The following is a 66,993-nucleotide window of genomic DNA, read 5'->3' on the forward strand; positions in this document are numbered from 1 at the left end:
TCTTACAAATGCTGGAGAAAACCAGATGCCAAGTGCACCAAATATAATCTAGTGGGGCATGAAGCTGTAATTTGCATGAATAAGATTCAGCAACAAGATGAAAAAGCTAAGATTTTTATCAGGAAGACGAGGATCAACTATTTTGGCTACATGCTTTGTGAAAAGTGAGTTAAATGAAAGCTGACTGATTAACAATGGCTGCACCAACCATATGAATCATGACAAGGAGTTGTTTAGAGATTTGAAGCCAACTAGCATCACCAAAGTTAAAATTGGCAATGGGGATTACATCTCTATCAAAAGAAAGGGAACTGTTGTAATTGCAAGTTGTACAGGTACAAAACATATACATGATGTTCTTTTTGTCCCTAACATTGACAAAATTTGTTCAGTGTGGGGAAACTTATTGTAACACCCTAAATTTCGGTCCTAGAAGTATTTGAGCTTGGAAGCGGATAAGAGACTACTCTTAGATATTTTAGCTGTGCAAGTTAATAACACAAAAGTATGTCTGCTTTAGTGGTTAAGGGTCCTGAGAAGTCCTGGAGAAGTCCTGGGTTCAAACCTGGGCTCTAGCAAAAATTTTGGTTTTAGGTGAATAAAACCCTGGGAGTAAGTAAGTAGGCTTTAAAAATAAAATGTGGTAAAAGGTGACACAAAGAGAGTGGATGGTCTAGTGGCAAGATGGTGTTATAGTCGGCAAGAGGTTTAAGGTTCAAGTCTTGGGATGAGCAATGGAGGTTTTATTTTGCAGTTATGATGCCTAGTGGTTGTGTTGTAGTGGGATTTTGCTCAGATGGTTGTGGAATTGGTCTTGGGGGAGTGATTCATGGGATAAGGATTTGGAAGAGTTTGAAAGTGTATCAAATTAGGAGTGTTGAGAGATTTGGGGAGTGGAATTAGGGGTGTAGTAGTAGTTGGCTGAAAGTGGGTTTCCCATGGTGCAAATTCGGTCTTATGACTTTTAGTCTTGTGTCGAAAGAGGTTGCATTTTTGCTCTCTATTTCAGAAATGTATACCTCTTGTTGTGTTGTTTTTCTCCCTATTTTGTATTGTGTGTTTTGGTAGCCGATTGCCATTAGTGTCTATTCAGGTAATTGGGTTTTTGTTCTTCAAAATCGTTCTTTGCTGGATCAACTTCCTTTCTCTCCCTCATTGGTACTTTGCCTTTACTTATTTTTGGTTTTGGGTAGCTGAGCGTTTCCTCCCTTCTTAGTGGATATTGTTTATCCCATCAACCCTCTCCCTTGTCCTTGATTATCGATTCTCTTCTATTCACCCTCTCTCTCAAGCCGCGGTGGATGACCACCTCATCTGCCTCTCGATTCTAACTTCTCTTCCCTGTCACTCAAATAGTTTTCGTTGGCAGAATATCGATTGGTAGGTCCCTGAATCTCTACTCTTTCAGCTTTTCTCTTCTATTTCCTTAGATGTCGATTCTTATCTTTTTTTGTTACCTTTGTTATGGTATTTTTCTAGGTTTAAAAAATTCGTGAGGAGTGGAGGAGTTCTCCAACGCTGTAGAAGCGATTGGACCTTTCTCTTTCATTCTTGACCGAAGGTAATACTACTCGCAGTGAATGATCTGAACTGAAATATGTTGTCGTGGGTTGGTATTGGTCGAATATGAATTTCCCTTGTTTGGAGTTTGCGTTTTCTTTAGGCTGATAACCATAGATTCAAACCATATATAGAAGCAATCTTGATTACTAAATTCGTTTTATATGTAGATAACTATCAATGAAGGTCGAGATCCTATTGTCAAGCAATTGATAAATACCTTGTTTAATGTTGCTCGTGGGCTGTTCGCAAGAGTTCGTATTCAGGTGTGTATTGTATTTAGTATTTGATGATCGGTTGAAAAGCTAAAAGTGTGTGTGTATCTATACACCGTAAAGCATTACTGTCGTAAAGTTGAAAAACCAAAAATACGACAATTGATGCCACATGGATGTGTGAGCACTTGTGCTGTGAACCAAGCCCATGAATACGGGTGTTAGACTGTTGAGGCCACCATAAGCGCTCTCATGCTCTTGGGCTGTTATGGGCCTCGTTGGGCTGGAATGGGTCATGTGGGCCTAATAGGCTCATGGGCCCCACATGGATATAAATCACGTTAAGTGGCAAATACTGGACTGGGCTATAACGTTCGCATAGTTGTGGCTGAATTTGGGCTAAATGGGCCACATGAGCTTGTGGGCTAACTTAGGCCGAATATGGACCTTAGGCCCATTTCTACCGTATGACCATTTAGGTTATCTGTGTCGCTCGAGGTGACTGTAGACCTTCAAAAAGGTTGTTAAATAATCGTAATGCCCCTGTAGGATAAAATGATCATAATTCCCCTATAGGGTAAAATGACCGTAATACCCCTATAGGGTAAAATGATCGTAATATTCTCGAGATCAAATGATTGAATTGTCTATGGTTAAATGACTGATTTATCTGTGTTTGGTATGACCGATTTGTTTGTGATTTGAATGACTGATTCTAAGTATGGCATTCTGCATACACGACATATTGCATGGGGTTGGGATACTGTTATAGAGGAAGTACTGTACTGGTGGCTCTGCCACAATCACTGTTATTAGTGGCTTGGCCACATATACTATAATGGCAACTTTGATGCGATACTGCTGCTGGTAGCTTTACTACTGGCAGCTTTGCTGTGATGCTACTAATGGCTTTGTGCCGGTCATATTACTGTTACTGATGGCTTTGTACTGATCATATTACTGTTACTGATGGCTTTATGCTGATCATATTATCGTTACTGATGGCTTTATGTCGATCATATTACCGTTACTGATGGCTGTGTACCGATCATATCACTGCTACTGATGGCTTTGTGCCAAACATATTACTATACTTATGGCTTGTAGCCTGTTTATAGCTTATAGCTATCCTGTTTACGGCTCTTAGCCATTCTGACTACTGGCAGCTATGCTGTAATATTGGTGTGAGGGCTAGGTGGGTGGACTCTATCCCTACATGGTGTGTTGGGTTGGTACGGGTGGTGTGATGGCTGGATTGGAATGGGTTTGCATACTTGCACCATACTGATACTGTATCAGGCTTAGGCCCACACTGTTTCTGTTTTGGGCTAATGCCCACACTGTACTGTTACTGTCAAAGGGCTCAGGCGTAGACTAATTATGGTTTTTTAATAAGGAGCTTGCACACTGAGTTTTCATAAACTCACCACGTTTTTAACCTTTCAGGTGATCCCTAGCATTAGACGGTTCAGAGTTGCGAGGGACTTGGAGAGGGCCACACAACTGGACAAGTTTTATTTTGTTTTGCTCATTTACTTAAGTAATTTGGTTTTGATTCGAGTTGTAATAAGGCTTCTTTTAATTTCTGGTCTTTAATCTTGGATTTGATGTGATTTATATTTGCTAGAAGTAGAACATGATTTTCCAAAATAATAACTGTTTTCAAAACACTACGCTTTCACAACTTAATCTTTAAACATCACGTTTTTGTAAATTGGTTACTTTTAAATTAAGCTTTCGCAATAATAAGGTTTTGAAGGTAATAACATTTTATTAAACCTAGATTGAAAATAAACAAACACAAACTGAGGTTTTGTACAAGTTTTAAATGGCAAGAACTTGAAATTTCAATAAGGGTTTTTAATGAAAACATGGTTTTCAAAAAACTCTTCAATGTGACATGCCAGATTCGGGCCTAACTTCTAGGCTGGATTTAGGGGTGTTACACTTATTGAAAAAGGCTTTAAAGTTATTTTTGAAGATGAATATTGTTTGATTAAGGATGCAACTAATCAAGATATCTTCAGAGTAAAAATGAAAAGAAAGAGTTTTTCACTCAATCCTTTAAAGGAGGAAAAATCTGCTTTTACTCTCAAAGAAGATGTCACGCAGATTTGGCACAAGAGAGTCGAACACTATAATCATCAATGGCTACTACAATTAAGAGAAAAGGAGTTGGCACTTGATGTTCCCAAGCTGAGTGATACAATTTCAAGCTGCAAAGCGTGTCAGTTTGGAAAGAAAAATAGGAAGTCATTTCTTAAGTCAACCTGGAGAGCCACTTACAAGTTACAGCTCATTCACACTGATGTTGTAGGCCTTTAAAGTACACATTCTTTAAAAAGTAGTCGCTATTATATTGTCTTTATTGATGACTTCACCAGAATGTGCTAGATTTTTTTCTTGATGTTTAAATCAGAAGTAGCTCAAGTTTTTTGAAAGTTCAAAGCAAGAGTAGAAAATGAAAATGGCTACAAAATTTAGAGAATAAGGCCTGAAAATGGGAAGGAGTACACTTCGGCAAAGTTTAACAAGTTTTGTGAAGATTTTGGCATAGAGCATCAACTTAAAACTCCTTACACTCCTCAACAAAATAGACTTAGTGAAAGAAGAAACAGATACATCATGGAAATGTCGAGATGTGTGCTGCATGAGAAGAATTTGCTAAATAAATTTTGGGCAGAGGCAGTAAATAAGACTGTGTTTCTATAAAATAGGCTTCCAACAAAGGCAGTGAAGGAACAGACACCATTTGAAGCATGGTATGGTTACAAACCATTTCTAAATTTCTTAAAGTATTTGGTTGCTTGTGTTCTACTCATGTTCCACATAGCAAACATGACAAACTTGATAGGAGAGCCTCACCTGGTATATTTATAGGTTATAGTACTATTAGCGAGGCCTAAAAAATTTTTCAACCACAAACTGGAAATATTGTTATTAGTAGGAATGTTCACTTCATGGAGGATGAAGAGTAGAGCTGGGATGGTGCGAAGAAGAAGGCTCAGACCAAGACAGAACTGAAATTCAAATTTTCTGATTCAAGCATCGAAGAAGAAAATGACTGGCAGAATGAAACAGTAGATGATACTTCCGTGAGAGGAACAAGGTTGTTCTCAGATATTTATGAAAGGTACACTGTTTCTATGTGTGAACCTGCTAACTTTGCAGAAGTAAAGACGGATAAAAAATGGATAGTTGCAATGGAGGAGGAGCTGTCGATGATAGAGAAAAACAAAACTTGGATTCTTGTGGGCAGCCCTCAAGGTAGGAATGTAATTGGAGTTAAGTGGGTATTTAGAACCAAGCTCAATGCTAATGGCTCACTTAACAAATACAAAGCCAGGCTAGTGGTTAAAGGGTATGCTCAAATCTTTGGTGTCGATTATTTTGACACTTTTGCTCCTGTTGCTAGATTGGACACAACCAGGTTACTGCTCGCATTAGCTGCACAAAAAGGTTGGAAAGCATTCCAGTTGGATGTCAAATCAGCTTTTTTAAATGGTGTCTTACAAGAAGAAATTTATGTTGAGCAGCACCAAGGATTTGGGAAGGAAGGTGAAGGAGACAAAGTCTATCTTCTTAAGAAGGCCCTTTATGGTCTAAAACAAGCTCCAAATTGATGAACATTTGTAGAACTTGGTGTCGAAACCATTTTTTAAAAAAAACAAAAATTAGTTTTTGATAAAAATTGGAAAAATTGGGAGTCACCACCAATCTTTTATTAAGGTGTGATTGGGTCACCTAAAAACGACTTTGGTCTACGAATTTTAGAAAAACGAGTCCGGGAGTCGGTTACTTATGAGGAAGGATTAGCACCCTCATTAATCCCAAAAATTGGTACCTAGTTAATTAATTAATGTCTTAATGTCGAAAATTTGAAAAATATAATCCTTAGCAAAAACTTAAAAACGTTATGTATTAAGACCCTTATCATTTCAGAGAAAGAAAATGCCACACCTAATGCGTTAGGGCACGACATTCTAATTTCCTCAAAAATGAATTAGACCAGAATACTCGTGTAATAAAAATTTAAAAGAATATCCATTTATTCAGGATTTAAGAAATCGCGGCCCAATACGTTAGGGCACAATTCCTCCAAAATCCCAAACTCGGAATATTTCCTTTATTATTTTTTTAGAAAAAATCTTCATTTCGAGAAATCAATGCGTCACATCCAATACGTTAGGACACAACGTGTTGAATTCCCAATAATGAGTTCTTATTTTTTGATTAAAGAGAAATGCTCGATTGTTAGATTTAACGAAGAAAATCGGAACCCAATACGTTAGGGCTCAATTTCCTTGAAAATCTTAAACACGAGCATTATCTCAATTTTGAAAATTTTCTATTTTTAAAATAAAAAAAATGATGTAACGTTATATTATATGCATGAATAAATGCCTCTTTAACACATATCAATAATACATACAACAATGGTATAGAAATATAAATAAATAAATAAGAAAAATTAAAATAATCACATGCAAAATATCAAATAAATGGTCAAAATAAAAAAATATTCTTTTTAACATATAAACGAAAACATGAATTAATGATCAAATGAAGAAAATAAACAAAATGTAAAGCATAAAAGGGCACATAATATATGCATTGAAATTAAAAGACGTACACATAATTTACATATGAAATCTTGGGCTATGAAACTTATACATATAATACATGATGTATTTACGAAAAAAAGGGGAAAAAATAAATTATAAAGTATATAAAAAAATACATACATTTGCATTTTAAAAACAAATTTATGCATATACATATATATAAAAAATTGATTAAAAATATCAATATATATACATACATATATAAAAATAAATATATACGTATAGTTATGAAAAATAATTACATATATAAAATAAAAAAATAATTACATAATATTTAAAAAAATAAATATGCGTATGTATACATAAATGTGTAAAAAAAGACTATATATATCCATAGATTTAAAAAAATAATTAAATATGAAAAATAAAAAATAAAAAAGAATTAATTAATAAAAAAAGGGAAGCAAAAAAAAACTAATTTGAACTGTAAATAAAAGATCTGGGGCAAATCTGTAAATAATCGAAGTTTGGAAGACGAAATTGAACGCGCGAGTTACATAGAGGGGCTGGAAGGGAAATTTTCCCTTCTCATCTAAACGGCGTCGTTCAATAAGGATGAGATTGGAATTGAAAAATAAATAAAGGGGTAAATTTAAAAAAAATAAAAAAACTAAATCGAAAATATATTGAAAGGCGGAAGGGCCAAAAGCGCAATTTGCCCCTCCGCTCAAAACGCGCAGACCCTAGGCTGGGTCGGGTCGGACTTGGGTCGACCAATGTCCCAAAACGACGCCGTTTTAGTTGGCTATTTAAGCCAAAAACCCTTCAAAAAAATCATTTTCCTTTCATTTCTCAAAAAAAACCAAAGAAAAGCTCTCGTCCCTTAGAGCTCCGGCGTCCAGTCCGACCATCGGCCACCGGCGTCGGCCACCTACTGTGGCACCGCCGTATGCGGTGGTCAGATAGTCGAAAATCTCAGATTCGACCCTTCTAAAGCCTTTAAACCCGAATCCAGCCCCGAAATTGCCAAAATATTGACATAGAGGGCCCAAATCTCGAGAAAACCTTTCAGTTTTTGGCCGTCAATCCTCGGTGACGACTTCCTCGGCCATCCACGGCGGTTAGGACTCGAATACAGGTTATTTCTTTCCCTTTTTATTTGTTTTAGATGAATGAAAAAAAGAAAAAAACAGTAGATTAAAATAAAACAAAATAAAGAAATTTAAAATGTAAACCTTTGGATTGATCTTTGCTCTATTGGTGTTCTGTTATTTGTGAAAACACTCCAGTTTTTTATTGATTTTTTTCGAATCTGGATCCGTGATCCTTATTACAGTGTATTGAGTTTGCTTTTATAGCAAACAATGAAACAAGAAAAGTAAACAAAATCTTCTAGTATCTTGCTTGATTCGCGATTTCAAAGACTTTTCTTGCCGTATTCTGTTTTGTTTCCTTCCTTGTTGCGCAGGTATGAAGATCGTGAAGAGATTCAGGGGCATGGTTGCTGTGGCCAAAGTTTACCTTAGAACTCTAGGGTTTCTGAAATTGTTCTTGGGCCTGAGGGCTAGTTTTGGGTCATTCGTTATTGTATTTTGTTTTTGGTTTTGGGCCAAAAAACTGTTGTGTTTAGCTTCACGTAGGCCGGGAAAATTTGGCCCATTATAGCTGCCCCTCTTTGCTCGTTATCATGTAATGGGAACAGAGCAAAGACTTTAGAAATGGCCAATTTTGTCCGGTTATGTTGGACCTTGGTACTCTTCTTCTTCAGGTAGCCCTATTCCTTCCTACTGCATCTTCAGAGGTATAGGAACTAGTGCTTCAATCTACTCCTCTGCAACTTCAGGGAGATAAGACTAGATGTGATATGCTCTATGCAACTTCAGAGAATAAGATCCAAGATTTGTGGTTCTAATCCGCTCCATTGCAACTTCAGGAGGATAAGACTTGCTTACTTAGTCTGCTCCACTACCTCTTTAGAGAGATAAGACTAGATGCGATCTGCTCACTGCAACTTCAAAGAGTTATGATCCAAAGTTTTAATCCGCTCCACTGCAACTTCAGGGAGATAGGATTATCGGCTTTAACCTGCTCCACTGCAACTTCAGGGAGATAAGGTTTCCAATCTGCAGTCTGCCTCACTGCAACTTCAGGAGGATAAGACTTGCTTACTTAGTCTGCTCCACTGCAACTTCAGGGAGATAAGACTAGATGGGATATGCTCTCTACAACTTCAGAGAAATAATATCCAAGGTTCTAATCCGCTCCACTACAACTTCAGGGAGATAGGACTATCGGCTTTAACCTGCTCTACTGCAACTTCAGGAAGATAAGGTTTGCAATCTTCAGTCTGCCTCACTGTAACTTCAGGAGGATAAAACTTGCTTACTTAGTCTGCTCCCCTGCAACTTCAAGGAGATAAGACTAGATGGGATCTACTCTCTGCAACTTCAGAGAGATAAGATCCAATGTTTTAATCCTCTCCACTGCAACTTCAGGGAAATAGGATTATTGGCCACCGATCTGTTCTCGAGGGAACATGACCTTTGAATTGATTTTATGAAATTATGCCTAGCGATTAGGATGTTATGATCAAAATGAATTCAATGCTCCTAACTGGACATGTATGAATGACATTTGAATGGATACAAAATGTCATTTTTCGAGAATTATCACTCAAGTTATCATTTATTAAGGTTTTTTTGCTGACGCCTTCTGCTTGGCTGACATCTCCAAAGAAACACTTAATCAAATTGCCCCCCATTGTGAACTTCAAAGCTCAATCCACTAGGACGCAGAATTTGTACCGTCCTCCTTCCACTATGACCCAATGGTAGGGAAATTTGACTCTTCTCAATCCTCTCCTATCGTAATTCAAGGATGTAGACCATGAAACTCTTTTGCACCATTCCCACGGTGTCATACCAAATGCTCATGCACAAATGAAGAGTTTTCCTTCTGGAGGGAATTTCTTCCTACTCCTTGGTGATTGAAGCTTTGTCACCAATCAAGACTTCTTGTCATCTCATTCAGTATTTAGACAACAAAGTCTGAAAGAACAGTCTTCATTTAGACTTTTTGCTTATTAGACTTTTAAACCTGGTGCGTTCTAAACAAATAGTCCTGCTTCAGGTTACTAAACTATTTAGAAATTCCAAGAGTAATATGCAAAACTTCTTTTGTGAAAGTTTTTTAGTCCATTAATCATTACTATAATGCAACATGCTTGCTCAAAGATTATGAAATATTGAGTAAAAAATGAATTAATCCAGGCCATAACTCGAATAATAGAAAAGGAATTTATTGATAGCAAGTGTCTTGAAAAGAAAAAGTATTCAAGAACAGCAAAGAATGAAGTATTTACAAGAGCAAACAAACTTGGTACAAGTAATATGAAGACTATGTGCCTTAGATATCGCCGCTTGAACTTCTCCGTGCAAACCAGGAACCATCCTGAATTTAACATATGTTTAGGGGATTTACAGTACTTTGTCGATGCCCCAAGACGTCGTATTTCTTTTTCTTGTTGACTTAGTAGGATCACCATACACCCCAATCTGACAGTGTTTGAGCCGCCCTTCTCGGGTTTTTAACTCAAACCCCCTTTGGTCTCAAAGCGCCCTTTTCAGGTTTTCACCTTGGCCTCTCCCCTTTTTTTAGGGATCAAAGTGCCCTTTGCGGGTTTTCACTTTGATTACTCTTTTGCCCTCAAGTGAAATATTTCTTGACTGAATCAGAATTTACAGGACTCGGTAAGTTTTTACCATCCATTTCACTCAAAATCAAAGCGCATCCAGAAAAAGCCTTTTTCAAAACCAAATCTCCTCACGAAATTCTCTAGGACGAACCTTCTTATTATAAGCTCGCATCATTCGCTTCTGATACATTTGACCATGACGAATAGCTTTTAGTCTTTTCTCTTCTATCAGGTTCAACTGATCATACTGAGATTGGATCCATTCGGCTTCATCCGATTTTAATTCAGCCAATACCCAGAGAGAGGGAATTTCAACCTCAATGGGTAGGACTGCTTCCATCCCATAAACCAAAGAAAAATGTGTTGCCCCGGTGGAAGTCTTGATAGATGTTCGGTAAGCCAGAAGAGCGAATGGTAACTTCTCATGCCAATCCTTGTAAGTTTCAGCCATTTTCGCCACAATCTTCTTAATATTTTTGTTGGCCGCCTCTATTGCACCATTCATTTTTGGACGATATGGTGACGAATTATGGTGTCTGATATTAAACTGTTTACAGACTTCTGCTATTGTGCTGTTGTTCAAATTCAACGTATTGTCAGATATGATCCTTTCAGGCATTCCATATCGACATATAATCTCTTTCTTCAAAAACTTACCGACTCCTGACTTCGTGACATTAGCATATGAGACTGCTTCTACCCACTTAGTGAAGTAGTCAATAACCACAAAAATGAAACGATGTCCATTAGAAGCTTTCGGCGATATTGGCCCAACGACATCCATCCCACACATGGAGAAAGGCCATGGAGAGGTCATAACATAAAGAGGTGAGGGAGGAACATGCATTTTATCTCCATAAATTTGGCATTTATGGCACTTCTTGGCATAATTGATGCAATCTCCTTCCATAGTGGACCAGTAATATCCGAACCTCATGATCTGTCTAGCCATGGTGAATCCATTGGCGTGTGTTCCACAAATACCCTCATGGACTTCTTCTAAAATTTTCGTAGCCTCCACAGCATCCACGCATCTCAACAGTACTCGATCTTTTCCATTTTTGTATAGAATCTCTTCATCTAGGACATAGTTAATAGCTAATCTCCTCAACGTCCTCTTATCATTCTGTGTTGCATGATCAGGATATTCACGATTCTTCACATATAGTAATATATCTTGGTACCAGGGTCGATCATCATTCTCCACTTCTTCAATACTGTAGCAGTGGGTCGGGATCTCATAAATACTAATTTGAATGGGCTTCATGTCCTCTAATTTGTTCACTTTAATCATGGAGGCTAAAGTGGCCAGAGCATCAGCCATCTGGTTTTCTTCCCGTAGGAGATAACAGAAGGTAATGTTGTTAAATTCTTCAATCAATTCTAGAACCAGAATCTGATAACGGATTAACTTAGGGTCTCTTATTTCCCATTCCCCTCTTAGTTGGTATATTACCAATGCTGAGTCTCTGTATACTTCTAGTGTTTTAATTTTTCGCTCTTTGGCTGCCCGGATACCCATGATGCAAGCTTCGTACTCAGCCATGTTATTAGTGCAATCAAAGTCCAATCTACTGGTAAAAGGATGATAATCTCCATTTGGAGATACCAAGACTGCCCCAATCCCATTGCCTAACGCATTCGATGCTCCGTCAAAGTTTAATCTCCAAGAATGATTTTCTTGGGGATTCTCTTCAGCATTCGCCACATACATCAAATCTTCATTCGGGAAATCAAAGTCTAGAGGCTCATAATCTTCTAAAGCTCTGCTAGCCAAGAAATCTGCTATCGCACTCCCCTTGATGGCCTTCTGACTCACATATACTATATCGAACTCGGAGAGCAAGATTTGCCATCTAGCCATTCTCCCATTCAACGCCGTTGACTCCATCATATACTTTAAAGGGTCTAATTTTGAAATTAGCCAAGTCGTATGATAGAGTAAGTATTGCATCAACCTCTTGGTCGTCCAAATCAAGGCGCAACATAATTTTTCAATAGGCGAATATCTCATTTCACAATCAGTGAATTTCTTACTGAGATAGTATATCGCATTTTCCTTCTTTCCAGTCGCATCATGCTGACCCAACACACATCCCATGGAGTTGTCGAACACCGTTAAATACAAAATTAAGGGTCTATCTGGGCTAGGTGGTGACAGCAATGGAGTATTGGATAAGTATTGCTTTATCTTTTCAAAGGCTTTCTGGCATTCTTCATTCCAGACATCAGGATTATGTTTCTTCAAAAGGAGAAATATAGGATCACATTTCTCGGTCAACTGTGAAATGAACTGAGCAATATAATTCAGTCTTCCTAAGAAACCTCAAACTTTTTTCTGAGTACGTGGTGGTGGTAAATCTCGTATTGCCTTGACTTTGTCTGGGTCAATCTCGATTCCTCTTTCACTGACTATGAAGCCCAATAACTTTCCTGACCTGGTTCCAAAAGTGCATTTTGTCGGGTTGAGCTTGAGCTGAAACTTCCTTAGTCTTAAGAACAATTTTCTTAGGACCTGTACATGCTTCTCCTCTGTTCTAGATTTGGCTATCATATCATCAACATACACCTCAATTTCTTTGTGCATCATATCATGAAACAAGGCTACCATGGCTCTCTGATATGTTGCTCCTGCATTCTTTAATCCGAATGGCATTACTTTATAGCAAAATGTTCCCCACAAAGTAATGACTGTAGTTTTTCCCATATCCTCCGGATGCATCTTTATCTGATTATATCCTGAGAACCCATCCATGAAAGAAAACAGCGAATATCCCGCTGTATTATCGACCAGAGTATCAATATGCGGCAATGGGAAATTGTCTTTTGGGCTTGCTTTGTTCAAATCTCTGTAATCTACGCACATTCGCACTTTTCCATCTTTTTTAGAAACTGGAACAATGTTGGCTACCCATTCAGAATATTTGATGTAACAGCCCAATTTTCAGTAGTTTCAGAATAGTGATTTGAGATCACTAAATTCGAAAAAAAAAGTTAGAAAAATTTATTAATTAATAATTATAAGTTAAGCGTGATTTTAGAAATATTTTTGAATTAGTGAATTATCGGGTCTCCGTCTTGATAAAACGAACTCGTAAAATAATTATTAAAAATGTTTATAGAATTAGTTATATCACCAATTGGATTTTAGTTAAGTGAATTTAGTTAAATTAAAGTTAATTGAGTATTAGGACTAAATTGAATTAAGTGTGAAAGTTAATTATAAAATAGAAAAAGGTGAAAGGACTAAATTAATAATTAAACATAAAAAGTGACAAGTGTGTGGTAATTATAAATACATGTGTAATAAATATATGTATACATTTGTAATTAATATATGTACATACTTATTAATTAAGTAAAAGATATTTATTTATTATATTATTATTAATTAAATAAAAGAAATAAAAGATAGAAAAAGGGAATAGAAACAGGATAGGCAAACGAAACAGAGAAGGAAAGAAGGAAAGAAAGAAAAGAAAGAAAGAAAAGGGAAAATTGAGGTTTTGAGGTTTCAAGCTCAATTGATAAGTCAAATTAAGTCCTTTTCTTGTAATTTTTGAGTTTTTGGAGTTCTAGAACAAAATATTTCATGGTTTATGTTGAAATTTTGGAAGTTATTATATTTCTAGACGTTGATTACATTGAATAAATGAAAGAATTAGGGGTTAAATTGATTGAATTTCAAGTTAGAAGTTAGTAAAAGGTTAATTTGTAAAATAAATTATGGGTTTTGAATTAATAGGGATTAAATTGAGAGAATTTTGAAATTAGGGATTTGTGGTGAAAATGAAGAATTAAAGTGAGTTTATAGTAAGAATTAAGAGAGAATATGGATTTAGATTGGGAAAATAAAATTAGTATTGATAAGGGATTAAATTAGAATCTAGGTAAGGTTTAGGTATAAATGGAAATATTTTGATGAAATTGTGTATTAACGATTTTTAATTGTTTAATTACGTAGGTAATGTCGTGCAAGAGTCATTGTCCGAGAAAGGAAAGGAAAAATGTGGACAAGGAGTGACTCGAGAAAAATTTCGGTTAGTATTACCATAATTCAAATCTAATTATTATTAATTATTGTGTTTTAATTAGAATGTATGGTAAATAAATAAAGTAATAAATTTGGTATGATAATATTGCTTTGAATGGAGTAGATTTCTAGTGAATATAATTATTGAAATTAAGTACTGATATTGAACTGAATGAAATTATATTGAATTGGTGATTGATAAGGATTTTATTGGAATTGAATTGAGAAAGTGGAAATTGATATGTGAGACTGATACTGAACTGAATTATGGAATACTGGATATAGATATTGTTTTGAGTACTGAGTGAATTGTGAAAATATCGAATATTGTTATGTATAATGCATTGAATTATGAAATTACTGAAGTAATAAATTACTGTAATACTGTGAAACTGATTGAAATAAGGAATTTATAATTGATACTGAACTAAGACGAAAATTGTACTGAAAAGTGAGTTAAATACCCTATTAACTAGTCGGGCTAGTCGGATATAGTTGGCATGCCATAGGATATGGAAGAGTACGGGTATTTGCCGGCTTACTGATCAGGCACTTATGTGCCGACTACTGTTACTGTTTCCGATTCGGCGCTTTGTGTGTCGAATACTGTTACCGTTACTGTTACAGATTCAGCACTTTGTGTGTTGAATATTGTTACTGTTACTGTTACTACTTCCGTTACTGTTCAGGTACTATGTACCGTATTAGGCACTATGTGCCGTATTGGTGTGATTGGTTGGAATCCGTGTATCCGCCAAAGTCTGAGTCAAGTTAATAGGGGTACATGAATAATTTTGATAATATAAATTTTATTGAATGATCTTGAATATGAATCAAAATGAGATATTAAATTGAGATATGGAAATGAAATGTATGAACCATGGGTTCAAGAAATAGATAACTATATAGTTCATGAAATGGTTTTGGCAGTATGAGATGATGTAAAAATATAAGTAAGAAAAAGCAAATTGAAATAGCTATTGTTGATAAATGAGAAGTGAAAATAAAATGATTTGAAATAGTGAAATAATATGTGAATTTAATTGAATATAGGTTATTGAAATTTATTTATAGATTTAATGAATAAATTGAGTGTTAAAAGATTATAAGTGTAAATTGATTATAAATGAACGAATCGAATTAAAAGATAGTTATTATTATTATTGTTGTTGAAACAAGTTGATTTAATATATTAAATGTTTATTGAAAGATTAATGGTATAAATTGAATTAAGAAACAGTGTATGAGTTAATTTGAATACAATTTTATAAAATTAGTTGTTATTATTATTGAAACATGTTGGTCTAAATGTTTAATTTGATTATTAAAAGATTAAAGTATAAATTGAATATAAATAGAAATGATAATGAATGAGTTGATAAATTGATTGAATTTGTATGGATTTGGAATGAGTTATTAAAATGAGATGTTGGAAAATCCAATAAAATTTAGATAGTGAAATAAGGTATGAATACAATTAAATATAGAATTGAAATATTGTTTATTGTTATTAGTGATCAAGTTGTTTTAAAGTATGAGACGATTAATGAATAATTGTAGACATAAATTAAATGTATATAATTTATTGATTAATGTTATGAATTTGAATTATGGTAATACCACTGAGTATACCTATACTCAGCGTACGGTTATTTCCGTGCGCAGGTTAGTAGAAAGCCAATGTCCGGTCCAGCATCCAGAGTAATCCAGACCTTAGAGAAATTTTAGTGATGTACTTTTCTTTTGATAACGTGGCATGTACCTAAATAATGTATATACCTAAGTAATATATATACCTAAGTGATGTAAAGGAATTAGTCATTTTGAATGTTTGTATATATGATATTGCTAAAGGAAGATGTGTGAGTATGTGATAATGTTTGGCTTTTAAAATGGTTAAGTATGAATGTGTTTGGTACTATGTATGTTTAGGTGATAAATCATGCATGGAAATCATGAAAGAGTAAAAATTTGCAAAGAAACAGATTTGAGGCAGCTACAGTGACATGACTTTGAAAAATCACCTAGGATAGTATATAATGATTTAGAAGGTGAATGATATGTAGATTGAAAGTTTATTGAGTCTATTTTCATTGAAAAATAATGGTTTAACGAAAGGAATTTTATATTTTTAGATATGTGAATTTCAATGAGACAGGGTCAGATCTGTTTTTGGTGTCCCCTGTTCTGAGTTTATAAAGTCATTAAAAATTGTAAAAAAATATTTTTGAGCTTTATTTTACATTCTTTGATTCCTTAATGAGTCTATTTTCTGTAGAAACAAGTGAGAACATCATATGAAAATCCTATAGTGAGAAAATTTATTTTTAGTGGCAAGAGGTCAGGACAGTCAAGTGGTAAAACAGGGGAGACTTTAACTAATAAACTGTACTAATTGGCTGAACCAAAAATTATAAAAATTTTATCGTAGGAAGATATATGAATCTAGTTTCTGGGAAAATTTATGTAATTAAATTTTGAGTCCCGTATCTCGATTTATAATTAATTTAGTAACTGCTGCATGATTAGATAGATTTATTGTAAATGTTGAAATTAATTTTCAAAACAAGTTTTTATACTCCGAATTAGTAAGATAAGCTAAGTAATGCCTCGTGCTCAAATCCGGAAACGGTCTCGGGTAAGGGGTGTTACATTTGACCTCTTGTAAAAATCCCGCCTCAAACTGTTTCTTGACTTCCTCCTTTATTTTAAGCACAATATCGAGCCTTATTCTTCTTAGTTTCTGCTGAACTAGCTTACAATCCTCCCTTATAGGTAAGCGATGTACCACAATGTCAGTGCTCAATCCAGGCATATCCTGGTATGACTATGCAAAGACGTCTTTGAACTCTCGGAGTAATTCAATGAGTTCTCGTCTTGTCTTTATAGAAATCTCAGTTCCAATTTTCACCTCTTTTCCTTCTTCCAAGCTCACAATTTCTACTGATTCTTTGTGAGGTAGGATTTGTTTTTCTTCATGTTCTACCATCCTTAACAAGTCCAGAGATAAACCACAATCTTCATCACCTTTAAAGTCGTGCGATCCCTCTAAACACATGTTTCGTTCAAAATGACACTTTAAGTTCGTAGCGGCGCCATTCACGTCGTTGATATACAGGGACCTAATATGGTTACAAAAGAATGTATGAATTTATGTACAATTACTTGTGTAATGATTATAAATGAAAGAATATATTTACTTGTATGGAAATAATGAAAGAATATTTACTCAAAACAATTGCAAAGATGTTTTATTAAAATAATGATATTCAAACATAAGCCTATTTTACAAAAGAGTTCTTGTTTTTTCTAGGCTAAAACAACAAGTTTGTTCTGAATATTACTCTGAGACAGTTCTAAAGACTTCAGGTATTTCTTCCGCAGTCCAATTGTCTAGAACACCCCCAGGCTCATAAGGACGAATATCTAACCAGCTCCTCTCCTCATTCACATGCTCATGAATGGCATTGATTTGCATATCAACGTCTCCTCAATGCTTTCCGCAACCGATATATTTCTCTCAGCATGAATAACTCCTCCAGATACAAAGGTTTTGGATACGTGTGGAATTATCATTGGCTCCCATTTGGCTTTCTCCCCACTTAGACGCGCCCTTCTTCTTTTCTGTCTTTTTTCTGGCTCCTTCTTTCTCTGTCCTCTGTCTGGCTTGTATCCTAAGCCAAAGTGATCTTGCTTTCCTTTCAGTACTGGTACCTCAATCCTCCTTTGAAGATATCTCCCCAGCCCTTTTCCCGGTAAAGCTCCTTTTCCTACCAACAACTGCAAACCTATCTCTGTAGTTTTGGATAATTTAGGCACCAAAATTTTGCTTCCTTTAGGCACAATTGCCGTGTTTACAAACTCCAAAGATCGAAATGACCATTCTACTGACTTATCATTAGTCTCCACGTACGGCATCTCATTGGATACAGCTGCTATTACATCCTCTTCGGCGTTGATTGTCACTACCCGACCTTCTGACACTAACTTCAGCTTCTGATGTAATGATGACGGTACTGCCCCCGCCGAATGTATCCATGGTCTTCCTAATAAACAATTGTAGGAAGGTTTGATATCCATCACAACAAAATCTACCTCATAAACTATTGGGCCAATCGGTAGGGGTATCTCAATTCTTCCCATGACTTTTCTTTCTGTACTGTCAAACGCCCTCACCATATTTTGGCATGTTTTCATGTGCAAACCGTCTATGGGAAGCCTGTTAAGTGTGAATAATGGCAACACGTTCAAAGCTGATCCATTGTCAATCAACACTCCTGGCAAAATGTGCCCCTTGCATCGTGCGATGATATGCAAAGCCTTAGTAGATCCCACGCCCCCAAGAGGTATTTCATCATCATTGAAGAATATGAAATTATCAGCACTGATATTATTGACCAACCGATCTAACTTGCCGACAGAAATATCATTGGCCACATAGGTCTCATTTAGCATCATCATCAACACTCTTCGGTGTACTTCTGAATTCAAGAGCAAGGTTAGTACGGATATGCAAGCCGATTGTTTATGCAACTGTTCGACAACATTATACTCGCTGTGCTTCAAGAATTTAAGGAATTCCATGGCTTCTTCCTCCTTCACCGGCTCGTTGATGAACAACACAGGCTTAGCTATTTTCCCCTCTTGTTCCACATGTTCTAGATCGGCACTCACATCCTGGTCCTTTGTAGTCTCCATTCCAGGGATAGTTGTATTGCACTCGTAGTTCCACGGAACCTTCCTACTATCTTGGTAAGGAAAGGTTGCAAGTTTCTTTATTATGATCCTTGGCATTACTGACGCTCTCGCTTCATCATTCTTTGGTCACAAGATGATGACCACAGGCTGCACTACTCTTGGAATCTTCGCGGATTCGGATGTACATATACTCCCTTCCTCTTTAATTTCTTCATAAAATTCCATTTCCTTGTTATCCATCAGGCCTTGAACCAAGGCTCTGAATTCTGTACATTCTTGAATTTCATGTCCTTCCTCATGATGGAACTCACAGTAATTTTTCATCCTTTCAAAACTTCTCTTTGAATCCATAACAAACAACCCTCTTTTTACCATCTTCTTCCAGATCCATCTCAAAGGAATCTTAACTTTTGCGATATCTTCTTTGATTTCCCTTCCCATGTTACCTCCTATCATGTTCACTCCATTTTCATTGTGATTAGGTAATGGATTCTCTGTACTGGACGAATCATCCACTTTAACGACACCCATGCTTATGAGTCTTTCTACCAGCTTCTTGAACGTCGTACAATGTTCTATAGAATGCCCCACGGTTCCTGCGTGACAATCGCATTGTGCGTTTGCATCATACCACTTGGGGTATTGAGGCTGCAGAGGTTTCAGGTGGTAAGGGAAAACCACGTGTGCATTGAATAGGTTCTGATATAATTCTCTATACGACATCAGAATCAGCGTATTTTAAAGCTTCTCCGTATTTTGCCTTGTGTCGGATCCTCGTTTTGATGATCCTTGTTGGTTAACAGCCACTTTCATTCTTCTTTGAATATGAACTCGTGTTGTTGACCTCATTTTCCCTCTTCTTCGAGGCCGACCTTCTGCTACTTTCTCCAGCATCTATCTTCCCACTTCTAATAGCATTTTCTATCATTTCGCCATTCATAACTATGTCAGAAAAGCTTTTAGTAGCACTTCCTAGCATATGTGAAATAAATGGGGCCTTCAATGTATTAACGAAAAGCATTGTCATCTCTCTTTCTAGAAGAGATGGCTGAACCTGGACGGCAATCTCCCTCCATCTCTGTGCGTATTGCCTAAAACTTTCACCGGGTTTCTTTTCCATATTCTGCAGAGTGATCCTATCAGGTACCATGTCAGTCACATGGTTGTACTGCTTTATGAATGCCTGTGCTAGATCTCTCCATGAATTAATCTGGGTACGGTTCAATCGATTGTACCACTTGGATGCTGCCCCTGTGAGGCTATCCTGGAAGCAGTGTATCAGGAGTTGGTGCTTATTGACATAACCAGTCATTCGTCTGCAAAACATGGTAATATGAGCTTCGGGGCTACTAGTTCCTTTGTACTTCTCAAACTCTGGCATTTTGAATTTGTAAGGGAGTACTAAATCCGGAACCAGGCTCAATTCTTTAGCATCCATCCCATTGTAGCCTTCCGCACATTCCATCGCTCTAAATTTCTCTTCCAACCATTTGTACTTTTCCTCTAGCTGTTTTGGCAATTCATCATTCATTTTCTCCTTCCCAGCCGTTTCATCGAAGTCAGGGATAGTAGGATTGACAAGGTTGGCTCCGGGGTTAGAGCCTGATCCTGTCTGAAGATTCATTAACGTTGCAGTGTCGCCCTAAAATTACTGAGGATTAATGGTAACGGAGGACCTACGCGGGTATATCTCAACTTGCTGGGAGGTAAAGTCTGGAGGATAAACAGGTCCCTCATTGTCTCCTTCTTCAACATGGAGAACAGAGCCTTTTTCTTTATCAGTTCCCTTGTTGAACCATTGAGTTAACTGAGCCATCATACTCCCTTGAGATTCCATCATTTTGTCTATCATTTTCTGCTGCTCATTCTTTTGCTTTTGAAGCTACTCCTGCATTTCCTTTTGGGACTGTTCTAGCCTTTCCATCCTTTGATCCATGTCCTTAGTTTTTGATCGAGTATCGTAGCGGTGTTTAGTATGCTGGTTGGTTTCCAGATTAACTGAGGAGTAATTTAAATTAATTAGAATCTTTAATATTTTTAAATGCATATGAATTAATGCAATGCATGAATGCAAAAAAGGCGTCAATTTTGATTCAATTCCATTTAAGAAAAATTTACTAGAAAGCAAATTTCTTTACATAAAGTGAATTACAAATAAAGCTTTGCCCTATTACTCAGCATTCTAATCTTCCTAAGTAACACAGCTAACTCTTGCCCCCAATCTGATTCTAATTCATACTTCACACTCAGCATGTCTGCTTGTACTGCCAAAGCTTGTACATGATCAGCTACTTCTCGGATCTGGACTACAGCTTCTTCCATAATATAATCTCTGCTCCTAACTTGGTTCTGAAAGTAGTGTAGCTGTTCCTTATTATGATTTTTATTCGCTTCCAAGTGCTTGATCCGGTTTTTAAAATTTTGCAAAGTCGTTTCTAGCTCTTCGATTCTTTGCTTCATTTCCTCGATCTTGCTCAAGCTTTCTTTCAACTCTATTTCAGAATTTCGATTTCGATACTGACGAAGAGATCCTTCCAACACGATCACCCTATCCTTTAACTTGCCCTTTTCCTTTTGGCTTTCTGACAAACTCTTTTCTAAAGCCTCGTTTCGCCTCTGCATTTCTTGGAATTTCTGTTCCCATCTATCAGCTCTGTCCTTTTCTTCTCAAATTTTTGTTCGCCACTGCTCTGACGTTTTTCCCAGCCCGGCAGTTCTCATTGACAGACGCAACTTTTTATAATCTGTCTTCAGACTACCCAGCTCCTCCTCAGCCTTATTTTTTTCTTTCCTTAATTTCTCAGTTTCAAGCTTCTGAACGTATATGTCCAATATCAAGCCCGTCTTTTCTTCCTCCATTTACTCTATCTTCTTTTCTAAATCCGCATTTCTTCTCTCAAAATCTCGTCTTATGATTTCCAACTCAGAAGGAATAACTCGCAAATACTCTTCTATTGGCTGGCGACCTTCTTGATTTACCTTGGGTATATTGTCGTTGATTCTCTTACCCCACCATTCATTATACTCAGGAGTTGTCATCGGACCCACAGCTAACCCCTTCATTCGGCGAGTCTGTTTCCACGCGCTGGACATCTCTTGAATCTTCTTTCTATAACCATCATCTTTGTATGAAAATTCACAATCAGCTATCCCTTGGGTCTCAGGTATAAATTGTTTTGACCTATACTGTCTCAGCACCAACAACGGGGCATATCCAATAGCTCCCCAAATCCCAAGTAGTGGAACCCAATCGAAATTACCACACCTATACAGGATCTCATCTAGAAGTAACCAAGGAGCTCTCCAGCCAACATCTTCCACCTGAAGACTTTGAAGAATTGCCATCCACTTCTCCTCTGAATGTCGTCCCTCCTCGGCGTAGCTACTATCTCCTTTAGTGGTGAATAATTTTCAGAGAAAACCCGATACGAAACCTTATCCACCCTCCAAAAGTGACTGTAAAACCATACAAGTAGAAGCTGTGCACATCCAATAAATCTGCCCTCACCTGTTTTTCGGCATGCACTCAATGACCTGAAGGTTTCTACCAAAATTGTCGGAATCGGTGTAACCTTCTTATCAAGTCGGTCAAATAAATCGGTGACTGCTTCATCCACATGCCCCAAGGCCTTGGGGAAGGCAACCAAGCCATATATACTTAAAGCAAAGACATCTAACCTCTTTCTCACATTTGGATGTGTTAGAATTGCATCTTTCAAACTTCTCCAAGGAACGCATTTACTATCCCCTTTTTGCTTAATCCGTGCAGCAACCCACTGCTCACTCATCCCTGTTATACCTATCAGCTTCTTTGAAAAGGTTGGCACATTTACCGCTCTTGAGTAGACCTTGTCCACTTGAAACTTTGAACATCAGAGTAAAGCCACATATTCTTTTATCGTAAGCACCAAATCGACATTCCCAAACGTGAAGCAACTGTAAGCAGGATTCCAAAACTGGGCGAGGGTTCGAAACAAATGCTTGTCTACCTTCACATCAAGAAAATAAAGCAAATCCCCATAATTATCATAAAATAACTGTCTAACCTCATTATTCCGCTGATCCCAGATTTCCTTCAACTCTTGCAAATTGTTTTGAGTTACACTGATGCGAGTAAAATCCCATAATTCCCATACATACCCATCGGCCAGGCTATCACCCTTTTCTTGCTGCGTTGTTTCACACCAAGTTCAGACAGTAGCATTGTCCTCTACTTTATCAAGAAACCCTTTTTCCATGACAAGCTTTCTATCTAGCAATTGAATCTAAACTGATGCCTTTTATGATGAAATGAAATGCCATGTCATGCAAACAAAATAAAACACAAAAGTCAGTATCAAATATAAGCATATAATCAAGGAAGAGTAAAACGTCTATTAGGACATCTACTAGGGTTTAGTGTAGTTCTACCTAAGGCAAGCTCCTAAGGCTCATTATATGCGGTTTGGCTCTAAAGTAAAGGTACCCAAACCAGCAGATTCCTTGATCTTCACCCATTATAGGCTCATATAGATCAAGTTCATTTCAGAAGGACACATTTTCCCTATGACTATACGGAGATGAAAATCTCACCAAGGCATAGGTATCGATGTATCCCGAAAGCGATACACTATCCTATACGAAGGTAAAAACCTCACGAAGGAATAGCTTCTCACTCCCACTTAAAGGGTAAAATTATCTAGTACATGTAATGTATAATGCAACATAATTTAAAGTACTTAAATCAATTAAGCATGAATGCAAGAGGATTTTTAAAAATGAATTTTATTTTTTCGACTATAAGACAAAAATTAATCAACTTTGTGGCTCTACTCTCTTATTTTTTTAAAAATGTTTGTCCCCAGCGGAGTTGCCAAGCTGTCAAAACCATTTTTTTTATTTTTTTTTTAAAAATTAGTTTTCGATAAAAATTGGAAAAATTGGGAGTCGCTACCAATCTTTTATTAAGGTGTGATTGGGTCACCTAAAAACGACTTTAGTCTACGAATTTTAGAAAAATGGGTCCGGGAGTCGGTTACGTATGAGGAAGGATTAGCACATTCATTACGCCCAAAAATTGGTACCTAGTTAAGTAATTAATGTCTTAATGTCGAAAATTTGAAAAATATAATCCTTAGCAAAAACTTAAAAACGTTATGTATTAAGACCCTTATCATTTCAGAGAAAGAAAATGCCACACCCAATGCGTTAGGGCACGACATTCTAATTTCCTCAAAAATGAATTAGGCCAGAATACTCGTGTAATAAAAATTTAAAAGAATATCCATTTATTCAGGATTTAAGAAATCGTGGCCCAATACGTTAGGGCACAATTCCTCCAAAATCCCAAACTCGGAATATTTTCTTTATTATTTTTTTAGAAAAAATCTTCATTTCGAGAAATCAATGCGTCACATCCAATACGTTAGGACACAACGTGTTGAATTCCTAATAATGAGTTCTTATTCCCAATAATGAGTTCTTATTTTTTGATTAAAGAGAAATGTTGGATTGTTAGATTTAACGAAGAAAATCGGAACCCAATACGTTAGGGCTCAATTTCCTTGAAAATCTTAAATACGAGCATTATCTCAATTTTGAAAATTTTCTATTTTTAAAATCGAAAAAAAATGATGTAACGTTATATTATATGCATGAATAAATGCCTCTTTAACAGATATCAATAATACATACAACAATGGTATAGAAATATAAATAAATAAATAAGCAAAATTAAAATAATCACATGCAAAATATCAAATAAATGGTCAAAATAAAAAACATTCTTTTTAACATATAAAGGAAAACATGAATTAATGATCAAATGAAGAAAATAAACAAAATGTAAAGCATAAAAGGGCACATAATATATGCATTGAAATTAAAAGACATACACATAATTTACATATAAAATCTTGGGGTATGAAACTTATACATATAATACATGATGTATTTACGAAAATAAAGGGGGAAAAATAAATTATAAAGTATATAAAAAAATACATACATTTGCATTTTAAAAACAAAATTATGCATATACATATATATAAAAAAATTGATTAAAAATATCAATATATATACATACATATATAAAAATAAATATATACGTATAGATTATGAAAAATAATTACATATATAAAATAAAAAAATAATTACATAATATTTAAAAAAAATAAATATGCGTATGTATACATAAATGTGTAAAAAAAGACTATATATATATCCATAGATTTAAAAAAATAATTAAATATGAAAAATAAAAAATAAAAAAGAATTAATTAATAAAAAAGGGAAGCAAAAAAAAACTAATTTGAACTGTAAATAAAAGATCTGGGGAAAATTTGCAAATAATTAGTCTGGAGGACGAAATTGAACACGCGAGTTACATAGAGGGGCTGGAAGGGAAATTTTCCCTTCTCCTCTAAACGGCGTCGTTCAATAAGGATGAGATTGGAATTGAAAAATAAATAAAGGGGTAAATTTAAAAAAAAAACTAAATCGAAAATATATTGAAAGGCGGAGGGGCCAAAAGGGCAATTTGCCCTTTCGCTCAAAACGCACGGACCCTAGGCCGGGTCGGGTCGGACTTGGGTCGACCCATGTCCCAAAACGACGCCGTTTTAGTTGGCTATTTAAGCCAAAAACCCTTCAAAAAAATCATTTTCCTTTCATTTCTCAAAAAAAAAACCCAAAGAAAAGCTCTCATCCCTCAGAGCTCTGGCGTCCAGTTCGGCCATCAGCCGATCATCGGCCACCCGCGCCAGCCACTGGCCACCGGCTGCGGCGCCGCTGTATGCGGTGTTCGGAAAGCCAAAAATCTCAGATCCGACCCTTCTAAAGCCTTTAAACCCAAATCCAGCCCCGAAATTGCCAAAATATTGACGGAGAGGGCCCAAATCTCGAGAAAACCTTTTGATTGTTGGCCGTCAATCCTCGGTGACGACTTCCTCGGCCATCCACGACGGTTAGGACTCAAATACAGGTTATTTCTTTCCCTTTTTATTTGTTTTTATACGAATGAAAAAATAGAAAAAATAGTAGATTAAAATAAAACAAAATAAAGAAATGTAAAATGTAAACCTTTGGATTGATCTTTGCTCTATTGGTGTTCTGTTATTTGTGAAAACACTCCAGTTTTTTATTGATTTTTTTTCGAATCTGGATCCGCGATCCTTGTTACAGTGCATTGAGTTTACTTTTATAGCAAACAATGAAACAAGAAAAGTAAACAAAATCTTCTAGTATCTTGCTTGCTTGATTCGTGATTTCAAAGATTTTTCTTGTCGTATTCTGTTTTGTTTCCTTCCTTGTTGCGCAGGTATGAAGATCGTGCGGAGATTCGGAGGCATGGTTGCGGCGGCCAAAGTTTACCCTAGAACTCTAGGGTTTCTGAAATTGTTCTTGGGCCTGGGGGCTAATTTTGGGTCATTCGTTATTGTATTTTGTTTTGGGTTTTGGGCCAAAAAACTGTTGTTTTTAGCTTCATGTAGGTCCGGCAAATTTAGCCCATTACACTTGGGATTTGTAAAAAAATCTATCAGAAACAACCTTGTATGTTAAGCACAATGATACAAGCATTCTTATTGTCTCACTATATGTCGATGACCTACTGGTTACAGGAAACAATACAGATCATATTCAAAATTCCAAACAGGAGATGATGAAGGTGTTTGAAATGACAGATCTTGGGTTCATGACCTATTTTCTTGGCATGGAGATCAAGCGAGGGCAATGTTAAGTTTTCATCTGCTAGAAAAAGTATGCAAAGGAAATATTGAAGAAGTTTCAAATGGAGGAGTGTAAGGCAGTAAGTACTCCAATGAATCAAAAAGAGAAGTTGTTCAAAGAAGACAGTACTAACAAAGTTGATGAAGGATATTTCAGGAGATTGATTGGTTGCTTGATGTATCTCATAGCAACAATACCTGATATTTTGAATGTTGAAAGTATTTTGTCGCGATTCATGCATTCTGCAAGTGAATTACATCTCAAGGTTGCCAAAAGAGTGATGCGATATGTCAAAGGTACAAGTGTTTTTGGTGTTAAGTTCACAAGGAGCATTGAGTTCAAGCTGGTTGGTTTTTCTGACAGTGAGTGGGGAGGTTCCATTGATGATATGAGGAGCACTTCAGGTTACTGTTTTACTTTTGGCTCTGGTGTTTTCTCATGGAGCTCGAAAAACCAAGAAACTGTAGCCCAATCCACTGCCGAAGCAGAGTTTATTACTGCCACAGCTACTGGTAATCAAGCTTTATGGCTGAGGAAAATTTTACTTGATCTTGGTCTGGAGCAGAAGGAAAGCACAAAGATTTTTGTTGACAACCAAGCTGCTATTGCTATCTCTCATAATCTCGTGTTTCATGGGAAGACTAAACACTTTAATATCAAGCTATTCTTTCTAAGGGAAGAACTGAAGCATTGAGATGTGATCCTTGTCTTTTGCAAAACAGAAAATTAAATTGCGGACATTTTAACCAAATCATTACTTGCTAGCAAGTTTGAGCTTCTGAGGTCAAGACTTGGTATTTGCAACTCCTAAAGCAAGTAGGAGTGTTAAGAAACCGCTTCAGGATTGAAACATGTCCACGTTTATTTCAGTTTTTTAAGAGTTAGTTATTTTGCATATTGCTTAAGTTAAGGAGAAAGTAAGATGTTGATTTTATTTTATTTTTATAAATGTTGAATGTTTGCTGAATAAAAAGGTAAGTTACCTTCATCCATTATTTTTGTTTTTGTTTGCTTTAAATTCTTACAGATATTTTTAAAAGACAAGCAACGTTGTCCAATCCTTGATTTATTGGTAGCCATATATTATAGATTTATAGATTAGATATTTTTAAATATATCATTCAGTGAACGTATTAACCTATTTCTATGCTCTATATAAACCCTGAAAATTGCAGAAATAGAGAAACCAGAGAATCATTCCAAGGTTTAAAGCTAGCAAAATTCCAAAGAAAAAAAAATGCTGAAGCAATTCTCATTGGTTTTCTTTGTTCTGTTTGCTTGCTACGTTGGGGTTAATTCTCGGGAATTGAAGCATATTACGAAGGAGCTTGAAGTGAATGCGCCTGCATATGAAGCTTGGGAACTTTATAGGAACCTCGGCCTCATAAATATTATTGTTCCTAAGCTTCCAAATGTCCAGAGCACTCAGGTTTTGAAAGGTGATGGTGGGGTCGGAACTGTTGCCAAAACCACTTTCGTTCCAGGTACTTAAACCTCTATAAAATACCCTTTTAACATCAAGTTTTTTAATAGTTTGAGGTCATGGACACTTAGTTGCCTGACGGAGGCTTTAATCCCTATTTTAAACAAATCTTGGTGGCGATGCATACTGTTTAAAACCAAGCTTTTCTTTTATCAATATTCCTGTTTTTTCTTGTGCTTGAGCTGATTTTAAATACTCTATAAAATCAAGTTTTTCTTTGACAACACTCTTGTTTTTATTGCTTTGAGATGATTAATATCCTCCGAAATTCAATTTTGCCTTGGATCAATACTCTTGGTTTTCGAATGGTTTGGGCTAATGTTGAAGATGAAGCTGGGAATTCAAGTTATACAGAGGAGTTCATTGTGATTGATGACAAAAAAAGAGTGAAAGCGGCAAAAGCCTTGGAAGGTGATTGTCTAGCATTTGGTTGCTCAGTTCTAATGGTTGAATTTGATATAAAAGAGAAATCCCAAAACTCATGCATCATAAAATCTATCATTTCATATGCTGTCAAGAAAGAATTTGAAGCTAAAGATCCAAAGCCTACCGTCGCAGTAGAAGCTATTACACAAGCTTCCAAGGAGTATCTCGAGAGAAACAATTAATGATTCTTAAATAAGTGTGTTTAAGTAGCTAGAAGCTGCATTCACTTAAAAAAAAAAGAAAAAAAAGAAGCTAGAAGCTACCCTCAATAAACTGCACTTTGGGGGCAAAAATTTGATAAAATCGATTATGATCTTTGTACTTATCATAGTTGTTTATTCTTTTATAATAATTTGATATAATGAATCACTTGAAATAAACAAATAAATGACACAATTTGAAATTTAAGAAAGCGCCTCTTTAATTTATAAACACTTCTTATTGGAGTTAAAAAATAAATTACCAACATATGCAGGTATTTACACTTCCGAAGGGAGTTTAGGATGTGCTTAGTTGGGTGAAAAATAAAAAGATAGGAGGATAGTAAAAAAGTAAATAAAAAATAAATTTTGAGTGTGTTCGATTGAGAAGAAAAGTTAAAAGAAAAAAAAAACAGGAGAGATAATCATTTTCTATCTTAAAGCATAAAAATCAATATTTTCAAACTAAAAAGATGAGAGGAAAAAATACGAGAGATAATACATTAGTTTAAAATTGTGCATTTTATTTCATTTTCAACTATAGTAAAAAAATAAAAAAATAATAATTAGAATAGAGATTTATAACAAAATAAAAGGAAAACGAATTATTCTAATGGAGGTAAATATCATAAGAGGCCATTGGCCGAAAGGGAGTTCACTTGTACTCATGACCAAGATTTAATTCATAGGTTTACTTGTGTGGTAGCGTAGTCATGTGTAGGGTGTACGTGTGAGTGATTGTATAATAAAAATTGGAAAAAGGCTACTTAATAGTCGGCAAGAAAAATGTATCATTTTGGGAATTCTAACGATTTATTTAATCGATACAAATTGAGATTTCAATCTTGCAAATATTTCGATTTTAATAAATAAACGTATAGCTTCAATTCGATTAATTCTTAATAAATTAGTAGTCAAAATTTGTGAGTGTCATTAGCTATATACGAAAACCTTGATTAATAATATAATAAATAAATTATTTTTTAAACTATACATATCTATGAAATCAATTACTATGACTATTAATTAACTTAGTTCATGGGTATATAATTTTAATATTTAGGATTTAAGGTTTAGAGGTTTAAAGTAATGGTTAAAGTTTGTTTGGTACTGTAATGTATGTAAAATTTTGAATTGATTAAATATTTTGATTATCAATTTAAAATATTGTCTATATTTCTATAAATAGTAAAAAAATATTTTTTTCCAAATTTGACACATATAAATGAAACATAAAATTTGATGATCATATTATTAAAATAAAATACTAATTGTAAAAAAATATAAAAATATTTAAAACCACCTATAAAAGAGGATGCCTCCTCTCTCTCTCTCTCTCTATGTCTATGGAATTAAGACAAATAGATTGCACATAAAACCAAACGAAGAAGACGTACTAAAACAAATAATAATAATGTGTTCCTATACTTTAAAAAATCCCCAAATGTGGTCTTTTAGTTGAACAATAGTAAAATCCTCATCTCAGGAAAATAACGTATTATATCCAATGCGTTAGGACACAAAATATTGAATTCTCGATAATGAGCTTTTTATTTATGTTTTTATAAAGAGTAGTCTCGATTATTTAGATTCAACGAAGAAAATTGGAACCCAATACGTTAGGGCTCAATCCTCTCGAATCTAAACACGAAATTCTACTTATTTTGAAGCCTTGATTTACATTAAATAAAATTAATTTAACATAAACTGGTAGGAATGAACACAATATTAATATGTGCAACAAAATGATAATGGACATGATAATACAAGCATAACTAATATGAGCAACAATAAAAAAAATAAAATAAAAAAACAAATCAAGTATATATGAAATAATAAGTAAATAAAATAGGAAATAAAGCATTTCCTAAAAATAATGACGAACACATAAATAAATGAATAAGTAAATGTCAAATAGAACGACAATAACAAATAATAAAAGATAAAAGATATATGTATGTATATCAATATATTTAAGTTATAAATTATAAAATGTGCAAATGTATATACGTATATATAAAAATGAATATGCATATCCATGTACATACATAAATTATACAGCGTGAAAAACATGAGTATGTATATATCTAAAAATATGTAGGTATATATATAAATCATATGAAAATATTAAAAAAAAACATATAAGTATATGTATGTATTCATGAAAATAAAAATATGTATATATATATTAAAAAAATTTATACAATATAAAAATATACGTAAGTATGCATCAAAGTTTAAAAGATATATAAACAAGTAAATGATGATAATTTATATATGTTCAAATTAAATTAAAAAATATGGATGTAAATATGTATATGCAAATTAGAAAGTATAAAAAATATATAAGTACGTACATATAAATATATATATACTTATAAAAATTTAGAAAATATGTATATAGATATAAATATATGTATATATAAATTATAAAATATATAAAAAATATAAATAAGTATATATATATAAATCAAAGATATGTATGTATATATGTATGTAGCAAAATTTGAGGTAAAGAATATAAATAAGGATAATAATACTACTATTAATGTTACTAATGGAATAACAAAATAATTTCAAGTTTAAAAATATATATATGCGTATATATATATAAGTACTTAAAATAATAATAAGATAATAAGATAAATATATTTAAAATTTACATAAATAGGTATAAATAGAAATATAGCAATAATAACAATAATATAGATAATAATACTAATAATAATAATAATAATAATAATAATATATTAGTTTTAATAATGAAATAACCAAAATACAATCAGAGGGCTACATTGAAGTTAAAAAATAACATTCGGGGTCAAATCGCAAATAAATAAAAGAGAAAGGACCAAACTGAACGCACCGATAATGAGGAGGGACTAAATGGGAAATAATCCCTCACCCTCCAAAACGGCGCCGTCCTGGTGATGACTAAATTGAGAGCGCGACAAATATCGGGGCGAAATTGCAAAAGAAAAGAGTACTTAATTGAAAATGAAATGAAAAGCATAAGGACTAGGATAGAAATTATACCCTAATCACAAAACACGCGGATCCTCCTGGTAATGGGTCGGGTCACGCTCGGGTCGCGCAAAATGGCGCCGTTTGGTGCCTAAAGTCTCTGAATGAAACGACGCCGTTTCAATACTAGTATAAAGGTATTTTTTTTTTGAAAATCCTCATTTCCCTTCCCTCTTCCAGAAAAAAAAAAGAAAAAATATTTCATTCTCTCTCAGGCTCTCCTCCTCTGGCCTGGATCCTGGCCGATGACCACCATGGCCACCGTCACGCCGGCCACCGTGCACGGTTGCCAAAAATTCATAAAAAGGTATTTTTTATTTTTCTTTTTTGCTGCATATGCGTATATACATATATATTTTGAACAAAACAAAAATAAAAATAAAAAAATGAACAAAAAAAGTTTTGTAAACTAAAACCTTTATCTTTGTTTTTATTTCATTCTCTCTTTTTTGTTTTTGATTTTTTGTCCCCCCTATTACAGCAAATTCGGCTTTAGCCGAAAGAAAGAATGGAAGAAAAGACCTAAAAGAAAAATCTCCCCGTTTCGTTTTTGCAAATCGGTTTTATAGCCGAAAGAAAATCTAAATTTTTTGCTATTCTGGACTTGTTTCCCTCTGCTTCTGCTTCTGCTTCTCTTTGTTGCGTGTTTGCAGGTCCTGGTAAAGCAGGTGGCGGCAGATGGTAGGTTAGGAGACCATACGGTGGCAAAGTCGGTGGCTGCCAGAGGTCAGAAGAGCGGCGGCACTTTAGGGTTTCCCTTCGGCTGAAAATTTTTTAGGTTGTTGGGCTAGGGTTTATTTTTATTTTGGCCCTGGTTTGGTTGTAATGGGTATTGGGCCCTGGGTAAATTTGGGCTTGTACAAGGAGCACTTCAGGTTACTGTTTTACTTTTGGCTCTGGTGTTTTCTCATGGAACTCGAAAAACCAAGAAACTGTAGCCCAATCCACTGCCGAAGCAGAGTTTATTACTGCCACAGCTACTGGTAATCAAGCTTTATGGCTGAGGAAAATTTTACTTGATCTTGGTCTGGAGCAGAAGGAAAGCACAAAGATTTTTGTTGACAACCAAGCTGCTATTGCTATCTCTCATAATCTCGTGTTTCATGGGAAGACTAAACACTTTAATATCAAGCTATTCTTTCTAAGGGAAGAACTGAAGCATTGAGATGTGATCCTTGTCTTTTGCAAAACAGAAAATTAAATTGCGGACATTTTAACCAAATCATTACTTGCTAGCAAGTTTGAGCTTCTGAGGTCAAGACTTGGTATTTGCAACTCCTAAAGCAAGTAGGAGTGTTAAGAAACCGCTTCAGGATTGAAACATGTCCACGTTTATTTCAGTTTTTTAAGAGTTAGTTATTTTGCATATTGCTTAAGTTAAGGAGAAAGTAAGATGTTGATGTTGATTTTATTTTTTATAAATGTTGAATGTTTGCTGAATAAAAAGGTAAGTTACCTTCATCCATTATTTTTGTTTTTGTTTGCTTTAAATTCTTACAGATATTTTTAAAAGACAAGCAACGTTGTCCAATCCTTGATTTATTGGTAGCCATATATTATAGATTTATAGATTAGATATTTTTAAATATATCATTCAGTGAACGTATTAACCTATTTCTATGCTCTATATAAACCCTGAAAATTGCAGAAATAGAGAAACCAGAGAATCATTCCAAGGTTTAAAGCTAGCAAAATTCCAAAGAAAAAAAAATGCTGAAGCAATTCTCATTGGTTTTCTTTGTTCTGTTTGCTTGCTACGTTGGGGTTAATTCTCGGGAATTGAAGCATATTACGAAGGAGCTTGAAGTGAATGCGCCTGCATATGAAGCTTGGGAACTTTATAGGAACCTTGGCCTCATAAATATTATTGTTCCTAAGCTTCCAAATGTCCAGAGCACTCAGGTTTTGAAAGGTGATGGTGGGGTCGGAACTGTTGCCAAAACCACTTTCGTTCCAGGTACTTAAACCTCTATAAAATACCCTTTTAACATCAAGTTTTTTAATAGTTTGAGGTCATGGACACTTAGTTGCCTGACGGAGGCTTTAATCCCTATTTTAAACAAATCTTGGTGGCGATGCATACTGTTTAAAACCAAGCTTTTCTTTTATCAATATTCCTGTTTTTTCTTGTGCTTGAGCTGATTTTAAATACTCTATAAAATCAAGTTTTTCTTTGACAACACTCTTGTTTTTATTGCTTTGAGATGATTAAATATCCTCCGAAATTCAATTTTGCCTTGGATCAATACTCTTGGTTTTCGAATGGTTTGGGCTAATGTTGAAGATGAAGCAGGGAATTCAAGTTATACAGAGGAGTTCATTGTGATTGATGACAAAAAAAGAGTGAAAGCGGCAAAAGCCTTGGAAGGTGATTGTCTAGCATTTGGTTGCTCAGTTCTAATCGTTGAATTTGATATAAAAGAGAAATCCCAAAACTCATGCATCATAAAATCTATCATTTCATATGCTGTCAAGAAAGAATTTGAAGCTAAAGATCCAAAGCCTACCGTCGCAGTAGAAGCTATTACACAAGCTTCCAAGGAGTATCTCGAGAGAAACAATTAATGATTCTTAAATAAGTGTGTTTAAGTAGCTAGAACCTGCATTCACTTAAAAAAAAAGAAAAAAAAGAAGCTAGAAGCTACCCTCAATAAACTGCACTTTGAGGGCAAAAATTTGATAAAATCGATTATGATCTTTGTACTTATCATAGTTGTTTATTCTTTTATAATAATTTGATATAATGAATCACTTGAAATAAACAAATAAATGACACAATTTGAAATTTAAGAAAGCGCCTCTTTAATTTATAAACACTTCTTATTGGAGTTAAAAAATAAATTACCAACATATGCAGGTATTTACACTTCCGAGGGGAGTTTAGGGTGTGCTTAGTTGGGTGAAAAATAAAAAGATAGGAGGATAGTAAAAAAGTAAACAAAAAATAATTTTTGAGTGTATTGGATTGAGAAGAAAAGTTGGAGGAAAAAAACCAGGAGAGATAACTATTTTCTATCTTAATGCATAAAAATCAATATTTTTAAACTAGAAAAATGAGAGGAGAAAATACGAGAGATATATACATTAGTTTAAAATTATGCATTTTATTTCATTTTCAACTATAGTAATAAAATAAAATAAAAAAATAAAAACAGACTGAAATGTGTTTGATTTTTTTAAATCAAATATAGTAAAAAAAAGTGACAAAAATATGTTCAATTATGAAAATATGTTAGACAATCATAACACAATTAAAATTATCCAAAAAATAATAATTAGAATAGAGATTTATAACAAAATAAAAGGAAAACGAATTATTCTAATGGAGGTAAATATCATCAGAGGCCATTGGCGGGAGTTCACTTGTACTCATGACCAAGATTTAATTCATAGGTTTACTTGTGTGGTAGCGTAGTGTGTAGTGTGTGCGTGTGAGTTTGAAACCATATTGTATAATAGTCAGCAAGAAGAATGTATCATTTTAGGAATTCTAACAATTTATTTAATTGATATAAATTGAGATTTCGGTCTGTTAAATATTTCGATTTCAATAAATGAAGGTATAGCTTCAATTCGAATAATTCTTAATAAATTAGTAGTCAAAATTTGTGAGTATCATTAGCTATATACGAAATCCTTGATTAATAATATAATAAATAAATTATTTTTTAAAACTATACATATCTATGAAATCAATTACTATGACTATTAATTAACTTAGATTCATGTGTATATAATTTTAATATTTAGGATTTAAGGTTTAGAGGTTTAGAGCAATGGTTAAAGTTTGTTTGGTACTGTAATGTACGTAAAATTTTGAATTGATCAAATATTTTGATTATTGATTTAAAATATTGTCTATATTTCTATAAATAGTAAAAAAATTATTTTCCCCAAATTTGACACATATAAATGAAACATAAAATTTGATGATCATATTATTAAAATAAAATACTAATTGTAAAAAAATATAAAAATATTTAAAACCACCTATAGAAGAGGATGCCTCCTCTCTCTCTCTCTCTATGTCTATGGAATTAAGACAAATAGATTGCACATAAAACCAAACGAAGAAGACGTACTAAAATAAATAATGATAATGTGTTCCTATACTTTAAAAAATCCCCAAATGTGGTCTTTTAGTTGAACAATAGTGAAACCGAAATGACACCTGTGTTGATGCATGGCCAACTTTTGCTGTCTTGAAATTAATATATTGAGACGTGGCTTTTGGATGGATAATTGCATTGATGCATGACCAGTGAAGTCATATACAATTGAAAGGGGAAAGAAAATGTTGTAAATCTTCCATCTTCATTGTCCTTCCCTATGTATCAACACCAACCAATTCCACTTCAAGCTTTTTTCTTGAACCCACCGATAAGCAAGCATGCAATTGAGTAACTGACTAAAACAAATTCAAGGTCAGCCAACTTAAACGAAAGGGGAGTTCTATGTGGTGCGATGAGAGATCTTGGGAGAAGAAACAACTATATATGTCAGGTAGCCAATTAATGAGAGGGGATAGATTTTGTTTTGAGTGGTTTTATGAATTTAAATTGTGACTCGTAAATTTCATTATGTGATTTTCTGGCATGTTGTTTTCATTGCGTAGAGCCGTAGACTACATTGCTTACACACCATTATCGGGAAGTGAAGATAGTGGAAGAAAATATTTTGTTGCAATTAATTGCTCTAGTTTTCTAGTAGAAACGAGAAAGGAGTAGCTTAGTTGGGTTGTAGAATATCTTTGTCATATACTCGTTTTGGTTGAATCAAAGGATCACAATCAATTTTCCTATCACTTACGTGGGCTGGATGGATGAGGTAGACAAAGGAACATTCCCATTTCCATCATAACCCCAAACATTAACTTTTAATGGCATAGGTTTAGTATACCTTTGCATTTTTTTTTTCTAATGGACTATTTTTCCCAAAAGTTATATTCAATAACTAGTGTCTAAAGATTTTTCAGTTGGTATTTAAAAGAATTTGTTTATGGGAGATTTTTGATGTACCGTCAGGGTATAGATTTTATATACTATCAATTAATACTAAAATGACATTATACATAAATATTGAAGGATTTAAAAATAAATATAAATAATTTATCATTAAACAAAAATAAATAAATAAATATTGAATTCAAAACTCTAAATCTATAATTCGAAACCATAAATTCAAAGCCTAAAATCTAAAACTTGAAAGAAAAACAAAATAACTATATTTAATATTTAATTATTTTTAATAAATTTAATAGAAAATCCTTCAAAAAAAATTATTTTACACTAATGATTATGCATAATTTTATTACTCCATTTGTAACACCCCTAAGCCCTCTTTGTTGTCAGATTAGAGTCACGTGTATTACTAACTACTCAGAACATTTAATTACATCGTAAGTATTTGTATAAACTAACTATTAACATTATATTATACAGGGGCAGATCATGCTAACCTAATACTTTCATATAAGTGTCTTATAGACTCAAATAATGTATCATATAAGTATTTGTATAAACTAACTATTAACATTATATTATACAGGGCCGAATCTACTATTTATCTAACCTACAAACTTGAAAACCAATTCACATTTAATATACTTCATTTATATAACAAACCACAAAAATAATCAAGTCATATGAATTATATTTCAACCAAATATAAATTACCATAAATCCTTCATAATACTGGTATACAACTCTTTTCAAATAAGCAGTAAAACCTTGTCGTGTGGTCCATTAGCTACTTAACACCCGGTGCCTAGCGGATAAACCGCAAAAGAGTTCGTGCCCAGCGCTAGTCGGATTAACCGACGATATTAAAAGTGAGCCCAGCTTTAGTTGATTAAACCAACGATGTTTGCGCCCAGTGCTAATCGGTTAGACCGACGATTGTGTACCCAGCACTAGTCAGACAAGCTGACAAAGGTTGCACCCAGCGCTAGTCGGATAAATCAACAAAATCAATAGAGAGTCTAGCTCTGGTTGGATAAACCAACGATATTTGCATCCAACACTAGTCGAACGAATTTACAATGTCAATTACTCATTTGCAGAAATCATAATATTATTTCTCACAGCTCGATATCACATTTCATAATTTAATAACACTTCCATTCTAAGTATTTGCTAATAAAAAAATTTAATCCATTATGCCACAATTCGAAATGAAACTATTAGTCCATTAGATTAACAATATATTATAAGGATAAAATACAAGACATCAAGTAATAACTAAATTAATTAATACAATTTATAAAGTTCGACCAAACGACTTTAAAAACTCAACTATTACAAAGATGATATGTTCCACTACATTAACACCTCTAAAAATTTCAATATGGACAATTTAATTCATCATGTTAGGACTTCAAAAACACGAAATTCAAGAAAAAAGAACCAAAATTTACTAACCAATTTGAGCTTTAAAGCATGAAATAAATGGCTGAAATTTTCTCTCCCCTTTTCGGCATGCAAAGAGAACATGAAGTTTTTACTTTTTCTTTTCTTTTCTTTCTCCACTAATCTATTTCTTTTTCTTATTAAACCATCTTTTTTTATTTTTATATTTTATTATATATTCTAATTACTAATTGTTTCAATATACAAAATATATATTTAATGTATATATAAACCATCTTAAACATACACTATCATTATCTATATAGGTAATGGTTTATTTATTAAATAAGTCCTTTAATCAAGTTCCACTTTGCAATTTCATAAAAACCACTATTTCTATCTCATACTTAATTTAGTCCCCAATAATTAAAATTATCTAATTCAATTCACTTCTAAAGTAACTCCCAAAAATATAATATTAATATTTTTAAGCCCGATTCGAGAAAGCAGGGTCCCGCAAGTATATTTACCGACACCCCTGACTTACAGGACATTACATTGTGATTACTTGAAAACTGAGCAACAAATTCCCCAGCCATTTAACCTATTCAAAACACATCTAATCATGCTTAAAATATGCCCATCTTAAGTGCCTAATCAATGTACCCTCTGTAACACCCCCTACCCAAATCCGTTGTCGGAATAGGGCACAAGGCATTACCGGAGTTTACTAAACATTTTCAATAATTCTGAATCATCTATTATTCATATTCTAAAAATAATCATAACATCCCTCTATTGGGCTCTCGAAGCCCAAAACATTTATTAGGAACCTACTGGGATTAAATCAGAATCATAGGAAATTTTTCGCAGAATCCTAAATATATATATAGATTTTAAATCTTTTTTTTATTTCCGAATTAGGTGCAGGGCTCATATGGGCGTATCACATAACAAATCTTTTCATAAGAAATTGCATAACTGAAACCTTTCCACTCTTTCGTAAGCTCAATTGTATTTTCATCTAACCACTTACCATTCCAATGCACCTTATAATTAAACATATTACCATTCAACAGTAATTTGGTACTTGCCTAAACTTCAAGCAACAACATTGGTTAGCGTACTTTAATATTGACAAACTTATTTTCTCGCCATATCTCACTTAAATTTATTACTCATCTTAATACACATAATTTTCCTTGTATCAACGTATTAAAGATAGTCTCATATTTACATGTCATGATACATATCATTTTCTTGTTGTTTCTTCTTAAATATAAATTATTCAATTCATTATGACAATATTTCATGTACCATAATTTTTTTATAAGTTCAATGTATATTTATTCCAGTAGCAGTTCATAATCTTGAATATGCATAATTATCAAACAAGTTTCACATACATGTATTTTCCATGTCATATTTTAGTATATCAAATAATTATCATTTCTATGTATTTCAAGTTTAATTTCATGATTTTATGTACTTATCATTTTCTATTTTTATCCCGTTGAATTTCTCAGAATTTCGATGGATTTTCAAGGGTACACTTTAGTGTACAAATTCGGGTCCGTCAATTCATATTCATGTGCGCACATTTTTCAATTCAGAGAGCACACTCCCGCGAACCTCATTTCTTACAGCAAGATTACCAGTCCAGGCTAAATCCCCTACAATAGAGCACACTCCCACAAATCTAAATTACCAGTCCAGGCTAAATCCCCTACAACAACAATTACTCTAATGAGCTTAGATCTAAATTACCATCCAGGCTAAATTCAGACCGTAATTCGGATTACCCGTCCGGGCTAAATCCATTTTCCACATATTCATCGGGAGGGCTATATCAAGATCACCCGTTTGGGCTAGAAATTTTTCACACATATTCTTCAGTAGGGCTATATCAGGATAGGATCACCCATCCGGGCTAGATCCTTTTTACCGTCAATTCCTTTTCAGAGATCCATCGAATTTTCCTTCCATTCAACCAAGATTTTTTTTCTTTTTATCAAATATATCAATGTTTCATCAATAACATACATTTCAAGCATCTAAGAATATAAATCAAGTTACACGAACTTATCGGGCTAAATTGCAGAAATATCAAAATTCAGAGACATTTTGGTAATTTTCCATTTTTCTCGAATTTCCACCCAAATCTTGATCTAAATTAATATTTCATTCAATTTATTAATTTAAATGGTAAAACAATTCATTTCATGCAATTTGGTCATTTTTGACATTTTTACAAAATTACCCTTAAAATTTTACTTTTATTCAATTTAGTCCCTGAACCTAAAACATGTAAATTAGCTATTTTAAAATAAAACCATATTATCTGAATATTCACATATATTATTTTTCCTCCTCCTCCTCCACTCCATTCCACATCCTTGATATATATATTACCACTATTTACTTGTTTACTCATAACAAGCTGTTCACTTGAGTTATAGTCATTAAATTAATTATATCTTAAGCTACAAAACTCCGAATTCAGATCCCTAAATTTATATGAAACTAGACTCACATATCTTATTACCATAAAATTTTCATAATTTTTGGTTTAGCCAACAAGTACAGTTTATTCTTTAAACTCATCCTTGTTCTTCTGTCTGACAGTTTTGACCCTTCTTCACTAAAAATTAATTATCTCCTTGTACAGGATTCGGATGATGTTCTTGTTTTTTCCTTTTCAAAATAGTCTTATTAAGGATTCTAATCATATAAATTATAACTCATAATAATTTTTGTACAATTTTAATTATTTTCCAAAGTCAGAACAGGGAACCCGAATTCATTCTGACCTTGTCTCACAAAATTTATTATATCTCATAATTTACAATTACATTGATTACACTGTTTCTTCTATGAGAAACTAGACTCAATAAGCTTTAACTTAATATTTTTTCATCCTCTAATTCAACTTCCATGATTTATGGTGATTTTCAAAGTTAACCTACTATTTCTATCCAAAACTGTTTTAGTGCAAAATGTTGATTACTAAATATATAACACCCTTATTCCCTTTCTCTATAGTATTTCTCATCACTTTCTCTTATTTTTCTTCACTAACATATCAAAAACATAGAACCTTATATAATAAAACCCTACATTAACATCAATTTCATACTTTTTCAATAATATCAAACTCAAAAATATATTGAAATCTTGATGTTCTTACCTTGCTCTATTGATTTCAATCTTTAACTTGATTTTCTCTCTCCTCCAGCCTCTATTTCTTGAATCTAACTTGATATTCTAGCTCCCCATTGTCTCCTTATCAATTTTCTCTCTTGATGGCTATGGAAATTTCTTTGAATTCTAAGTGAAAATGGTAATTTTATGGTGTGAGGACCAAATTGTAAAGAAAGCAAAACTTTCTTTCTCTCTCTCTCTTCTTCTCACGTTGATGCATAGAAAAATGGTGGGATAATGGCTTCCATCTTTCTTTCCACAAACATATATATACACTAAATAAAATAATAAAATATCATTAAGAAAAAAAATCAAATCAAAATATAATAAACTAATATTTATTTATTTATTTAATCTAAAATATCTCCAACATCATCATTATTTTCTAGATTTCTCTCTCTTCTAATTGACCATTTTTCCCTTTAGATCTTCTAAAATTCTATCCTTGAGTCATTACTTAATTTGGTAAAATTACAATTTGGTCCCTCATAATTTTTCATTTATTCAATTTGGTCCCAATTCATCCATTTTCCTTAGGTTATAAATTATTCCACCCTTAAAATATTTATATTATTGATCCTTCAACTTTTTCATATTTACATTTTAACCCCTCAAATTTTGAGTATTTACTATTGGGTAACAAAACTTTTCTCACTTTTACAATTTTATCCTTTCTTGAATTAATATGTCATAATATACTTCCCAATGTTGTCATAACTCAAAATTCTCCTTTTTTTTCACTTTATTTCCTTACTATATCAAAAATAATATCTTACTGTAAAAATTTTCGAGGTATTACATCCTCATTGGTATCATATTTTATTTCCTCAAACATATTAACAAAGCATCAACCATTCAAACTTTCATTTATACCAAATTTTGCCATAATTTGACTAACATGTAGCTACTTAGGCTACCAAACTTTAAGCTAAACATATACCAAATCATTAATCTAAGTTATCATAGCAAACCTAGCCTCAACCACAATCATATATACACATAATCATCATTTCACTAGAAGACCCAAATATCATCACATTGTAAACAACATGAAACAAAGGACCCCTTAGGTACATGCCATTACAAAATAAAATATCACCACACTTGAGCTCGGGATTGTTGTTGGATGCTAAGTCGACGGTAAGCTAAAAAATGCCTAACCTACGCACGAAAAATAAAACCGCACGCTGGGTATAACTCAGTGGTATTTCTATCAATTTAAATTTGACATGAATAGGTAAAATGTATCAAGTAGTGTTACAAACATATGTATTAAATCAATAATAAAAATTTACTCATTCTTCATTTACATCCACTAGATTCCACATGATCAAGTACATATCAATGGCATTTCATATATAGGATTTGGTAATTCAACTCATGCAATGGCATGGTTCATCCTTTTGTTCAATACATGAATTCATTTCAATATTCATATCCCATTTCATCATTTCATATTTCATTTCTCATCTCATATTCATTTTTCATCCTTGTCATCTTAATATCAACACATAAATTTATCATTTAATTTCCCTTATTAACATGACTCGAACTCAGACGAATACACGGATCCAACCAACATACCAGTTTTGAACCCAGTGCCTCATCGGATAAATTCAAAGTAATAATTACGCCCAACGCTATATAAGTTGACACCTAGTGTCTCATCGGTTAAATCGAAGCAAATTGGCACTTAATGCCTCATTGAATCAAGGTCGAAGAAATCCTTGAACTCTTCCTGTCCTCTGGCATGTCATTTATATCCAACTTAGTCTGAAATAGTTAATAGGGTTTTATTTCACTTTTCAATACAACCAATGTCTCAATTTCATAAATGGACATTATCACATATCAAGTTTTCATAGCAATCACAGTTCCTCAAATACACTTGTTCAATTCAACCCAAAATACAATAGTACTCATCTCAATTACTTACCATATGCAAAAAATTTAATATGCAATATTTTTAATTAAATTTAGATTATAGAAACACAAACCCTATATTCTAAGCTACTCGACATTGACCTTGTCTTTCCCCTTCTTACTTGAGGATTCCAGGATGACGTTTACTATGGAATAAAATAATTACAATAGATTAATGATACATAACTCAATTTTCATTAAGTTTCAAAATGTACACTACATTTTGTTTAATCTTTAATTTTAGTCCTTAAACTGAAACTAACTTTAATCTCTATATTTGTAACACCCTATACCAGACCCAATCACCAGACCCGAGCTATGGGATGCTACAACAGTAAACCAGAATATTCATAAGTGATTTATTCAATAATACTCAATAATTAAAAAATACAAGTAAATTTCATGTTAAACATGCATTACAATTGAAATCGAGCCTTAACCGGGCTTACGAAAGTCTTCGAACAAGTTTGGAACTAAATTGGGACCTATAACACTCATATCCCATTTCTGTCACTAGAATATGATTATGACACATATCGGGACTTCTCATAACAATTGGCATCCAAATATCAAATAAATTCCACTAATATGGATATGTTTGAAAAGAAATAAAATATACAAGTACGAGCTTTAAATCGGGTCTTCGAGGCCTTAAGAATAGTTTACGAATAATCGAGGACCAAATCAAAACAAATTAGGACATTTCAGGCAAAACTAAAAATTTTTCACCTATAGGGGTCACACGGCTGTGTGGTTCTTCCACACGCCCATGTGCTCAACCATGTACCTACTCATGTAACTCACTGACTTGGGCCACACATTCATGTCTTAGACCTTGTGCCAGATCGTGTAACTCATTGACTAACACTCCCGGACATACGTCTGTGTGGGCTACCCGTGTGTGACACACGACCCTATGATAGCCCATACCTGAGGTCGTGTGCACCACCAGTTGACCCAAAACTTGCCCTATCCATACCCAAATGCTTGGGTACCTAAAATTACCCAAAGTACATGCATACAAACCTTTAAAATACATTCAAATAAGCTCAAAACATGGCAAAGACATTTGTCTAAGTGCCAAACCAATGTGTAATCAATGACACCACAACTCACACACCTAGACAATTCATTACTTTAAATTGACATACAAGTCACGAATTCATATCCAAGGTATTGCTTCTACAACCAAAATGCCTTACTCATTTCATACTTAAACCATACCAATTTCCAACTCATTCAACACACTTATATATGCTACAACATGACTCATGTAATCAAACATGTACTTACCTTACACCAAAACCCCCCAAGCAACCAAGTTATACAAGAATTTACACATAATCAGTCACAAAACATATTCAATAGCCTTATTACATGCCATATAAGCCAAGTTGTTTCAAAATCTACCAAAGGGTCCTTGAGATAATGTAATGCTGCAGGTTGATCCGATTTCCCGCCCTAAAATAAAATCTACAAACATAGAACAAAACATGGGTAAGCTTAATGAAAGCTTAGTAAGTTTTCCAAATTAATGATAACTCTTACCAACAAACTTAACTGTTCAATTATAAGAAGTAAAAATGTAATCATTGTCAAACATAGTTCACAATAGGTGAGTATTATACTGTACCATAACTCTAATTCCTCCAATTTCAGCAAGGCATGATCTCATTTTAGTAAACATATAATCTCATTCATTTGAGCTAGTTACAGAGTTTTGACCGAATTACAAGGCTGCTTACACAAGCTGATGAGAATTCACAACACATGCAGGATCTCAGCCATTGTAATGACCAATTTCATCATAATAGAGTATTCAGTCAATTCACTAGTTCACAATGCTACTCGCACAAGCTGTCGAGAATCCGCAACATATGTAGGATCTCAGCCATCACAATGTTATGTATCATCAGAGTAGGATATTCATTTAGCATTCACCGGCTCAAAGCCTGATAACTCATTAGTTGATCATTTCTTAGATATTTTCAACCAATCAATTATTTTATGCTAACTTAGGATTGGGGATAACAACTACTCTTAATTTATAAATAGGCTTAATTAGCACTTGTTTAGGGGAGTTCTTTTAGATTCTAAAGTTTTCTCTATAATTTTAGTTTCATTTTTCCTTCATTTTAAACCATAGGTTTCTTTTCAGTTCTTTTCTATTTTGTGTTCTTCGGAGAACGTAATTTGTAAATGCGATTAAACGCTAGTGGATTTTCTACACTTTATCTATCAAATACAATAGGATTCTCCAAACTCTATTCTTAATTTACTCTTTATGCATATATTTATTATTGAGTTTATAATTTTTATGGATTCTACGAGGAATTGATCCTCTTATGGGGGATTAGTCAATAGAGGTGTGATTGATTAATTTCTTTATAGGGTTTTCTTAGCGGATCAGCTATTTGAGAGAGGAAGAACTTAAACCTAGGCTTGGCAACATTAGAAAGTCATTTTGGTGGGAATTCACCCAAAACTGGTATAACCTATCTGTGAACACCTTAAACATGAATCGGTTTAGACTGTGAGATTAAGAGATAATTAGTCCTTGTCGTCTCGTTAGTTTAGTGGAAGATCGAAAGATCCTGCTAGGGTAACAACTAGTTGATTTAATAGAAACCCGAAATAGGAATTAATCGAGAGATCACCCATGTCTACATTTGGTTAAGTTTAGAAATTAGTTTTTCGAAGTCCCTTTCATTTATGAAGTTTTTATTTCTTTGTTTATAAAAATTTTAAAATCCCTTTTTTATGTTTTATCGTAATATAATTTATTTAAACTACTAATTAATTCTATTTTCGTTTAGGTTAACTTTAATTTAGTACTCGCCTCCTTTAGGTACGGTCCTCAAAATACTCACCTATTCTATTGTAAAAATTATATTACAACCTCACTCGTATACTTGCGGACACCACCTTAAATCCATATCTTTAATTGCAGTATTTACACTCTGAACATTAGTATATTCGAAGTCGGTCAAAGTTCAATCACTTGAAAGATGAAAAGTTTGTCTTAGAGGAGAAGCTTAAGGCTCAAGAAGAAAGTCACAATGCTTAATTGGAAAGGCTATGCCAATCTCATGTGAAAACTTTTAGAAATTTTCAAGAGGATACTCATAAGAATCTTATCGAGACCTTGCCAAAATGGAAGTTGAATTTGATTATGCAAACCCAAGTGGTTGTACATTCTCGTGATCTTAGAATAGTAAACTTTGATTGTCTAAAGAACATATCTACTAAGTCTATTAGCTTTGATGTTTATCACCACGCCTATTGCTGAGGAACATGATAAAAGTTCAGCGTTTGAAGGTCAGAATCTTGTAAATCCTCTTCCAAATGAAGAGGTCCCAACTACGCCCACTAATCAGGCTAGTGAGGGTGGAGACTGAAATTTCTTTTGTATTTCCTTTGTATTCTATTTTTTATTTTATTTTCCTCTATATGATGTAACAACTTTTCTTTCATTTTAATAAATTTATCCTTTTACCTTACTTTTATCTCTTTACTTCATCATTTTTTCTCTTCATTAAACTATTATTAATACATCAGTCACATTATGAAATAGTTTCAACATACCTGAGGGGCTAAGCCAACCTCAACTTATTATGCATACATGGCTTCTTTATCTTCAAGGTTCAAGAATCTACTAAATCGGAGCTTTGATGCCAAACTTATAACACCCTAGACCCAATCCAGTTTGTCAGATCTAGATCTTGGGTATTACCAATGAATACAGATAGAAACTTACTCTACTTATACAATTTACAATCAACTATTATTTACTTAATTACAAATTTTAAATATAGGATACATGAATACTTATACAGCAAGTAAATAGAATTGCAACACGCAATAATTAATTACAATGATACCTAAATAGAGATTCTAAGCCATTACTGGTACCCCAAAATAGGGACTTACAAGTGACTATTTAGACCTTGAACACGCTGCCCAAGTCGTTGTATACATAATAACCCAATATGCCACTTATTGGTGTAATCCCAACATCGTCCCTCCTGGCGCAGACTCACGTCATCTCGCCTCTAACATAACACACATATAATTTCATAAGAACTTAGTGAGGGAAATAATCATTTACCTAAGTTGTATTTTAATGTTGCAATCGATAACTTATATATATGATCTCATCGTTCTTGTCCTTCAACTTTATTTCTTGCGTATACTTCTTAAAGTTCTATTTCTTCATACTTGTCCAGCACATTAACTCATTCTAAAATTATTTCCTTTTCTTAACAAGTATCTTTGATGCATCACTTGCATCCCTCAATCTCTGAGTCAACACCTCATCATGATTCTAGAAAAAACACATATGCAAATCACATATACTTTTTTTGTACAGATTCATGCCCTTAACCAGAGTAAATTTTCACTGCTAACACATTACATCCATGTATTTCTTCAATTAATTATTTCTAACCAAGTTTTAGTCCTATATAATACCTTATCATGTAGTCCATAGATACACTTTGTTATTATCAACTCCACCGATTGCGTTTAAGAGCCGTACAGAACGCACTTCTAGGGAAATTTATTAGAATACACCATAAAGGCCTTACCAAAACATGCAACAAGGTAGTCCATCCGAAGTACGCCACAAAGGCTTTCCTTTTTGTATTTGGTGACAAACATTACTCTTACATATTTCGCCACAATGGCTACTATTACATATTTTGCCACAAAAACAACTCTTTCATATTTTACGGCAATGGCTATTCTTTCATATTTCACCACAAAAACTAATCTTTCATATTTTGCCACAAATACTAGCCTTTCCTGACATGTTTACGATATGGATTCGCCTAAAGTCACGTTCTGTGAGTTTTTCCCATCATTGTCCTAGGACATGCAAAAAACCACATTCAATAATCACCGTCACTTAATTTCTTTCGGAAGATCCCATGGCCATGGACTTTTCCTTTTAGAATTTTGTGTTTAAAGTCCCAATGGACCCCTTTAAACTACACCGCAGAGACAGACGTAAACTCTTATTAGAACATACCACATAGCATACATCTAAGACACATATTTACAATTATACTTTCCATCACATTATTTGTATTCGTCAAATCTATACCAGGTGTACATACAATTTGTCACAAACTTACATTCATACATACCCTTAAATAGTCTTTTTTATAGTCACAACCATATCATGCTTTAACTTACACTATCTCAATATCACATTTAACTAGTTTTTTTTTTTTTGCAGATCTGCTGGTATGAAAAGTACACATACAAGAGTCAATATAAAGCGACTCACCTAACACTCACAAATAGCATCTTAAACTCCAGATCCAATAACAAACTACAACAACCATTGCTTAAGAAATGATAGAACACCATCAAAACTCATTCTTTACCTTTTTCCACCATCACAAACCTAGACAACACTCATATAAATCCTTACTTCTTCATCTTATTGTTCATGTACTCTTACAAACCTAATCCTCCATAACATAACATGTAAAGCCATAAAACTTACCTTAACATGCCGTAACCACTGGTAGAGATCAAGATATACAACTTTAGCTTAAGGGACAAGGAAATACTTTAGGTTCCTTAATATTAAGATAGGAGTACTTCTTGAAGAAGGAAGAAGAAAAACTCTACCTTTTCTAACCTAAACATCTAAATATATACATAGCCTAAGTCCCTATTGGAGCTTAACACATGTCACAATCTCAAAACCACTTTTACAAGTGGTTTACAAATATGAAAATCCAATATTTATATATATATCTAGTGTATCTATTCTATTAGTCTCTAACTAAATCATATTTAACGTAACTAACACAGTAACTCAATGAACTAGGCATACAATACCTTTGATGTAACGTTTACTTATAAGGTTCTCGACACTCTTACCAATCTCTTTCTCTTTACAACTTAATGTATTCTTAGAACAATCCTTGCTTAATATCCCAATACTTGTTATGCGCTCGATCTATATGCCAAAGAAATAATTGGGTGGATAGGAAGCGTGTCACAAATTACTACCATTGTACTTGCCAAAACTTAGAACACGCCAAAATTGGGTGTTACAACTCTCCTCCCCTTAACAAAATTTTGTCCTTGAATTTTCTAATTTGAAAAATTACAATGTATCCATGATTTATCTCGGTCAAGAAAGTGAGGTTGAGAGACAAGTGAGTATTGGTCGATTAACTAATTACTATAGGCTGAGAGGCAATATTGGTTAATTAATAATTAATTCTCTAATAAAACTCAAATTCTGAAGTTAATTACAACCACTAAAGCGAGTTAATCTTCTACATGTTAACTGATTTTTTCGTCGTTAATTTATTTTCTTCTAGTTATTTTATTTTATTTCGTAATATGATTTTTGGTGATTATAGTTTAGACCAATTATTGTAGAGTAATTTTAGATTTAATCTATCCCCCCTTGGGTACGATCCTCAAAGTACTTCCAGTACCCTATTATACATTTACTATATTACAATTTGACTCATATACTTGCGGGCACTGATGATATATTGATATATCCTTTTTGTTAAACGTTCGCACGTTTGACAACAATCAATACTCAAAGCCTTAAACCCTAATTCTAAGCAGAGGTTTTAATATTAGTCAATTCTTTTGCTAATAACCAGATGACCTTATCAATCATCTATTCCTCTTTTATGTTTTGTATATAATTTTTTTACAATTTGAATTTCAAAATAAATACGAGACTCATTCATGTATTCCAAACTTTTGGTAATCAGTGATTGCACCTCACTCTTTCATTTACTCTTTTCTTTCTTTTTCTCAAGTTTGTAATAGTCACTTTAACCAAAGTGCATCCTTGATCTCTTCAAGAGTCTTAACTTTCCTTTTTTTTTATAAATCTTTATCCTTTATTAATTCTTCTTTAAGTCATCCCATAACTATTTTCTCCATCAATTCTAGGGTTATTATATTTATTTTCATTTTTCAAGGGTTCATCCAAGACATCATTGGTTGCATTGGCTCTTAAAGAATTTGGGTCGTTGTTAATTAAAGAAGCTCATGAATTGTGAAGGTTGAATACCAGTGTACGAAGCTCTCACTTATCTCTATTGATCATTTCACTTATAATTATTTCTTGACAACTATCTTCATGTAGATCCTTAACATTTGCTCCTTTATCTATGCATATATGATTGCAATCAATTCTATACTTCATTGATCCATTGTTCTATTCAACATTTAAATCCCCCAAAGCTAGTTCATTAAATGCATTCCATCTTTTCTTTTGTTGTCTTCTCCACTAACATGAAAACATTCTTTTGCCTTTCCCAAGTTTTTTCTCAAATAAATAGAATCACTTGATTTAGTGTTTGATGACATTAAAGATATATATTGTGTAACACTCAGGTTTCTGGGGTTAGAGATTTTGGGATTTGTAGGTAGGGCCAGTGGCTTGATAGGACATTTGTGTTTGCTTCTGCGTTTTGATGTCATAATGGGCCTATTGGTCTGGTGGTTGGTTGTGTGTTAGTGTACGTTAAGGTTCTAGGTTCAAGTCCTTGTGTGTGCTTTGAGGGAGTAGTTTATTTTTGATTTATTTTAGATTTATTTTTTTAAGTGTTTAGATATTTATTTATTTATTATTTCATCTTTTTGGAAAAGAAGTCAAAGTTTGTTTCACGTTCTCTTGCTCCTTTTTTCCACACATTCTTCAAGTTTTTTTCTTTCTTACTTTTCTTTTAGTTTCTCTTTGCGTCCCTAAATTTCGGTTTGGTTCTTTTAATTTGGGGGATAATTGTCATTTTTTATTTTCAATTTCTTTTCGTTGGTTCTTTTATTTTCTTTGTTTGCTCCATTTTTAAGGTTTAATTTTCCTTTTAATTCGGGTTTGGCGTGATTTTTTAACCTCATTACAAATTGGGATCAAATAGAAGTTTTCTGAATTTGGGGTTTGGAGTATTTTGACTTTCGTTGGTGCTTGGAATCAAAGTTGTTAGGTGTGTTTTGAACCCGTAACAATTAGGGAATTTTTTGTGGCTGCAAATTCACGATTTTTGTCGTTTTGATATGGTTTTGAGACCACACGGGCGTGTACCTCCACATGGGCAGTTCACACAATCGTGTACAATTAGGAACTAAAGTTTTCAGGTAATTTTGGTGCCACATAGCCTAGCCACACGGCCGTGTAGCTGATTTGGCGATTTTAGTCGATTTCTACACAGTCGTGTTCCTTGCGCACACGGGCATTTGCTATTGGGAATTAGGGTTTGGGTGATTTGGTACCACACGACCTAGCCACATGGGATTTAGGGACCTAACATAGGCATGTTTTTTGGACGCACGACCGTGTCTTGTGGGGAAACGGCCTTGTGAGACCCTCACACGGTCGTGTTAGCCCTGTACCCTAATTTAGCACAAATAAACAAAAAGTTACACGGCCGTGTGCCCCCTTTCACACGATTCTATGCCTTTCCACACTAGCATATGTCTCCTTCACACGGGCGTGTTAACCCCCACACGGCCTAGGCACTTCTACACAATCAAACATACGACTGTGTGGCCCTATTTTGCAAATTTGTTCCTTTGAGCTGTAAACTGACTTGTTTTAAAAATTAGAGCATCTCACTCTCGGTTAGGACTCTATATTCAGTTTAGATTCGTGTGTGTATTTGCAATTACTGGGAATATGACTAGTACTATTATGGTTGATAAATGCATGAGAGACGTTTACTCGTTAATGTATTTTGCGGGAAGTGTACAAACATTAACGATTCTGAATCTGGTTGAATGATTACGTGCACTTTTGATTCCGTCTATCTGATGAATAACTATTTGTATGTTGTTTCTGTGAGATTGTTGGAAATACATGTGTTTGCATAAACTAATTTTTAGGGTTGGTTGTGAAGAGAAGGGAGTATGTATTCTATTCTGATCTGGCAGTTTCAACTGCATTACATCAGTACGGCAGTTTATCGCACAGTACTGCACATATGTTAGCTTTGCTACATATTAATATTTGAATGGCCTAGTCCGCATACCAGGTGTGTAGTGTTGGATGGGTCTTTCAAGGTCCTATGGGATGTGCATGGTTGGTTAAGCTTCATATAGCTCTTATGGGGTGTGAACAGGGGACGGAAAGGTGTTTGGCTAGATGGGTGGGATTGTTTTCTAACATGTGACATATCATCTGAATCAATTTACATATTGTTTGTATAATTGTTGGGGTTCTAGTATTGTTTGGTGTTAGCAGTATTACTCTGCTTCTATGGAATAAGTATTATATGTGCTTGAAATTCTATAAGTGTGGTCTATATGAATCATAAATATATATTATCGTGTTTGGATTGGATCTTTAGTTCCTTATTTTTACTTCAGTTTAGACTCACGCTAAGCTTGTTTAGCTCACCCCTTAATGTTTTCCCTTATAGGTACATACTCGCACTTTCTGAAGTTTGGACCCAGTACGCGGAGGTCTCGAAAGCGTCGCGATTTCAAAATAGGTTATTACAGTGTTTTCTGTAAATATGAGTTTTTAATAAATGGTTTCAAACTGTTAGTTCGATTTTAAATACTGTGGTGTGAATTTTGTGTTATATGCACGTAATCGTTAATTGGACTGAAATTTTTGTAATACTGAGGATTTTATATTTGAGAGTTTTTACGGAACTTAAATACTAAAATATTTTTCGGTTTGTTAAACTAAAATTTCCCACGATCACTTCAGTGATCAATGTGACCTTCGAAATTCAGCCAAAACTTCTGGGTCGGGTTCTGGGGGGTTTTTAAAGAGTTACATTTAGTGGTATCAGAGCCAAGTTTGTAAAAACTCAATCTGTGTTTTTACATAACCGTGTACGTGTGTTCGTTCTAAAAAAATTTTGAAAAGCTATACCACAATGTTTTGAAATAACTTATACTTGGAAAAAGATTTTGCGAAAATAAGATGTCCGAGACTCTAATGTCAGTCTGTACGAAACTTAAGAAATTGTAATATTAGTTCGGTAAGCTTAAAACTATGATATTTAGACATTTATACTTATGTTCGATTTTGGAAATTGTAGATTCTTTAAGCTTAGATACAAGATCGATATGGATTCTAAAGGTAAGCGAGATCGCGAGGATCGATCTGGCGAGACTCTCGAGGAGTTGTTAACTTCTGCAGGACATGTAACTATTCAAAAATCAGAAGTTAATACGATTTCATCAACTTTAGGTAGTAATAATCTGAGCTTGGTACTGAGGCATTAACTCGAGTAGTGAGGTAAGTGTTAGAGAAAGTGTTTGAGGCTAGGTTAGAGAAAACTAGAGAAATGCTTCAAGGTAGGTGTGTAGATTTTGGAAAACAATGAGCTCGCCGTTCTTCGAGGTTGGAGCCTTAGTCTGCAAAGCATGTAAGGTAGCAATTGAGAGACAGTAGTGGTAGTACGGAAGGAGTTGGTAGTTGTGCGAGCATTTTGTTTAGTGGGCACTGTAAGAAGCGTCATCCGGGTGATTGATGGAAAAAGGCAGGAATGTGTCTTCGTATGGGTTCATAGAACATCGAATCCGGGAGTACCCTCATTGGCGTTAAGATAGGTATGGTTATGTGAGGTGTTGGAAAAAATCATGTATCGATTTCAGTGGTTAAGTGTTTTGGATGTGTGTTTGAGGTCTTAGGTTTAAGTCCCACTTTTAGGAAAAATTGGTGTGTGAGATTCTTAAGTCTAGTATGGTAGTGCTTCAGGATTAGAGTGCGTAGCGAGAGCGTAGTAGTGGGATTAGCCTAAGAATACTGTGTTGTTAGAGGCAAATTTTGAGGATGAAATTTCTTTAAGGAGGGGTGAATTGTAACACCTGAATTTCTGGGGCTAAAGGTTTTGAGATTTATAGGTAGGGCTAGTGGCTTGATCAGGCATTTGAGTTTGCTTCCGCGTCTTGATGTCAGAATGGGCCTGCTGGTCTGGTGGTTGGTTGTGTGTTAGTGTACCTTAAGGTTTTAAGTTCGAGTCCTTGTGTGTGTTTTGAGGGGGTAGTTTTATTTTAGATTTTTTTTATTTAAGTGTTTAGATATTTATTTATTTTTATTATTTTCTTTGGAAAAGAAGTCAAAGTTTGTTTGACGTTCTCTTGCTCCTTTTTCTCCACACATTCTTTTAGTTTTTTTTTCTTGCTTTTCTTTTGGTTTCTCTTTGCTTATCCCAATTCTGGTTTGGTTATTTTGATTTAGGGGGGCTAATTTTAGTTTTTGATTTTCAATTTATTTTCATTGGTTCTCTGATTTTCTTCTTTTGCTCTGTTCCTGAGGTTTATTTTTCCTTTTAACTTGGGATAAACGTAATTTTTCATCCTCATTCCAAATCGGGATAAAATAAAAGTTTTTTGGATATAGGGTTTGGAACGTTTCGACCTTCGTTGGTGCTTGGAGTCGCAATTGTCAAGTGTGTTTCTGAACCTGTAATAATTAGGTACTTCTTTATGGTTGCAAATTCATAATTTCTTGGTCATTTCGATGTGGTTTTGTGACCACAAGGGTGGCCACACGGGCGTGTGCCCCCACATGGGCGGTTCACATAGCCCTGTACAATTAGAAACTAGGGTTTCTGAGCATTTTTGGTGCCGCACAGTCGTGTGGCCGATTTGGGGATTTTAGACGATTTCCACACGGCCGTGTCCCTTGGGCACATGGGCGTGTGCGACTGGGAATTAGGGTTTGAGTGATTTGATGCCACACGGTCATATGGATAACTTGAGGATTTAGGGATCCCACACGGGCATGTGACTTCGACACACGGCCATGTCTGGTGAGCACACAAGCGTGTGAGACCCTTACATGGCCGTGTTAACCCTATACACTAATTTAGCACAAATGGATAGAGAGTTACACGGTCGTGTGCCTTTCCACACGGGCGTGTGTCTCTTCCAATAGGCGTGTTGACCCCCACACGGTTTAGGCACTTCCACACGGTCAGAGCATATAGTCGTGTGGTCATGTTTCGCAAATTTGTTGCTCTGAGTTGTAAACTGACTTGTTTTAAAAATCAATGCATCCCACTCTCGGTTAGGACTCTGTACTCAGTTTAGATTTGTGTGTGTATTTGCAATTACCGAGAATACGACTAGTATTACTATGATTGATAAATGCGTGAGAGACGTTTACTCGTTAACGTATTTTGCGAAAAGTGTACAAACACTAACGATTCTGAATCTGGTTGAATGATTACGTGCACTTTTTATTCCATCTATCCGATGAATAACTATTTGTATGTTGTTTCTGTGAGGTTGTTTGCATACATGCATTTACATAAACTAATTTTTGGGTTGGTTGTAAAGAGAAGAGAGTTTGTATTATGTTCTAATCTGGCAATTTCAACTGCATTGCATCAATACGGCAGTTTACTACACATATTGCACATATGTCAGCTTTGCTGCATATTAATATCTGAGTGGCCTAGTCCACATACCAGGTATGTAGGGTTGGATGGGCTTTCGAGGTCCTATGAGTTGTGTATTGTTGGTTGAGCTTCATATAGCTCTTATGAGGTGTGAACGGGGAACAGTGAGGTGTTTGGCTAGATGGGTGGGATTGTTTTCTGACATGTGACAAATCATCTGAATCGGTGTACATATTGTTTGTCTGATTCTTGGGTGTTCTAGTACTATTTGGTGTTAGCAATATAACTCTGCTTCTATGGAATAAGTATTGTATGTGCTTGAAATTCTATAAGCACGGTCTATATGAATCATAAATATATATATCTATCCATTTTTGGATTGGATCTTTAGTTCCTTATTTTTATTTCGGTTTAGACTCACACTGAGGTCGTGTAGCTCACCCCCTTAGTGTTTTCCCTTTCAGGTACATACTCGCACTTTCTGAAGCTTGGACCCAGTACACAGAGGTCTCGGAAGCGTCACGATTTCAAAACAGGCTAGTAAAGTGTTTTCTATAAATCTAAGTTTTTAATAAACGTTTTGAACTGTTAGTTCTGTTTTAAATACTGTGGTGTGAATTTTTGTTATATGCACGTAATCGTTAATTGGATTGAAATTTTTGTAATACTGAGGATTTTATATTTGAGAGTTTTTGCGGAACTTAAATACTGAAATGCTTTTTGGTTTGTTGAATTCAAATTTCCTACAATCACTTCGATGATCAATGTGACCTCCGGGATTCGACCAAAACTTCTAGGGGCGTTATAGATTGGTAAGCATACTTTTTGTTACAAAACAATCAAATGATGTCATACATCTTCGTATTTTAAAATTGCAATTATGAACTTAACACCATTGCAATTGAGGATGAAACCTCCTCAATACAATTTAATTTATTAGTTAAAATATTTATAGTCATTTTAATATAATTTTAAATTTTCATTAGTGATTGTTTCCCTTATGCTACCTTTCAAGATGAATTGACAACATTATGAAAAGTTGTCATGTCCAAGTTGAAGGAGTCTTTTCAGCATTACCTTAATAGACCTAAATTTCATATGGTCCAAATATGTCTTTGGCCCCACCTATTTAAAATAGCTCAATATCCACTCTCATATTTATTTAAGTAACTTTTCTTTCATTCCATTCACTTGAAACTTAAAAAGAAATTACTTTCCTGAGACTCTCCTTATAATGATGCTTTCTAATTCCTCCTCCTTAAAATTATCTCTCAAATTACTAACTTTAAAAAAATTTCTTGTAATGGAAATCAATCATTTTCTTTTCCAGATTATGCACAATTTTACAATTTAAAAAAAACAACAATAAATTGCATTGATTCTAACACTAAATTATCTTCAATACACCTAATACATTCCATGATTGTAGATTTGTGTGTCATGTTTTCTCTATCATATAAAAATAGGAGTCTAGTGTCTTTTGGATTTTGGAATCACCATGTTCATGTTGTCTTGTTTGAACTTGTTTTGAACATATCTTATCTGTTTAATGTTAGAGAATTTAACAAAGTCAAATTTGCATCCTTTAGCTACCAACTTATTTTGTATGAAAATATGTAACTTTTTTATCATATCTTTGGGCAACATCTATGAGTCATTTTTGATGGATCTTTAGTGGCAAATTATTTATAAAGGACAATATAGTAGGACTTGTTAGTTGTCTTTCAAATCACCATTCTAAAATATATCATCTTTTTATTATAGTTGAATTAGATCATATCAAATGTTTTCAATTTATTTTGCTACTCTTTGAATATTATATAATAAGTAAACTTCTTGTGTTATGATTATAAGTTTAGGGTTAGTATATTCATATAAATTTATTAATTTTGTATGTAATTCTCAAATAATTTTTCTTTTTGGCTATTATTAGTGATTTTTTATGGTGTTTGGGTGGAACTTTAGTTTTCAGTTCCACAAAGACAAAGTAAATCCCATCTATTGACTTCTTATTAGTAGATTTCTTGACATTATTGTTGGCATTACTGTTCTCTGCTATCATTATAAAATATAATATTTATAATCATACCTATCAGAATTAGAGGTAGAGAAATGGATAAAAAATAATTGTAGCATGAATGATTAAAGCAAATAGCAGTCTTATGATTTACATTAATGGAACATTTCATGTTGCCTCCGATTTGAGTGCATGAATGATTAAAGCAAATAGCATGAATGATTAAAACAAATTTGATTTATAAAATGAGGAGCAACCAATTTGAGTGCAGAAGAGAAATTAACTCTTGAAACAGCGACGTTAGTTAATTAATTGATTGATTTTAAGCATAAATTGTTGAAGGTGCCTTATGATACCCTCTAGCTTTGGCTCTCAATTCCTCAATGCTCTTAACCTCATCCATCACTGTGTCTTATGACTTTGGAAATATCTTTGCTGCTTTCCAAGCTCCATCATTGGTTTTATTGACATTATTCCCACCTTTTTTATCCTTTCTTTTGCAATTTCCTCCACCTTGATAATGTATTCAACTTCTTTGGCAGCAATGAAGGGGGCAACACTTTAATATAATCTTAAACAAAAAAAATACATCAAATTGCATTAAAATGGAGAAATTGGATTTATAAAATAAAACAAATAAACAAAACGATAAATGGTTGATACCTTTCATGCTTCCAAAGGGGTTGAACATTTTTAACGTTTGGATGGTCATCCCACTCCAACGATTCCCACCATTCTGTGTTTGAGAAGGTGGAGCATATGTATATTGTTGCCCATTGTCAACATGGGGAACAAATGGAGGATATCACAGTTTTTAACATAGATAAGCTGGGGAGAATCACAAACCATCACTCCACTTCTGCTGTAATTGCTCTTCAATTCTAACAAACGGTATAGTCTCAATTCTCTTAATTTGGGAAGATGGAATTTGATTAATGCATCACTGCCTTTTTCTTCAACTTCTGATGTTGCTGCTCCCACTATTTCTACTAGCTCATCACAATATAACACTGATATTTCTTCTAGGTTTTGGAGGTACGGAAGCAACCAATGTGGAAGCAACGTCTTCATACTTGAGCATCTCCGTATAGAAATTTTCTTAAAATGGGAAAAGGTGGCAGATGGAGCCAATGTTGATGTTGTTGCTAAACAAATTCCTTCATATTTGATAATAAGGACACTCAGCTTTGGCAGAAATTGAAGATCCAACACCTCCAGGCTCTGAAATGGATGAGAGGAAGGAGAGGCAAAAGAGGACAAGGAAACAACAAACTCTATCCCTTCACAAAACCGAATCCTACAAATCCTCAAGTCAATCGCATTTTTGAAGGAAGAATTATCATCATCGACAAAGCTTCTCAAATAGTGGCACTCTACAATATGCAACTCTTGAATATCAATTGGGAGCATAATTAACTCACCTCCACAAATGTCGACTTCTCCAATTGATACTCTTCTATCTCCTCTAGAATGCAAATTATATGAGCCCACCTATAAATGGCACTTGATGAGATCTTTCTTACTTTGCTGCATTGAGGAGATGAACTTATTGAATTCATTAATGTCTTCGAAATGTCCTTTAAAGCATTCCAACTTCTTCAATGGTTCCATCTCCTCTGCTTTTAGACTTACTATTTTATTCTTCACATCAAAACTCAAGTGCTGAAGGTGAACGAGTTTTGGTAAAAGTCTACAGGTATCTCCTTCAGAGCGGACACTTTAGGATCAAGATATCTTAGATTTATCATCATATCCATGCCTTCGGGGACTTCCTCAATTTCAGTCCGAAAAAGATCCAACTTCTTCAATTCTTGAAGCATTGAAAGACATGGCACTCGATTAGTAAAGCCTTATCAATTTCAAAATCTTCAGGATATAATGCACAATACAAGAAGCAATCTCTTACTTTCCCATCTTTCAAGTGATCGAAACTAAATTTCAAGCGCTCGATTACCTCAGCTTCCACTCCTTCCACTTTCCGTATTCTCTCTTTCAATTCCTTGAGTGCATTTTTCCAAATATGAGGGTTATCTTCTCCTTTAATGGTACCAGCTACCACAACAATTGTAAGAGGTAGACTCGCACATTCCTTGACAACAAGCTTCAAAGTTGGCATTATAGTTGGACTTTGAACTATGTTAGGTCTAACTTTATTCAAGAACAGTATCAATGCCTCTTCTTCTGAAAGAGTCTTCACTTTTATCACCTTACATCCCATATACTTACAGATATGCTCGGAACGGGTTGTCAACACCAACTTGCAGCCATTGCCGCCACTCGGATTAGAACATGCTTTCCTGCTTTCTTCAGTATTTCTGACAAGATTGCTGCTCGTCTGAGCTCTTCTTCTTTGTCTAAACATTCCTTTGACTCCAACGCACTTGCAATATTATCTTGTATCTTCATTACATTGAACTCCTTTGATATGGTAACCCAGATTACCCTTTCAAATCTTTGTTGTTTCAAAAGATCATTGTGGATGCGCTTCATTATAATGGTTTTACCTACACCGCCCATTCCCCAAACCTCAATCTTGCTTACCTCCTCCTGCATCAAACATTCCCAAATCTCTTTTCTGACAGCTTCCTCTCCAACTAGTTCTGATGTTGGCAGTGGCAACTCACCACTTGGACCATCCATGGCAAGAGCTTCAGAGGCATTAGGAGCTTTATCAAGAAATTCCTTCATTTCTCAATAGCCTTTTCATCAACCAGCTTCCCGTTGCAAGCACGACAGTGATATCTCCCATTACTAACTTTGTTTTCAACAACTTGTGCTTCCCTAATCATCTCTTTCACATCTTTCAACCAATTTTCAATTGCAGCTTTCAATTGCAGCTCTATATCTTCCATTTTGCAATTCAATTCATCTCCGGCCCTCTTGAAGTTTCTCACATAATCATTCAGCTTTCTGTGATATTTCAAGTATTTACAAACAGGAGTTTCGAGACAATTTGCAATGCAAAACAACAGGCTCTACGTACTCCATTGCTATGTCCCTGCAACGCAATCATATATAACAGTAGCAGATAATGAAAATCTATGAATGTATTGGATTTTTTATGAACTATTGATATGTCAGTGTAAGCATGAATGCACGTTTCAAGCCATGGCGTTTATTAGATGGAGCTATGGATGGGTGGCAGACAGAAACATGATGAAATTCTGGTCACCATTGTATATCCAGAATTAACCTCTCAAACTATATAACATGCTAGATTCAAGTGTGCAAGAGTTCATTACAGAATATTAAGAGCTAAAATGTTCAACAGTTTGAGATTTCAACTTTATATTGCTTCTGGGTATTAATTTCTATCTATAGTAGATTATGTCTGCTGATCATCCTACCTTAAAATCTAAAACTGTTGATAATCACTAGAGGAAATCATTGCCTTATTACCTGACTATCTTGAGGTCTTGAGGTTAGAACTGAAAACGAAGCAGTGAAGTTCACTTCCTTGACTATCTTACAAAGCTAGCTGCTATAACAGTAACAGAATCAAAAACAATCATTGCATAGTCATGAAATAAGCAAAGAAAAGGATGTCATGAACTAAGCAAATCAAAGAAAATTATCTTGACTGGATGCTTGAAATTTTGTGATAGACCTTGGAGATCAAGAGAAGATAAAAACAATGAAGAAGAAAATTATGAGGCACTAACTTCTGTTTTGGGTTCCACAAAGGCAGCATTATTAGTAAGGAATCCCATCTTTTTTCTACTTTCCCTTTTCTGTCTGCCACTATAGTTGGCATTTTCGGTACAGTCTAATAACAAAACCTTTGATATAATAATAATTTTATTTGGTATAATAACAATTTTAGTCCTCAATTTTTATATTTTCAGTTAATTTGATCTTGATAATATACAAAATGGTAAAAAATTGAAATTATTTTAAAATTTTAGAACATTATAAATTTAAAATTAAATAAAAGTAGATAAAAATTTCAAAATTAAATAAAGTGAGAGAAAATGAAGGATAATTGTTTTTAAACCCTCCATATTTCTATTATATTTATCGAAATATCCAATACCTATTCTTTAAAAATATAGAAAAAAAAACATTAAGTAAAATTATTTGTTCTTTATTTTTTACCTCTTCTGATGCTTGACATAGCTTTTACCTTATAAGAAAAGATAAAATTTTGAGTATAATTTAGTTTTACAATTTGGGTTTTGAAAGAAAAAAGTGTAATTAAATTTTGAATTGAATTTGAAAAATAAAAATTATGGTATATTTTGTATTCTTTTGACTAAAAAAATGGCATCAAGGTCAATTTTATAAACTTCTATAATATCAGTTCAAGATGTTCTTCAAGGGCATAAAAGTCAACTTGATAATACTATTACTTTAGTTTTGAGAAACATCCAAGAAATATATAATAATCTTACTTAATCACTATTAATTATTATTAGCTAAAATGCATGATTTAAGTTTGTTTAAAGATTTATTTGGTAAATATGTCATTTTTATTAAGGTGGGACGGTGGTGGATATGTTTAATGTAATTTTTTATGTTAAGTTAAAGGTTATAATAATTAAAACAATAGAAAAACAAAAAGAAAACTTAGTCATCATCTTCCCCATTTTTATCCTTCAACCAAAACCACCATAGCCAACCATGGAGATTTCTGCCAAGTGAAACATCTCTTGCATGTAAGTATATTTCAACCCATTTTTTCATTATTTTTATGTTTTTAATATTGTTATTGCTTAATCTAGCTAACCTGAGAACTATTTTGCAAAATTGTTAAAGGTTTTGAAAGTTACCATTTATGATTTTTGATAATTCTTGAAGTTAAATGATAGATTAATAAGTTTGGTTGTTAAATAGGACTATTTTGTAAAATGAAATTGGTTAGTTTTAAGTTTAGGGACTAAAATAATAAAATAACAAATTTAACATGAGATTCTTGTGAAATTTCAATAATTATAGGCTATAAATATATAGGAGAGAATTTGACTAGCTTGATTTTGGTTTAATTGTGACAACTGTGTAACTTTCGATTTTAAGGACTAAATTAAATAAGAGGTAAAAGATTAGGGTAAAAATGTAAAATATCATTAAAGGGTCAAATATATGAATTTAAATATTTTAAGGTATTGAACTGGTTAATTGAGCCAAATTATTATATATAGATCAAGAAACGGATCAACTGGTCGATAACCGCGGGAAAGGAAAAGTTATCGAGTAGTCCTCATTGTGGTGTTGGTAGCTACTTTATTTAGGTAAGTTCGTATTAGATTTTTTAAGCTTATTTATGGCTTGAATTCTAATCATATATGTGTATATGTATGTGTGTATTGTAACACCCCAAACCCGTATCTGTCGCCGGAACAAGATTTAGGAGCATTACCAGAATTTACAGATCATATTCAGATATTTCGTATTATTTAACAATCGTATCGAAAATTTATTATTATTTAACCATATCGTCCCTTCTATGGGCCCTCGAGGCCCAAATCATATATTAGAAATGAGTCGAGATTGAATATGGAACTCAGAGAATTTTTCAAAAAATTTCAAAATTTTTCTTAGGTTCAAGGCCCACACGCCTGTGTGGTCAGGCCGTGTGAAGTGACATGCCCATGTCTCAGATCGTGTGGCATATGAGGTAGGGCACACGCCCGTGTCCCTAACCCGTGTAACTCTCTGACTTGTAACTTAATTATGTGCAGGGGTCACACGTCCAAGTTACACGCCCGTGTGCCAGGCCGTGTGATCAATTTCAAGTACTCTGTTTTAAAATTTTAAGATGCAAGGGACACACAGCTAGAACACATGCCCATGTGCTAGCCGTGTGTCACACACGGCTGAGATACACGCCCGTGTCTCTATCCGTGTGGACAAAATAAGGCCATTTCTAAGCCTTATTTCTCACTTATTTGATCATTCACCTACACAAACATTTTAACACGTCCAAAGGTCAATCCAAAAAATTTAAAAACATGCAAAACTCAAGTATCATACTTACCATATCACTTCATAATCCATGTTTGTGAATTTATCTATTTGACCACATTTACTTAATATCATACTAATATTCATAAACCAAATTAAGCATTTATCCCAAACATGAAATTAACTAAACCTATACATTCTAATGGCTATTTACAACCAAAATATTTGTATGCCAACTTTGGCTAACTAAACCTATACATGCCATTATATCCAAAAATAATGTCATAAATATATTGAAGTGAGCCGATGGATAGTGTGAGTGATCTCCGCCAAGCTTCCAACCCAACAAGCTTTCGAGTACTATAAAAAAAGAAAATGAAACAAAGTAAGCACTTAGTGCTTAGTAAGTTTGTATAACGGGAAGTAAACTTACCATTCATTTTTACACTAAGTAAACATACTCATGCATTCCAAACAACTTGGCCATAGCTTAAGCACATAATCTCATCAAATATGTTAGTTAACCATTTCATGTAAATATCAATACTAAAGATGAGTTCATCAAGTACCAAAATCCATGCATTTCATGTCTTTTTCAGATATTGGTTTCATTTTTATTTTCACTTGTCTTCATGTCAGAATTTCACCTATTGAATCATTTGAAATCTCGATGGATACGAGGGTAGTATACATAAAGTGTACAAATTAGAAATTCGTCAATTCATGTTCGGGAGTACTCATTAGAGCACTGAAATAGAAAGCTCTCTCTCAAGCTCTATAATGGAAAGCTCATTGAGCCATGTAACGAGAAGCTTATTCAAGCTTAATAATAGAAAGCTCACAAAGAGCCTATATCAGGTAGCTCCGAATAGCACTTAACAGGAAGCTCCGAAGAGCACTTTAACAGAGAGCACTGAATAGTCATATAACGGGAAGCTCAAGCGAACACTAACGGGAAGCTCCGAAGAGCACTTTAACAGGAGGTTCACAAAGAACTTATAAACAGAACACCCATAAGAGCGTGGGTGTGTCTACAAATGCAGAACACAACCAGTCAGGATGCTCAGAATAGTATTTAACGAGAAGGTCGCAAGAACACTATAATGGGAAGCTTGAGAGGGCTTGTAACAGGAAGCTCTTTTGAGCTACGGTACATCCGCAACATATGCAGGAACATTACCATTTCGGGAAACAGAACCCTGTATCCAATCGAGTTTCATTCATTTTATCATGACTTATTCATTTATTAGGAATTATTGGATATGAGGTAAATTATATACACATACATGACATTTATACAATTTGCATATTCAACATTCAAATTTAAGCATATAAATATACACAATTTAGTTACATGAACTTACCTCGACAAGTGTTCGTGAATTGATGTCTACTAATCCGTCACTTTTCTTTACCTCGATCTAGCTCCGTATTTGATCTATCCAGATCTATATGAGTAAATTTAAAATCAATTTAATACAATTTACATTCAATTCTATCCAAGCCACATCTTAGGAAAAATTACTATTTTGCCTCTATACTTTTACTAAATGACAATTTCGTCTCTAGACTCGGAAAATGAAATTCATGTAATTTATTCCTTATTCCAAGCCTAAATACTTTCACATATATCAATACCTACCCATAAATTCCATGAAATTTCAAAATTTCACATAAATTTAACAACTTTACTAATTAATCCCTAAAACATGATTTCATCCAAAATTCCTTAATAAAATACCTTTAAATACCCATCAACATCTCAATTTCATCATCTAATAACTAAAATCATATGAAATTATTAATGGTATCTTCCAAAACTTTCAAAAAAATCAAAAACTAATGAAATAGTAAGTTGGACCTTAGTTGTAAAAGTCCAAAAACATAAAAATTTCAAGGAAAAAGCAAGAATTAAACTTACATGAAGCTAAAATATGAAAATCTAGATTAAACCCTCTTCAATGGTTGTATTTGAGCTGAAAATGATGATGAATTTGTCTAGAATTTTCAATTTCCCATTTATTTCTCTTTAATTTGGCAAATTTTACAATTTTTCCCTTATTTCACATAAAATCCTTGATTTTTTTCATGTTATGCCACCTCAGCCATTCATATGGGTCTATTTGCCCTTTTAGTCTTCCTTTATTTACTATTTAGACTATTTAATCACTTTAGCAAGTTTTGTCCCTTTTTCAATTTACTCCTTTTTAATTAATTGACTACCAAAACATTAAAATTTCCTAATAAAACTTTAATACTACCTTATTGACACTCCGTAAATATTTATAAAAATATTTACAACTCGGTTTATAACACTGAGGTCTCGATACCTCTTTTTCTAAATCAATTAATCTAATACATCCTTGTAACCACAAACTTACTAATTCAAAAATCTTTTAAAAATCTCATTTGGCTTGTAAATATTAAATAATAAAATTTATGAGCTCATTTACCAGCTTTGGTGGTCTCGAACCACTATTTCAAACATCACTAAAAATCGAGCTATTACATGTATAGTAAGCATGGTTAATTGAGGTAAGTTTGAAAGTGGAAATAAATTTTTGAATTGTAACGTATGGTAATTGTACGTGTTTGAGTTGAATCATGTTATTCTATGGAATGTATGTGATCAAATTGGTTATGGTATAATGTTTTAAACATGAAAGATTATGGAATACAAGTTAAAGCCCGTGTGAGCTTATTGAATGATTAGGATACAAATGACATATCATTGGGGTGTTTCAAGCACTAGGTGCCGGTGATTATAATATTAGGAACTATGTACCGGTGTTACAGTTTCCAAGCACTCAATGTCAGTGATATATTTCCAAGTTCCAAGTACTGGTGGTGGATACCACACCGGTGACTGGAATCTAGCATTTGTTGCATATTCTTATTAGCTTGTGTGAGCAACACCGCGTAATGGTCAGCTTGTGTCAATATTATTTCCCCGCATATCCAAAATTAAGTTACTATAGTTCTCTGGGCAAAACAGTCAATGAAATGTTTAGAAATGGAATTCATGGCATGACGATTATGTACTTATTGGTTGTGAATTGACATGTGAAACATGTATTTTAGGATCTTACTATGTTATATGTACATGTCTAACCATTTTGTACGTTAGGAAATGTGAAACAAGGCATGGAATTCTAATTATATGTTAAATTCAAATAGTATGCTTAAAATGAAAGATATGTGTTTTTTAATTTCTACAAACTTACTAAGTTTTAAGTAAGCTTACCTCGTTTCATTTTTCTTTCTTGTAGGTTGTTGGATTCGAGTTGTCAATTGGATCGTTTCTGGAAATCACATTATTTATAAACTCTTTTGGTAGCTATTTATTTATTTTGACTCAGTTATAAGTTGCATGTAAATAGGGTTGTGTCATATATGTTTAAGAGTATTTTTTTGTTATGTTTTGTGCCATTTGGGATATGAATTATGTATTTGGATGTAAGATGTAAAGATTACTTGGTTATTTTAGTGGTTTAAGTTGGTAATAGTCTATTTGGTCTCTATTATGTTACTTTAGTTATGAAATGTTTCTTATGTTTTGGTTAGTTGGTGAATTTTGGTTGATGAATATTATGAAAAAATGAAGTATATTTTATGGTTGAATGAGCATGAAATGTTAAGTTGTTTATGC

General features: G+C 33.9%; 4 protein-coding genes and 2 long non-coding RNA genes across 7 annotated transcripts; 5 read left to right on the forward strand and 1 right to left on the reverse strand.

The window, feature by feature from the left end:
• Window positions 1-26,533: 26,533 nt before the first annotated feature.
• Window positions 26,534-27,166, forward strand: LOC121217278 (secreted RxLR effector protein 161-like). Its single transcript, XM_041092802.1, has one exon. The coding sequence runs from the start codon at window positions 26,534-26,536 to the stop codon at window positions 27,164-27,166; it is 633 nt and encodes a 210-aa protein (XP_040948736.1).
• Window positions 27,167-27,581: 415 nt separating this feature from the next.
• Window positions 27,582-28,608, forward strand: LOC107903553 (S-norcoclaurine synthase 2). 2 transcript variants are annotated; one of them, XM_016829634.2, is made up of 2 exons: window positions 27,582-27,956; window positions 28,283-28,608. In XM_016829634.2, the coding sequence occupies exons 1-2, from the start codon at window positions 27,710-27,712 to the stop codon at window positions 28,561-28,563; spliced, it is 528 nt and encodes a 175-aa protein (XP_016685123.1). In that variant the 5' UTR covers window positions 27,582-27,709; the 3' UTR covers window positions 28,564-28,608. The 2 variants fall into 2 exon arrangements, with proteins under 2 accessions (XP_016685123.1, XP_040948340.1); XM_041092406.1 differs by having other exon boundaries at window positions 27,618-27,956; window positions 28,292-28,608.
• A 3,185-nt stretch (window positions 28,609-31,793) lies between these two features.
• LOC121216904 (uncharacterized) lies at window positions 31,794-32,579 on the forward strand. Its single transcript, XR_005913111.1, has 2 exons — window positions 31,794-31,912; window positions 32,259-32,579. It is a non-coding gene; the product is annotated as an uncharacterized lncRNA (long non-coding RNA).
• A 642-nt stretch (window positions 32,580-33,221) lies between these two features.
• Window positions 33,222-34,390, forward strand: LOC107903552 (S-norcoclaurine synthase 2). Its single transcript, XM_016829633.2, has 2 exons — window positions 33,222-33,562; window positions 33,899-34,390. The coding sequence occupies exons 1-2, from the start codon at window positions 33,316-33,318 to the stop codon at window positions 34,168-34,170; spliced, it is 519 nt and encodes a 172-aa protein (XP_016685122.1). The 5' UTR covers window positions 33,222-33,315; the 3' UTR covers window positions 34,171-34,390.
• A 1,476-nt stretch (window positions 34,391-35,866) lies between these two features.
• On the forward strand, window positions 35,867-36,409 carry LOC107902917 (uncharacterized). The gene is made up of 2 exons (XR_001685630.2): window positions 35,867-36,108; window positions 36,221-36,409. It is a non-coding gene; the product is annotated as an uncharacterized lncRNA (long non-coding RNA).
• Window positions 36,410-58,151: 21,742 nt separating this feature from the next.
• Window positions 58,152-59,661, reverse strand: LOC121217279 (uncharacterized). Its single transcript, XM_041092803.1, has 3 exons — window positions 59,279-59,661; window positions 58,967-59,160; window positions 58,152-58,816 (listed from the first exon to the last, which is right to left on the reverse strand). The coding sequence occupies exons 1-3, from the start codon at window positions 59,659-59,661 to the stop codon at window positions 58,152-58,154; spliced, it is 1,242 nt and encodes a 413-aa protein (XP_040948737.1).
• Window positions 59,662-66,993: the final 7,332 nt, after the last annotated feature.

This window comes from Gossypium hirsutum, chromosome D05 (assembly GCF_007990345.1).
Source record: "Gossypium hirsutum isolate 1008001.06 chromosome D05, Gossypium_hirsutum_v2.1, whole genome shotgun sequence".
Taxonomy (NCBI): Eukaryota; Viridiplantae; Streptophyta; class Magnoliopsida; order Malvales; family Malvaceae; genus Gossypium; species Gossypium hirsutum.

Bases quoted from the DNA above. Each gene is read 5' to 3' on its own strand.
- LOC121217278 (XM_041092802.1), top strand. From the start codon at position 26,534: ATGGAGGAGTGTAAGGCAGTAAGTACTCCAATGAATCAAAAAGAGAAG.
- LOC107903553 (XM_016829634.2), top strand. From the start codon at position 27,710: ATGCTGAAGCAATTCTCATTGGTTTTCTTTGTTCTGTTTGCTTGCTAC. The intron at 27,957-28,282 runs GTACTTAAACCT...CTAATGTTGAAG, and splicing joins CAAAACCACTTTCGTTCCAG to ATGAAGCTGGGAATTCAAGT.
- LOC107903552 (XM_016829633.2), top strand. From the start codon at position 33,316: ATGCTGAAGCAATTCTCATTGGTTTTCTTTGTTCTGTTTGCTTGCTAC. The intron at 33,563-33,898 runs GTACTTAAACCT...AAGATGAAGCAG, and splicing joins CAAAACCACTTTCGTTCCAG to GGAATTCAAGTTATACAGAG.
- LOC121217279 (XM_041092803.1), bottom strand. From the start codon at position 59,661: ATGGGATGTAAGGTGATAAAAGTGAAGACTCTTTCAGAAGAAGAGGCA. The intron at 59,161-59,278 runs GTGCCATGTCTT...TTGATCCTAAAG, and splicing joins GATAAGGCTTTACTAATCGA to TGTCCGCTCTGAAGGAGATA. The intron at 58,817-58,966 runs GTAAGAAAGATC...TGCATATTGTAG, and splicing joins CATCTCCTCAATGCAGCAAA to AGTGCCACTATTTGAGAAGC.